General features: G+C 41.4%; 2 protein-coding genes and 1 non-coding gene across 5 annotated transcripts in view; 1 reads left to right on the top strand and 2 right to left on the bottom strand.

The window, feature by feature from the left end:
- Positions 1 to 1,953, top strand: part of ACOT9 (acyl-CoA thioesterase 9) — a 25,333-nt gene extending 23,380 nt beyond the window's left edge. For both annotated transcript variants that reach the window (XM_045995706.1, XM_045995705.1), the window contains 4 exons: positions 1 to 4; positions 619 to 706; positions 857 to 1,007; positions 1,645 to 1,953. The exon at positions 1 to 4 is cut by the window's left edge and continues 82 nt beyond it. In XM_045995706.1, the coding sequence (XP_045851662.1) occupies positions 1 to 4; positions 619 to 706; positions 857 to 1,007; positions 1,645 to 1,733 (332 nt within the window). In that variant the 3' untranslated portion in view covers positions 1,734 to 1,953. The remainder of the gene's footprint in view (positions 5 to 618; positions 707 to 856; positions 1,008 to 1,644) is intronic.
- A 14,172-nt stretch (positions 1,954 to 16,125) lies between these two features.
- On the bottom strand, positions 16,126 to 35,080 carry PRDX4 (peroxiredoxin 4). Of its 2 annotated transcripts, XM_045996277.1 has the most exons (8): positions 34,741 to 35,080; positions 30,803 to 30,920; positions 27,139 to 27,255; positions 25,024 to 25,146; positions 22,262 to 22,392; positions 21,014 to 21,048; positions 17,065 to 17,111; positions 16,126 to 16,240 (listed from the first exon to the last, which is right to left on the bottom strand). In XM_045996277.1, the coding sequence occupies exons 1-8, from the start codon at positions 34,982 to 34,984 to the stop codon at positions 16,237 to 16,239; spliced, it is 819 nt and encodes a 272-aa protein (XP_045852233.1). In that variant the 5' UTR covers positions 34,985 to 35,080; the 3' UTR covers positions 16,126 to 16,236. The 2 variants fall into 2 exon arrangements, with proteins under 2 accessions (XP_045852233.1, XP_045852232.1); XM_045996276.1 differs by lacking the exon at positions 17,065 to 17,111 and having other exon boundaries at positions 34,741 to 35,079.
- A 23,282-nt stretch (positions 35,081 to 58,362) lies between these two features.
- Positions 58,363 to 58,465, bottom strand: LOC123935651. The gene has a single exon (XR_006816940.1). It is a non-coding gene; the product is annotated as a U6 spliceosomal RNA (small nuclear RNA).
- Positions 58,466 to 71,755: the final 13,290 nt, after the last annotated feature.

The following is a 71,755-nucleotide window of genomic DNA, read 5'->3' as shown; positions in this document are numbered from 1 at the left end:
TTGGGTGAGTTGGGTGGAAGGCGGTTGTAACCTTTGAGAAGCAATGTGTACTGCCCCCTTGAATTGAAACATTTTGGCCCAGTCTGGATGTGTTGGGGCACGTGCTGTGTTATTAAATACATACCACAGGGACACCTGGATGGCTCAGTGGGTTGAAGCTTCTGGCTTCGGCTCGCGTCACGATCCCAGGGTTCTGGGATCGAGCCCCGCGTCGGGCTCTCTGTTCAGCGGGGAGCCTGCTTCCTCCTCTCTCTCTGCCTGTCTCTCTGCCTACTTGTGATCTCTGTCTGTCAAATAAATACAGTCTTTTTTTTTTTTTAAATACATAGTACAGTGATACCACCTGCCTGTGGTGTTACTTTTTCAAAGGCTGTTGCTCTGCCTTTGTCCCTTAGTACATTCAAGACCTGAGAAATGGTGACGACAGGCAGGAGGGAAGAGCTAGAGGGGTGGTCTGGTCTCAGGGGCCTCGCTTACCATTTCGTACTGGTAGGATTATTTCCCCCTTCCCCAGGTTTATTCTTTGATCATTGAAATTTTGCTTCAGCTCATTGTTAGGGGAGACATAGAAATCATGTGGATTTTGTGGTTGACCCCAGTTCTGCCTGTTTCCGTTAGGGGCTCCCGACCGTTTGTAGTAGCAGTGGACGATATCATGTTTCAAAAACCCGTGGATGTTGGATCGTTGCTGTTTCTATCTTCTCAGGTAGGTGTGCGATGAGAGGCAAAACACAATTTTTTTTATTGTTTGGGCCTAGAAGAGAAGTTTGTTTTTCTAAAGCCACTGTTTATCTTATGACTGCCTTTCCCCGCCTCGCGAATGCACTTGACTGACTGTCATGTCTAAATCTCCTAGGTTTGCTTTACTCAGGACAAGTACATTCAAGTCCGAGTACACAGTGAAGTGGCCTCTCTTGAGAGTAAAGAGCATATGACCACCAATGTCTTTCATTTCACGTTCATGTCGGAAAAAGAAGTGCCCTTGGTTTTCCCCAGAACATATGGAGGTGAGCGGCGGTGTCTGCTTGTCCCTAATGAATGGAAGAACTTTCAAAGACATTTTCCTTCTTTTAAATTGTTGTAGGATGTGTACTGCTGCCTGTTAGCTCTGGAATGTATTTTTAGAAGATTGTGCTTTTGAGGGACTGCTGCCTGCCGGTGGCTGTCACTGCTGTGCCCGGGCTGGCCGTTGTCTGAGGGGTCAGCACTGGTGGTGGTCAGAGACTGGTGCAGCCCAAGGAGAGGGGTGCGAGTGGAGGCCCGCTCCCTCCGGAGCCTTGCACGGCCCTGGCCCCAGCTCCACAGGGCATGCATGCCCAGTGCCACTTTGCACGCTCGTTGTTACCCTCGTGTTCTCAAGTAGTCTCGTGTTTGTTCGATGATTCTGTAAGGTTCTGCGGGTTTTTTTTTTTTAAAGATTTTATTTATTTATTTGGCAGAGAGAGATCACAAGTTGGTAGAGAGGCAGGCAGAGAGAGAGAGAGAGAGGGAAGCAGGCTCCCTGCTGAGCAGAGAGCCCGATGCGGGACTTGATCCCAGGACCCCGAGACCATGACCTGAGCCGAAGGCAGCGGCTTAACCCACTGAGCCACCCAGGCGCCCAGGTCCGTGGGTTTCTTCACGGCTCTCTCTTCTGTGTTTCAGAGTCCATGTTGTATTTAGACGGGAAGCGGCATTTCAATTCCATGAGCGTACCGCTGAACTTGAGGAAGAACTACCTTGTGGCGCCCTAGGAAAACCGTGCTTGCCGAAGAGTGACTCTCCACACGGACATCGGGCCCAATGGAGGCCTGATCCCTTGTCCTGGTTTCCACGTTTATTCTCCTCCTCCAGAGAGAAGAATGGATTCAGCCTTTAGGATGACCAGAAAGTACACCGAGAGGGTAGCTGGGTGGGGCAGAGGGAGGAGGAGTTATTAAACAATAAATACTCTCAAGACAGTTTAAATCGTGACCCTACCATGTTGCCTCCTGTGTGGTAAAGAAATTAGGGCAGAATGCCTTTATACACAGTTGGAAACATTCCTTTCTTTTTTTTTTTTAAATATTTTATTTATTTATTTGACAGAGAGAGATCACAAGTAGATAGAGAGGCAGGCAGAGAGAGAGAGAGGGAAGCAGGCTCCCTGCTGAGCAGAGAGCCCGACGCGGGACTCGATCCCAGGACCCTGAGATCATGACCCGAGCCGAAGGCAGTGGCTTAACCCACTGAGCCACACTTATCACAAAATATCCATATGTGCTCTTTCCTGCCAAGGTATTTGGAGGGCATTCCTTAGGCCTGACCTTGCAGTTTCCCTGTGTTGTCTAGATCCCGTCAACCTGACAGGATTCCTCAGTGTTTTGCCTCCCTCTGCTTCCCAGCTTTTGTTGTTGGCAGAGGGCAGAAGAAAAGTCGGGGTGAAGGATTCCAACAAAAGGTAAGGCATTTGGAAGGATCTGTGGGAAGCTTTCGATCTAAAGCCGTACCAAGAGGAGGTGTTCAGAGAGGAAGCACAAGAGGACACACAGAACCCACACGTTCATTCTTCCGTTTGCTAGGCAGCTCTTGAGCACACGGCCAGGGGCTGGCCAGGATGTATCTGATTCAAAAACAGAACAGTAATAATAACAGCTGCGGATGCTTACCGAACGCTTGCCCCTGTGCCAAGGCACTGTCTGAAGCACTTGACATGTATTTGCTCATTTATTTTCCCAGCAACGCTAGAGGTAGGTTCTGGAGCCCGCTCAGGTCAGTCCACTCGGGAAACTGAAGCACAGAGACGTTAAGTAACTTGCTGACGGCCCCACAGCTAGTAAGTGGTGGTGCTGGCATTCAGAGCCAGGTGGCGAGCACTCTTACCAGAACACTGTACTGCTTCCTGGGAATCTAGCAAGGAAGTCCGTGTCCAGCATCACAGTGTCACCTAGGAACCCAAAGGGAGGTAATCCCATGAGTCTAGCCGAGACTGTCTTCCTGGATGGAACAGGAGGTCGGCTGAGTCCGGAAGAGACAAAACCCAGGCCACACAGAAGAGTCCTCCCTGAGCAAGTGCTCCTAAGAAGGAAGCAGTCCTCAGTGTGGGTTCGGGATCAGTGATCACAAACTTGGTTCTGTCACAGAATTAGCTGAAGTGCTTTCTTTTAAAAAAAATTAATATTGGGGTGCATGGAGGGCTCAGTTGGTTGAGGATCTCAACTCTTTATTTCAACTCAAGTCGTGATCTCCGGTTCGTGAGATTAAGCCCTGTGTGGAGCTCTGTGCTCGGTGGGGAGTCTGCTGGAAATTCTCTCTCTCCCTCTGCCTCTGCTCTCTCTATCTAAGAGAAATAAATCTTTAAAAATGTCCACATTATTTTATTTTTTTTATTGTTAGTCACCATACAGTACATCATTAGTTTTTGATGTGCTGTTCCATGATTCACTGTTTGCGTATACCACCCAGCGCTCCATGCGATCCATGTCCTCCTTAATACCCACCACCAGGCTCACCCATTCCCTACCTCCCCTCTAAAACCCTCAGTCTGTTTCCCATAGTTTCTCAGTTTGTCTCCCCCTCTGATTTCACCCCTTTCCTTTTTCCCTTCCTTCTCCTAATGTCCTCCATGTTATTCCTTATGTTCCACACATAAATGAAACCATATGATAATTGACTTGTCTACTTGACTTATTTCACTCAGCATAATCTCCTCCAGTCCCGTCCATGTTGATGTAAAATCTGGGTATTCATCCTTTCTAATGGCTGGGTAATATTGCATTGTGTATATGGACCACATCTTCTTTATCCATTTGTCTGTTGAAGGGCATCTTGGTTCTTTCCACAGTTTGGCTATTGTGGTCATTGCTGCTATGAACATTGGGGTACAGATGGCCCTTCTTTTCACTATATCTGTATCTTTGGGGTAAATACCCAGTAATGCAATTGCAGGGTCATAGGGTAGCTCATTTTTAATTTCTTGAGGAACCTCCACACTGTTTTCCAAAGTGGCTGTACCAACCTGCATTCCCACCAACAGTGTAAGAGGGTTCCCCTTTCTCCACATCCTCTCCAACACTTGTTGCTTCCTGCCATGTCAGTTTTTGCCATTCTGATTGGTATAGGGTGGTATCTCAATGTGGTTTTGATTTTAATTTCAATGATGGCTAATGATGAACATCTTTTCATGTGTCTTTGGCCATTGGTCTGTCTTCTTTTGAGGAGTGTCTGTTCATGTCTTCTGCCCATTTTAAACTTGATTATTTTTCTTTTGGTTATTGAATTTGACAAGTTCTTTATAGATCTTCGATATCAGCCTTTTATCTGTAATGTCACTTGCAAATATCTTCTCCCATTCGGTGGGTTGCCTCTTTGTTTTGTTGACTGTTTGCTTTCCTGTGCAGAAGATCTTGATGAAGTTCCAAAAATTCATTTTTGCTTTTGTTTCCCTTGCCTTTGGAGACGTGTCTTGAAAGAAGTTGTCGTGGCTGATGTCAAAGAGGTTCCTGCCTGTGTTCTCTTGGATTCTGATGGATTCCTGTCTCACATTGAGGTCTTTTATCCATTTCGAGTTTATCTTTGTGTATGGTGTAAGAGAATGGTCGAGTCTCATTTCATCCTCCTGTATAGATCTGTCCAATATTATGTTAATATTTCCTGGAATCACAGTTAATGTGAGCAGGCACTTGTGGCATGGTCAGGGGAACAGAGCCAGGCCCCCAGAAGGCGTGCCGGTTGACTACCGGAGAGCAGTCTGGGCTGCAGGGCATTAGCTTGCTTGCTCAGCTTAAGTTTGCCCACGCTGCCCGTGGCACAGCATTGTGCCTGTTCACCTGTGACTCGGTGACCCTGAGAGTTGTGTGAGTGCGGTAAGTGCAGTTCAGTTAAGAGACCTACTGCATGCTGTTGCATAGACTATACATTTAAGTATTTATTGCTCTGTTCACTGAAGGTCTTTCTAGAACTTTCACTGTTCTGAGCAGGGTTACACAAAATATCCTAAATAACTGAAATACTTAACCTTGTAATGACTTCCTTGGGAAAATTGTAGAGAAGTGTTATCTAGGTCCAAATAGTATATAGACTTTGAAGGCTTTGAATATGCATTTGACATACCCTTCCAGAACAGTTGGACACCTTCATTTATGCCTCAATTTCCTCAAAATTTGCCAAATTTTATCCTTTTTAAACAGCTTTGCCATTTTGATAGGTGAAAAATGACATTCACAAATGGCCTTTCTTTGAATTGTGCTGAGATTGAACTTTAAAAAATTACTTATTATCTTTTTAGTTAAATTACTAGTTCATGTAATTTTAGATATCAGAATCTTAAGTCAAAATCTGTTACCTCCCAATATGGGTTTTCATAGGATAAGAACAATTCTCAGTTCTAGAAGAAACAATTCTAAAATGTATATGGAACCACAGAAGACCCCAAATAGCCAAAGCAATCTTAAAAAAGAAAAGCAAAGCTGGAGGCATCAGAATTCCCAGTCTTTAAGTTATATTATAAAGCTGTAGTCACCAAGACAGCATGGTACTGGCAAAAACAGACCCATCGATCAATGAAACAGAATAGAAAACCCAGAAAAGAACCCACAACTATATGGTCAATTAATATTTGACAAAGCAGTAAAGAATATCCTAAGGGAAAAGGATGGTCTCTTCAACAAATGGTGTTGGGAAAACTGGACAGCCACATGCAGAAGAATGAAAGCATGGACCACTTTCTTACACCACACACACAAATAAATTCAAAATGGATGAAAGACCTAAGTGTGAGACAGGAATCCATCAAAATCCTAGAGGAAAACTCAGGCAGCAACCTCTTTGACCCTCGGCTGTAACAACTTCTTACTAGACATGTCTCCTGAGGCAGTGGAAACAGGAGCGAAAACTATTGGGACTTCATCACAACAAAAAGCTGCACAGAGAAGGAAACAACCAACAAAACTAAAAGGCAACCTACAGAATGGGATAAAATATCTGCAAATGACGTATCTAGTAAAGGGTTAGTATCCAAAATATATGACGAACTTATATAACTCAACACCCAAACCCCAAATAATCCAGCTAAAAAATGGATGGAAGACACAAGCAGGCATTTTTCCAGAGAAGACATCCAGATGGCCAACAGGCACATGAAAATAAGAAAAAGAGATTTTCATTTTTTAAAAGATTTTATTTATTTATTTGACAGACAAAGATCACAAGTAGGCAGAGAAGCAGGGGGGCGGGGGGGAGCAGGCTCCCCGCCAAGCAGAGAGCCCGATGCGGGGCTAGATCTCAGAACCCTGAGATCATGACCTGAGCCGAAGGCAGAGGCTTTAACCACTGAGCCACCCAGGCGCCCCGAGATTTTCATTTTTCATACAGGACTTTAAGAAGCTAAGATGAAGCAAACCAATAGGACATACAGGAGGCTCTAGGTATTTAATGTTCTGTCTCTCTTTAAAGATTTGGGAGCTTTGGGCACCTGGGTGGCTCAGTTGGATGAGTGCCTTCGGCTCAGGCTATGATCCTGGAATCGCAGGATCTAGTCTCCGAACAGGCTTCCTGCTCAGCGGGGGGTGTGCTTCTCCCTCTGACCCTCCCCCACTCATGCTCCATCTCTCTTGCTCTCATTCTCTCTCTCTCTCAAATAAATGAAATCTTTAAAAAAAGAATAGTGAGTTTTAAACTAAGCCCAGCATTGTTAATGTGTCGAGCACGGAAGTCAGCATGGTTTGTACGGGGTTGTCCATGCTGAGATACCCCCAATTTACTTATTTATCACCATGTTCTTTCTTTTTGCTCAGGCATTCCTTCAGCAGGCCGTCTCTGATGATGGCGTCTTTAACGCTGCTTTTTGGGTAGAGCTCAGGGTAGTGTGCTTCGCGCTGTGTTGTGTGTACCCCTGTGCTGCTGTGTGCCCATACCTTGCGGAATCAGAACACTGCGTGCTCCGTTGGCTGCCTTTGCTCCCCATGTTCTCTGGGATGTGAGCTGCTTTCTCTCATCTCTTTGAATAGGACCAGGAGCTTGACTGCTAAGGAACTGAACTCTTCCCCGCACTGTCACCCCAGGGAGCTCAACATTTAATTTTTCTTTTTGTAAGTTTGTGCAGAGAAAGAAATTTTATCTTTCTAAAAGCATTTTTTTTTTGAGAGAAAAGAGAGGGAGAGCGAGTGCACATGCACAGAGCGGGGTTGGGGGGCAGAGGGAGAGAGAAAGTCTTGCGCAGGCTCCATGCTTAGTGAGGAGCCCAGTGCGGTGCTCGATCCATGACCCTGAGATCATGACCTGAGCTGAAATCAAGAGTTGGGTGCTTCCCTGACTGAGCCTCCCAGGTGCCCATCAAAGACATATTTGATTCTGGGGGATGGCTGGAAGAACCTGGAAGGTTCTTTTCCATGTGGTGTTGGCTGTTCCATGTCACTTAGGCAGCTGCGTGCAGCAGGGAGCTCAGCTGGGAGCATGGCCGGGTCTGGAACATCCCGCCTCAGCTGGGGCGGCTGGAATTGGTGGGGCCTGACCAGGCCTGTAAACAAGTGGCTTGAGGGTTCCACCGAGGGCCAGCCAGATTTCCAAATCCTAACTGTGCCATCCTCCTGCCTCTCAGAGCCATCTCTGTGGAGGGAGTGATCAGGTCTGTCATGAGCTGACAAGGATGAGCACTGGGTAAAGGCCACCATTGGGATGACTGAGAGGTCACTGGTAAGAAAAAGGTTTCAAAATGTGATGGTGTCTGGAGCTGGGTGGGAAAGGGCTGAGTCATTCCCAGAGTCCTGCTCTCTTTCCTGGGTGAATTCCTCAGACCCTGTGCTAATGAGATCCTCTCCTAAAGACATTTTATCAACAAGTCTCACTGGGAAACACTACATCAGATATCCATCCTGTGGTAGTTTTTAATGCATATTGGGTTACAAAAGACTCTTGAAAAAGTAGGCCCATAAGAATACCTGTTTAACTTTGTTTAATCAGCTTTCAACAACCTTATTTGACCATGGTCTTTTTTCTTTTCTTTTTTAAAGATTTTACTTAATTATTTATTTGTTTGTCAGAGAGAGAGAGAGAGAGAGAGAGAGCGAGCGCCAGCACAGAAGCAGGCTGAGCGGCAGGCAGTGGCAGAGAGAGAAGCAGGCTCCCGGCTGAGCAAGGAGCCCGATGTGGGACTCAATTCCAGGACCCTGGGATCATGACCTGAGCCGAAGGCAGCGGCTTAACTGGCTGAGCCACCCAGGCGTCTCTTCCATGGTCTTTTTTCTTATTAATACCTTTTATTTAACAAGGGCCCCTGGGTGGCTCAGTCAGTTAAGCATCTGCCTTCGGCTCAGGTCATGGTCCCAGGGCATAGAGCCTGATTCTCCCTCTGCCACTCCCCCTGCTTGTGCTGGCTTTCTCTCTGTCAAGTAAATAAATAAAATCTTAAAAAAATAGCTTTTGACAAACTGTACACACAAAGATTTTTTATAATGTACAAATTTGGGGTCATACTCTCTATTTTGTGCTGTGAAAAAGCAGTGTAGTATGTTGTCCAGAGAGTAAATCTTTACGCCCTCTTTTGCTAGGAAGAATCAAATAGTAGTGTGACGTTTCTTAAAACCAGATGTAGGATCTCATGTTAGATCTGACTGACATTTCCAGCTTTCAGGGGTTGACAGTCTTGCTTTTAACGGGAGTGTAATTGCTTGTTGTCACTGCTGATGTGGTAGAAAATATTAACTTGTAGGAACATGTATTTAAATTTACAACAAATTCTGAACAATAACCTTGTTGCATTGTACCTCCTTACAGAAGGGAAGAGGGAGGCAAAAGGAAGTGCCAGAGGGGGACGGTGAAGGTTAGTTTACATTTTCTTCCATTTTGATACCAACAATGCAAGCTTGGTACCAATTTCTGTTTCTGGGCCAGAGCCTCAAGCTCAAATTCAAGGTTTTATGCTTTAACACAAAAACATTTGGGAGCAATTAGGGATTCTTTATTTGTTTACAGAGCCCCATGGCAACTTATTTTTTTTTAACTTCTTAAAAAATTTTTGTGTTATGTTAGTCATCATATAATAAATCATTAGTTTTTGATGTAGTGTTCCAAGATTCATTGTTGACATACAACACCCAGTGCTCCATGCAATACATGGCCTCCTTAATACCCACCACCAGGCTCACCCAACCCCCCCCCCCCCGAAACCCTCAGTTTGTTTCCCAGAGTCCACAGTCTCTCATGGCTTGTCTCCCCCTCCGATTTCCCCTCCTTCACTTTTCCTTTCCTTCTTATAATGTCCTCCATGCTATTCCTTATGCTCCCCAAATAAGTGAAACCATATGATAGTTGACTTTCTCTGCCTGACTTATTTCACTCAGCATAATCTCCTCCAGTCCCGTCCATGTTGATGTAAAAGCTGGGTATTCATCCTTTCTAATGGCTGAGTAATATTGCATTGTGTATATGGACCACATCTTCTTTATCCATTTGTCTGTTGGAGGGCATATCAGCTCCTTCCATAGTTTGGCTATTGTGGACATTGCTGCTATAAACACTGGGGTACAGATGGCCCTTCTTTTCACTACATCTGTATCTTTGGGGTAAATACCCAGTAATGCAATTGCAGGGTCATGGAATAGCTCTATTTTTATTTATTTATTTTTTTAGATTTTATTTATTCATTTGACAGATAGAGATCACAAGTAGGCAGAGAGGCAGGCAGAGAGAGAGGGGGAAACAGGCTCCCGGCCAAGCAGAGAGCCGGACGTGGGGCTCGATCTCAGGACCCCGGGATCATGACCTGAGCCGAAGGCAGAGGCTTAACCCACTGAGCCACCCAGGCACCCCAGGATAGCTCTATATTTAACATCTTGAGGAACTTCCACACTGTTTTCCAAAGTGGCTGCACCAGCTTGCATTCCCACCAGCAGTGTAAGAGGGTTCCCCTTTCTCCACAACCTCTCCAACATTTGTTGTTTCCTATCCATGGCAACTTGTATGTTGGCAAAGTGCTGCAAAAAATTGGTGACAAGATGTAATCATCAGAAATTAAGAATTTTTAGGGGTGCCTGGGTGGCTCAGTGGGTTAAAGTCTCTGCCTTCAGCTTGGGTCATGATCCCAGAGTCCTTGGATCGAGCCCCGCATCGGGCTCTCTGCTCCGCAGGGAGCCTGCTTCCTCCTCTCTCTCTGCCTGCCTCTCTGCCTAGTTGTGATTTCTGTCAAATAAATAAAATACTAAAAAAAAAGAAATTAAGAATTTTTATAAATGGCTAACATTGGAGTCTTACTATGGGTTAGGCACAGTGCTAATGACATTCAAGTGTAGTTTCTCATTCAGTCCCTACATCACCTTTGAAATCACTATCATTGTTACGCATATTTTGCAAATGAAGAAAGTGACTTTCCAAAACCCATCTGTGACTGTCTACAGGTGGTGAAATTCCAGACTGGTCTAGAGTGCTGCCCTTTTACACATTTCATACAGCTGTTATGATAAAGGGTTAAGGACTGATTATATATATGTATATATATTTATGTGTATGTATTATATATATAAAATGTATCTCAGGATACAGTCAGGTCTCCAACCATGAGAGATGAGGAACTGAAAATAAGGATTTAGGAAGTTCAAAAATGGATTTAAGGGTCCTTGACTCATCACATGACTTCTAGACAAAACTGTTGTCATAAAATTGTTTTGGATCCAAGGAGATCAATCTGAGGTTTGATATATCCATATATTTGAGGTTTGATAGAGCCACACTATATCCATCATGTGGGTTTCAGAAGATAGTGGGATGTGATGTGGTTCACCACAACACAGGTGTTGGCCTGAATGTGCATGCTTGTCAGCTTTTGCCTACAGGTCTGCAAGTTGCTTTTTCTGGGAGTGCTCTGGGGGATTCATGTCTTTGAGTTCTGTTTCCTACTCCATAAAAGGAGGGACACTCTCCTTATTCCTCTATTAATAAGGTTATAGCCTCTATTCTTTCACTTGATTCAGCTTTTCGGTTAGTGGACTATTTTTTTTAAGATTTTATTTATTTATTTATTTGACAGAGTAAGAGAGAGAGAGAGAGGTCACAAGTAGGCAGAGAGGCAGGCAGAGAAAGAGGGGGAAGCAGGCTCCCCACCAAGCAGAGAGCCCAATGTGGGGCTCGATCCCAGGACTCTGAGAACATGACCTGAGCCGAAGGCAGAGGCTTAACCCACTGAGCCACCCAGGCACCTCAGTGGACTATTTTTTTTTAAAGATTTTATTTATTTATTTGTCAGAGAGAGAGAGAGAGAGAGAGAGAGAGAGAGCGAGCACTGGCAGGCAGAGGCAGAAGGAGAAGCAGGCTCCCTGCCGAGCAAGGAGCCCCATGTGGGACTCGATCCCACTGGGATCATGACCTGAGCCGAAGGCAGCTGCTTAACCAACTGAGCCACCCAGGTGTCCCCTCAATGGACTATTTTTAAAAAAAGATTATTTATTTATTAGACAGAGAGACACAGCAAGAGAGTGAACACAAGCATGAGGAGTGGGAGAGGGAGAAGCAGGGTTCCCGCTGAGCAGGGAGCTGATGTGGGACTTGATGCCAGGACCCTGGGATCCTGACCTGAGCTGAAGGCAGATGCTTAACAATTGAGCCACCCAGGTGCTCTTTGGTTAGTTAACTATTTTAATGACTATTAAACATCTAAACAATCAAGTTCTATTTAAGATGTATATGCTAAAAAAAATAGAGCCTTTCGAATAAAACAGGCTCTTCTGAAAACCATTCAGTAATCCAGAGGTATTGAGAAATTAATATCTCAGAGAAAGGTTTAGAGTAACTGAAAAAAAAAAGGTAGGATATTTTGGTTTGTGTCACAGAAATTGTGCACCTTTAATAGAGGGAATAGTAAGACTAAAACAAGTGAATAAAACCCTAATGGAAGTAAAATGAAAGTCACATGTGGCAAGGTATTGCTATACCAGGCATTTATTTTTATCCTGATTTTATATGTATCTGTATCTCTGTCATATATATTTATAAGAAGTCTGTATTTTTTATTTATTTAATTTGTAAGCTCTGGGTCATGACATGTAGTGGGTTGTGACCAACATGACAAAACGAAAAGATCAGAATGCATCATACCCACTAATGGTAGGTCTCAAGTGAAACTTGTTCTGCGTGTTCATGGTGCATACTTTTACAGTTGTACTAGGTCACAATGTAAAATGTACTCATTGGGCCATGGTAACTGATGGAGGGAGTATACTTAGTGCACATTAAGGTGCCTACTTGAGCTGTACTTATGTTTAATTGGTCAGAAATTTTTTAAAAGATTTTATTTATTTATTTGACAGAGAGATCACAAGTAGTCAGAGAGGCAGGCAGAGAGAGAGAGAAGAAGAAGTAGGCGCCCCACTGAGCAGAGAGCCGGATGTGGGGCTCCATTCCAGGACCCTGGGATCATGACCTGAGCCGAAGGCAGAGGCTTAACCCACTGAGCCACCCAGGCACCCCTGAATTGGTCAAAATTTTTAAGTTTTTTCTTAAATTCAATTAACCAACATATAGTACATCTATTAGTTCCAGATGTAGTGTTCAGTGATTCATCAGTTGTGTATAACACGCAATGCTCAAGTTTTATTTTTAAATTAGAGTTGTAAAAAAACCAAAACAACAATAACAAAAAACCCATTTGGTTTAGCATGACAGGGTTATGGGATGCAACAAGTCCCTACGCCACATTGGGGTGCCTGGCGCCATCTTGTGGCCTTTGGGTTACAGTAACAGCGTACTACCTTTGATAGACAACTTGTAAATCCAGTTTCTGATATCCTGACTGAGCTGTACAAATGGCCAGAGCCTGAAGTTCATCAGATTCAATTTTTACTTCCATGTAACCTTGGCCACAAACCTCTAACCCCAACAGATCAATTCTTAAAATACATGCTATCTCCCAGTAGATTATCATGAGAGAGGAAAACCAATTACTGCTTCCTCTGGAGGTTGGGTCACAAATACTCTGTGTGTGTGTGTGTGTGTGTGCGTGTGTGTGTGTGCACGCGCACGTATGTGCGTGTGTGTTTTATTTTTTAAAAAAATTTTTAAAAAAATTTAATTTACTTGTTAGAGAGAGAGAGAGAGAGAATGAGCAGCAGGCAGAGCGAGAAGCAGACTCCCTGCTGAGCAGGGAGCCTGGTGCAGGATTTGATCCCAGTACTCTAGGATCATGACCTGAGCCAAAAGCAGATGCTTAACCAACTGTCACCAACCAGGTGTCACTGTGTGGTTTTTTTTTTTTTTTCTGTTTGTGTGTTTTAAAGGACAGTACACTTGTAGGTGATATGGCCTTCAGTGGAGAAGTCGGAAATGCGAACTCCCTGCTGGTGGGACACTTTCCCACATCCCTGTCTTTCCTTGTAGTTACTCCCTCTCCCCTTAGAGCTACCACCACAAGTGTTGGTTATTTTAGCATTTATTACATTGTGTTGGTCTTTTCTTTTTTAAGTTTTTTTATATCTTTGAGAGAGAGAGAGAGAACAAAAGCAGGGTGAGGAGTGGAGGGAGAAGCAGACTCCCCGCTGAGCAGGGAGCCTGATGTGGGGCCCGATCCCAGGACTCTAGGATCATGACCTGAGCCGAGGGCACACGCTTAACTGACTGAGGCCCCCAGGTGCCCAGTGTCACTCTTCTTGTATATTTCATTCAGAGACTGTGGGCTTCTTGATGGGGTTGTTTCATGTGTTCTTATTCACTTCACCAACCTAGTACCTTGCACATGTGTAAATCATATTTTCTCTATGAACAAATGCATGAATTAGGTGAATTTGGGTTTTGACTTGGCTTTTTGTTAAAATTTTAAGCTTAAGCCTTAGGAAGGTGGATCTTTAAAAATATATTCTTAGGATTTTATTTAAGTGTGTAACATTATGCCCAAACTGTGTTATTATGTTAATAATGGAATTGGTAAAAGTTGCTTTGCTATATAAGGCTAAATACCTAGTAACTATGATAAACATTTTCTTTCTTTTTAAGAGCCAGGTACAGATTTAATTATAGGAATGTGTATGTATGTTTGTGTATGTGTATGTCTACATAGGTATGTATATATGCACACAAGATCCCCTGACATGGAGACCTTTGTAGAGCAAGTTACCTCAAATACACATTTCATCACAGTCAAATGTTAGTAACTCTATTTAAAGACATTTCATTGAAATAGTGTTGTTAGCAAGTTCATGGGTAACAAAATACAAGGATGCATTCCATGTTATCAGATAGGGGGTTAGGGTACAAAATCATTAAATAAAAAAATAGTGGTTATGTATTTGACAATAAAATATGCAACCTGGAGGTTTACTGAGAGGTGGAAGGTTTAGGATGTAGGATTAGAGATGTCCTTGGGCAGAGAAGAAATGATGGGAGTAGGGAAGGAGTCCTTGCATGAGTTTCTGGAGACCACAGTCCCCGACAGAGCAGTCTGCCACCGTCACTGTAAAGTTCGGAACACGAGTAAGGCTTAGCTGGGAAATAGTGAACAGAAGAGCACACATGTGAGGGAGACTCAGGGAATTATAGATGTCATCTATATGCCAGTGCCGTGAAAGGCAGTGCCTAGTGTACTTCGTAGAAGCTTGAAGTTCCCTCTTGACATATTATTGTGGAGAAGAGGCAGCCGTGGGGGCATGGTCTGTTCTGCTGGCAGGCAGCTACTAAACCACACTGGCCGCCTTTCCTTAAGTACCTGGAAGCTGTCTCTACAGAAAGGTCTCTTAACCTTACGACTATTGACGTCGTAGGCCAGGTAATTCTTTGTTGTGGGGACTGCCCCGTGCAATGTAATATGTGTAACACCACTCCTGGCCACCAGACACCAGTGGCACCCCCGCAGGTGTGACAACCCAAAATATCTGTAGACATTACCATGTCCCCTGGGGACAAACTGTTGCCAGCTGAGAGCTCCTGCTCTAGATTATGGTAGGCCACAGTGTTCTGGGAATAGGTCTCCTGTAGGTGCACCCCAGTTAGGCCCAGGGCCCACCCTCTCCAGGATACGGGACTCTTCCTTCTAAACACTACGTTCCCTTTCTTCTGTAATTGGCTACATGAGATCATCTTTAGTGTATAATTTACTACTATAATATAATGTACTACTTTCAGAAGGAAGTTGTTTAAAGGGATAATTTATAAAAGGCAGTGAGAAGGAGTGTATTTAATGCTATTTTATTCATAGGCTACTTACATTATCCAGTTATAAGAACGTGGTGACTCAGGATGTATTGTGTTTAGTTTTAGGTTTCCCCCGCCCCCAGTTACTACACTATCAGCACCTGCCTCAATAAGCAAATACTAAGCTCCTTGAGGGCAAAAATTTGTCTTTGGTTACTTGATAAATGCCAGGTATTTAGAGATGATCAAAAGTTGCTGAATACTGAATGAAACATTAACGACTGGCTTTTTGGAACGAACCTGAGCATAACATACCTAAATTGAACTGGAGACTAGAACACTATTAATGGAATGGAATGGAAATTATTAATCAAAAAGATATAGCTTGGGGAGTCTGGGTGGCTCAGTTGGCAAAATGTCTGACTCTTGGTTTCGGGTCCGGTCATGATCTTGGGGTCATGGGATGGAGCCCTACATCAGACTCCATGCTCAGCACGGAGTCTGCTTGAGACTATCCACCCCTCCCCCAATTCCATGCTCTCTAATAATTAGATAAAAAAAATGAAGAACTCGGGGCACCTGGGTGGCTCAGTGGTTTAAGCCTCTGCCTTTGGCTCAGGTCATGATCTCAGGGTCCTGGGATCGAGCCCCGCATCGGGCTCTCTGCTCAGTGGGGAGCCTGTTTCTCCCTCTCTCTCTGCCTGCCTCTCTGCCTACTTGTGACCTCTCTTTCTGTCAAATAAAATAAATAAAATATTTTAAAAAAAATGAAGAACTCAAAGAGTTGCTTTGAGCATTAAATCTAATAATGCAGCTAATCACCTGACAATGTTTGGCACCTGAGATGTATTACATAAATATTGGTTACTCTTGTTACTAGTTTGATTTAATCTGACATTTCTTACTTTGGGAAGAGAGAAACTGCCTATCTTTTGGCATCGGTGTTTAACTTGAACACTAAGGAGTTTTATATTCTTTAAGAATATTCTTTATTCTTTAATATTCTTTAAGAAATTACTATTATAAAAAAAGAAAAAAGAAATTACTATTATAACACAGTATGGTACTAAAACAGTGAACTTTATTGAGGACTTTCAAGCATTGAAACCTGAGGAAGTATTTTTCAGTTGAGTTTATCGAAATACTTCAGTTTTCCAGCTGGATCTGGAATTATCTGTTAAAAAAAAGCAAATTATTCATTTTTAAAAATTGTTAATTTTTTAAAAAGTATAACTGACATATAATATCTTAATAGTTTCAGGTATATATCATAGTGATTCAATGTTTTTATACATTATGATCCCCATAATAGGTCTAGTTCTCATCTGTCCTTAAAGTTATTACAATATTGACTATATTTCTTATGCTATACTTTCCATCTCTGTGATTGATTTATAACTAGAAGTTTGTACCTGTTAATCCCCTTCATCTATTTTGTGCTTTCTCAACCCACCTCCCCTCTGGCAACCACCAGTGTTTATATTTAATATTGTTTGATTTTGTTCATTTGTTTTTTAGAGACCACATATAAGTGAAATCATATAGTATTTGTCCTTCTCTGACTTATTTCACTTAGCATGGTACCCACTAGGACCATCCATGTTGTTGCAGATGGAAAGAGTTCATTCATTTTTATGGCCGAGTAATATTCCATCATGTTTATACACCACATTTTCTTTACCCATTCATGTCTTGATGGACACTTGGGTTGCTTTCATATCTTGGCTGTTGTAAATAATGCTGCACTGAACACAGGGGTGCACGTATCTCTTCAAACTGATGTTTGCAAATTATTTAAAAGCCAAAGTACATCGGCAGTAGTCTGATATTGGTTGCCCATCTCTTGACTAAATAAGATAAAGACGATTTTTGTGTGCCAAATTACATCATATATACAGGAAAAACTGGATTTGTCCTACCTACTAATCTCACCTATCCCAAAGACAAATTTTGTTAATAAATTAACATCTGTATTCAAGCATCCCAAAATTTACTTACAGCTCGAGTCTTGGCCACCAGGCTTTCATGACATCTTCAGGTTTGATCTAATTAAGTCAAACACATTAAGAGAGCATGGCTACAGATGTTAATGTATTTTTAAAGTAATCTGCTGATGAAATATTGGTATGCCACAATAACCTGAAAGGCAGCAGTGTGTTCACATTGATTTTTATTTATTTAAAAACAATTGACTTACAATATTGTGTTACTTTCAGGTGTATATCATAGTGATTCAGTATTTACATACATTATGAAATGTCACCACAATAAGTCCAGTCACCATGTGTCACCATACAATATTATCGACTATATTCCCTGTGCTGTATTTTTCATCCCCATGACTTATTTGTTTTATAACTGGAAGACTATATCTCTTAAATCTCTTCATGTATTTTGTCTATCCCGCTGGTCCCATCCCCTTTGGCAAACAATATTTGGCAATATTTTTTATCTATTTATACCTCCCTGTATCTATGAGTCTATTTCTGTTTTGTCTTTTTTTTTTAGGATACATATATAAGTGAAATCATAGGGTATTTGTCTTTCTCTGACTTATCTCACTTAGGATGATACCCTCTGGGTCTATCCATGTTGCTGCAGATGGTAAGATTTAATTCTTTTTATGGCTGAGTAGTAGTCCACGGTATATATACTATATCTTCTTTATCCAGTAAATGGATTTTTTGGAGGTCCAGAATGCAACTTTTTCATCTCAAACTACGAAGTAAAAAAATACTAACACATATGGAGTAGTACGTTCAATCACTATTTAGTGAATCGACAAACACTCTGGAGAAAAAAATTCTCCTTCCTTAACAGGATCACAGCCTTAGAACCCTATTATATTTTTTAAAAATTTCCAATATGATTTGAGCTCACATTAACTACATTATTTGATAGTTATAGGTAAAGTACATCTGCCCTATACATAAACAGTAACCTATTGTTTGATAGTTCTCTATGCATTTTTTTCAGAATTTGTCTTCAGTATATAATAAATATTACATAATTTTTCAGGGGTCACTTCAAGGAGTATTCTGTCTTTGCCAGTTTATAATCTCTCTGCACTGAAATTCAATTTGCAAATATTTATGGAATAATATGGCACTGTGTGCCAATAGTGTGCTGGGCGGTGCGGGGTACAAGAGTAACCACACTCACGTCCCTGTCTTTGAGACTTGTCCAACCATGTGGGGAAGACGTGTGTGTACACAAGTTTTCGACGCAATGCACAATATGATCATGTATGACCCAGGCTGTGCCTAAATGGAGGCTGAGATGGCATCATGGAAGGCTTCAGAGTGGAGGTGACATTTAAGTTAGTCTTGAAAGATGAGTACAATTTAGAGAAAGGGGAAGATATTCCAGGCTAAAAACCCAAGTAAAGGCACAAATCTGTGAAAAAGCAGGGCTTATTTTGGAGAGAAGTGAGTCAAGGGACTTAGAGGAAACACAGTGTGTGTACGTGTGTAAATTGTAGGGAAGATGACCTGGGAGAGATTGGTAGATACAAACAGTGCAAAGGCTTGAAAGCTGTGCCAGGTATCTGGATTTTTGTCCTGTGAGTACTGGAGGGCTGCTAAAAGGTCCTGGCTTGGAGAGTGACATGCGGTAGAGAGGAGAGAAGCTGAGGTCGGGGCAACAAATCAGGAGGCCTGTGCAATATACAGGAGAGAAGTGAGGCAGATCTATTTTCAGACTCCTCCAAACTAGCTGCTGCCCTCACCATAGTCACCAAAGACTTCGCCTTTCCATTACTTCGCTGTATTCCCATTCTCCATGCCACATGACACTGGTATCCCTATTGCCTTCCTCATAGCTCGCTCTATTCCTGCCACATGGGCCCTCTTGCTGTTTCTCGAACATGCTAAGTTGGTTCCTGGCCTTAGGACCTTGCCCTTGCTTTTCTTTCTGCACTGCTCTATGTTTGACTCATTCCCTCTCTTCACTCATGTTTCAACTTAAATGTCATCTTAAAAGTCTTTCCTGACCACTTAATCATTCACCTCAGGCACTATCCCACCAATTCTCATCAACCTGTTTCTAAAACCATTTGCCACAATCTAAAATTAGAATTAGAATGTAACTGATGGTAGGGACCTTGGCTGTGGTATTCACTAATAAATACCATCTTCCTATCGTAAGGGTTTGAATAGTTGCCATACAGCAGGTGGTCAAGAAATGTTTGTTCAAAGTATGCCCACAGGACAGTAGAATTGTGGGCTGGAGGTGGGGGAAAATGGGGAGATGCTAGTCGAAGGGTACAAGCCTTCAGTTTTAAGATGAGTAAGTTTTGAGCATATCATGTACAGCACAGTGACTATAGTTAATAATACGGTTTTGTGTACTTGAAATTTGCTTAAAGAGTAGATCTTAAGTGTTCTCACCACACACAAAAGAATGTAACCATGTGAGGTGATGGATTTTTTAATTAATCTGATTGTGGTAATCATTTCACAAGAGATCAAATCATCACACTGTTTAGTTTAAGTATCTTTAATTCTGTTTAAATATCTTATCTTTAAATTCTGTTAAATTTAATTTATACCTCAATAAGGCTGACAACAAGAAAAGGAATGCCCAAACACAGTATGTGATTACATATGTGAATTTTTTTGGTGGGAGAATTCATGGTTTTTTATCAGATTCTCAAAGGGGTTTGTGGCCCCTCTAAAAGTTAATCAAATGGATAGTCAATATGTTTTCTGAAATGTAAAACATTCATCCTCTAATACCTTTGTAGTTACTTTGCACCTCTTGGAAGCTCTGGCTCTTCTTTCAGTACAAGCATGTGACTGATGTGAGGTTATTCATCACTCATTGTTGCTTTTGCTACAGCTCTGGGGGAACATCCCCTGACTTTGAAGACCCATCCAGAAATGCCTTCTAAGGCTTCTCAGGCGATGCCTGCAGCTTCTGATTCCTATTTCTATCTGGAAGCCTCACAGTCAATAGCTATAGGCTAACCTAATGACTCATGTATAAATTTAAAGTACTTAATGCTTAAAGCACCTTTAATGTCTACCTTCATATATATCTTTGAGATCCATCAGATCTATGTAGAAGTAAATAAATTTGTACTGTAACCTTAACTCTGACCCACAAAGGCAAAGCTGTTTTGCAAACTTATCAAAAACTGGTTCAGAATCAGTGAAATGTTACTTTACCCAATCCCCAATCTGAGTTAGGTTACAGAGTGAATTTCTACCTCTCACTGTCTATGATTAATGGTATTTTTTGTTGATTAGCTAAAGAAGAAAGTCTTAGGAATTTGTATTTTTCTTTTATCGTAAGATGATGATTTCTTCCTCCAATGCTCTAATATTTGTCAATTTCCTAACTACAGTTTGTATAGATCTGTTGATTTTTAGAAGATAAACACGTTATTTTAAAAAAGGTTCAAGCAAGTTTCTGAATTGTATTTTGGCCAGATACTCCTTCAGGGATTGGCTATAAATTATACAGCTTCCCTAAATGAAAGGATATACCTGTTTCAATCTTCCTTCAAACGATAAGGAGAGAATCATTAGCCTCAATGTTAATTAAGCCAGATTTTCTCAAAAGTTTACTACATACAGAAAGGTTTTGCTTGTGAGTTTTTTTTGGCCCACAATATAGGAAGGAATTCCATACATGATCCCTAAGACCTCTGACTTAATTCTATTAGGTCTCCACTGTTCCTCTGTTTTTTTTTTTTTTTTTTTTTGATGGTGTCTTTCTCTTAATACTTGGTTTTAAAATTTACAGCATTAAGTCTCATATTCTGCTTTCTCCAGTTTCAGCTACCCTCTCTATGTTGCAAAGAATGGCTGTACTCTTATGATTTCTGTCTAGTAATGTTCACTTCCTTTACAAAATCAATGTTCTATTACAAAGAAAGATTATTCTAAGGTTGGCATTTTTTGGCCCCAGCTATCCCGATGACAGAAAAATCAGTTTGACTTACGGTTTCACTACCAGGTTTCCAACCAGCGGGACAGACTGAAAGGAACAAAATTGGCAAAAAGACAGTTTAAAAACAGATTTCAGTTCTCTTCAGCAACTCCTGGTTTTTCTTTTTCCAAAATGAAACTGAAAAGAGTCTATAGCAATGAGAACACTTCTAGGCCACTGAACACTTGACTACTGTTCAGTTGCCTGCTTACACCAAGAATTCCAGTCATGGAGTTCATCAGCAGGCAGCTAACCTATGTCTATGGTTGCCAATTGCATTTAGTTACATTTACAATAGAAGAAACCAAGTTGAGTGTCCGCCTAATAAAGTTGGAAGGTTTGGGAATCTGGTGAATTGACAGGTCAGGGCATGGCAAAACTTCTCTGAGTTTATGTAAACTTCCAGTGTAAGCTTATCTTCTGTTTTCTGCAGTACTGTGTACTGATGCCACAGTTTGCTGTCTGTCAAATAAGAGTTTAAAATTGCTAGGAGAGTGGCATTTCCCCTTTATTTAGAATGAACCCTGACTCGGGCACTGAGTTAAACTTTTTTTTTTTTAAAGATTTTATTTATTTATTTGACAGAGAGAGATCACAAGTAGGCAAAGAGGCAGGCAGAGAGAGAGAGAGGGAAGCAGGCTCGCTGCTGAGCAGAGAGCCCGATGCGGGACTCGATCTCAGGACCCTGAGATCATGACCTGAGCCGAAGGCAGCGGCTTAACCCACTGAGCCACCCAGGCGACCATGAGTTAAACTTTTGAAAGGAATATATATGTTCTGTTTTAGCAAAATCTGACCTTTTCCATTTAGCTACTGAAAAATGTTGGAGTGAAAGGATGAACTGATAGATTACTAGTGTGATAAGGAGCAGCTTTGAGGAAAAGAGGAAAAAAACTAAGTCAAATAATGTACACATGCAAATAAAACCTGTATGACTAAATATTGCCAGACTGGCACATTTTAAGTTTATAGAAACATAATTTGAAAAATTAGAGTAGCAGAAATTTTTCTCTGTGGACTGTGCAAATAATGACTATTTTTGCATCTTATTCTGTAAGTAGAATATATTAGTGATACTTTGTTAAAAGCACTTTAAGTAATAATTGGATCTGCTAAGAAGATCAAGTAATAATCTGAAAATAATTAGAGGACTTTGGAACCACCCAAATTACTTTTTGACTAAGAACCCAAATTAATCATGCAATCATCTCTCAAATGAAAAAAAAATCCAAAAGCTAAGATGCTTAGAAGGAAAGGGTACCTTCTCCATGTTTGTCAGTATACTGGAATGCTTGAACCAAACGCAGTGTCTCATCCACTGATCTACCGACAGGAAGGTCATTCAGAGTAATCTGCCTTAGGATTCCTTTGTCATCAATAATGAAGAGACCCCTGTAAGACACAAGAGTGGTACAGTTGAAGTCATTTCATCTCAATTAAGACAAACATTAGTTAACCTGATGTTCCACAGAACCAACAACACACTACCTACCTGCTTGACTGCTGTACACACATATGAAAACACACCCCCTCCCCATACCCACACTTATCCGCTGTATAATTTGGGATTATCATTGTCAAATGGTAGCTTTAAAAATTTGTTTTTGTCTAAGCAATATACTGTTGTATTTCTATTTAAATCTTTATGAGCACTAGGTTTGGGATTTTACTGCACTGTTAACAAAATTATGAATCTACGTAGCAAAGTCTTCCTCTGGGTGAAGGAGTGATCTGTCTTATCACTGGCTGTTTAGAACTCTCTGTATTTCCTTTTCCAGAGATGGAAAAGACAAAGTTCTCAATACAAGCAAAGTTACCTTTCCCTCTAAATCTGTGTATGTGTGATTCACTTTTTTGGCCTAGGGAATAATGGAATAATTTAATCTAAAAGACCTGCTATTGAGATGGAATGGCACTGCAAGAGTTAAAGCAGACCAGAGAAAAATGAAAATTCCCAAAGGACTTTACCATCTTTATTTCAGTCAATATGGATTTCAACCCAATACTTGGTTTAGAAAAAGATTTCAGGGACTAGGGCTAATTGCTTGAGTATAAGTATTATACATAATAATGAGATCTATTTTTAATAGAAATACATGGAATTACTTATTACATGAAATTTTGTTTTATAGTCATATTAAACATTACTAAAATGTTCCTGCTTATCTTACAATATATTTTTTTAATGAGCACCATGCTGTCTGAACTAACTAGCGCTCACTCTCCTTGGAATAGGTCAATTTGGCCAAACTCAGGCAAAACTGTTCACTATTATTCATATGGGTGTTCTTTCATGTAGCTACTTTTACAGTAGAAAATGGTTGTTAGGGGCGCCTGGGTGGCTCAGTGGGTTAAAGCCTCTGCCTTCGGCTCAGGTCATGATCCCAGGGTCCTGGGATCGAGCCCCGCATCGGGCTCTCTGCTCCGCAGGGAACCTACTTCCTCCTCTCTCTCTGCCTGCCTCTCTGCCTAGTTGTGATTTCTCTCTGTCAAATAAATAAAATATTAAAAAAAAAAAAGAAAATGGTTGTTAATGGTGATGAAGTCTGTTCTCAAGTAAGTGAGTCTGTTGTGACAATCTGAACTTACTTTGGTAACATACATCATACCATCACATACCAAACAAAAACAAATATGCCTTGGGTGCCTGCGTGGCTCAGTTGGTTAAGCAGCTGACCTTTGATTTCAGCTCAGGTCATGATCTCGGGGTTACTTGGTTTTACTTGGTTAATGCTCAAATAATTCCAAATTTTAAAATAGCTTCAGTCTTTTTTTTTTTTTTAAAGATTTTACTTTATTTATTTGACAGAGAGAGATCACAAGTAGGCAGAGAGGCAGGCAGAGAGAGAGGAGGAAGCAGGCTCCCCACGGAGCAGAGAGCCCGATGTGGGGCTCGATCCCAGGACCCTGAGATCATGACCTGAGCCGAAGGCAGCGGCTTAATCCACTGAGCCACCCAGGCGCCCCAAATAGCTTCAGTCTTTATAGTGGCATATTTACTCTTTGGGAATTAACTTAGTCATAAACTCTATGAAAGGAGAAAACATTAAAGAGTTAGCAAGTACAAAAAAAAGAAACTATTGGTAGTGACACCTGATATAATATGAATGAACTTTGAAAGCATTATGCTAGGTGAAAAGGTTCATCATAAAAAAGCATATATTGTAGGATTCCATTTAAATGAAATGTCCAGAATAGGCAACCAGAGAGACATGAAGTAGGTAAGTGGTTGCCCAGGGCAGGGGTACGGCGATTGTAGGAAAGGAACAGTAACTACTAATGGGTATGGGGTTTCTTTTTAGAGTAATGAAAATATTCTAAAATTGATTGTGGTGATGGTTGCACAATTCTCAGGCTATACTGGAACTCACTGAATTGTATGGTTTAGATGGGTAAGTTGAATGTGAATTATATCTCAATAAAGCTGTTATTAAAAAACTTAGGATTATAAAATACTGGCACTATCACATAAAACATTCTAGGGAAGAAACAATTAGCACTGTAAAGCAAGTTGACAATATAATTATAACAAAATTACAATTCTTTTAAGTTAAAGTTTTCCTTTTATCAAAGACTTCTAATGGCACTTCCTTAATTTGTCCCAATCCCCAAGGCACAAGTTTGCTAAATACTAGGATATCTGTATTTAGAAAAACCATTACTGGAGTCATTTTAGAAAAGAGGAAAAAGAAATAGGCAAGGAGTTTGAGTACTGGGTTCAAGTGTGGGCTCTGCCATTAACTGATTACATAACTTTGGCTAAATTCATGGAATTCTATGAATCTGTTTATCTGTAAAATGACAGGGTTGGTCAAAGACCTCTAAATAATCTTCCAGTTTTAACAGATTACAATACTCACTTAATTTTAGTAGGGCACTTACCAATTATTTTAAACAGTATCTACATTTTTGCAAATAGAGCAAATAATTCTTCTTGATCAAACCTTGTATCTTTTAACTCCATTTCAGGGAGGATTACAAATATATTTGGATTTGTCATAATATAAAACCACTGGAAGGTACCTAAGGGTATGGCCTGAGTCCTCCAGATAAACGCCATAGTCCTTTGAGATTTGATGGGTCAGATCTGAAAGAAGCGGAATCCTTATTGGCCCGAGTCCTCCTTGTCTGCGAGGGGTATTAATCCTATAACAAACAAAACATTACCACTCAGAAAGAAGTAAATGTATGGATCCAAACAGCACTGTTAGTCTCCATCACACACATATGAACACAAACACACATTCTTTCTCTAACAAAAAACAGGCTAATACACATTCTATTTTTCCCCTTTACTCCAGACTTCGTATATTCATTTCCTTTAAATAAATATGGAGATACTTATCACATTTTTAAAGTATTTACATGCTGTATTTTGCCAAACTCTGTTGCTAGACATTTAAACTATTTCCATTTTTCTTTTGCTTTTATCAACACCGCTGGGAACAGCGATGTATTCTCAACTTTGCATACTTATTTGATTAATTCCTGGAAGAGGAACTGATGGATCAAAGGATATGCACTGTCATAACCATAACCTTAGAGTTGTGATTGCAAGACAAAACTTGGGAGATAGAATACAACGGGATGATACTTTAATATTCTGAGACAAAGGAATGCAGAGTCCACTTGAAGCAAGGAAGGAAGTTAGGTATAATCTCAGACACACCAGTCTTCAGATTGAAGCATTCTTTTACTTGAAACCAGGGAATGTGGGTGTCCCAGTGGGAAGGTACTGACAGAGCAGCTAGCAAACAAGGAAATACTGCTCCAGATGTCTGCAGCCCCAGTTCTGATATCTAAGTAGAAATCTCCGGTTGATACGTAACCTATCCAGCTCGGAATGTATCTCCCCAAATTCTTCGAGAAGCCAATCCCAAATTATTTGGGAGGATATAACTTTTTCCCTAGTGGATTTATGTTGTAATCCTACAAAGATTTAGAATTACTTATAGAAGTGACGAAGCAAATTAAACTCATTGTTTTCACTTTGTGATTCTAATTTAAAATGTATAATGTGAAATTTTATTATTTATAAATAGTAAGGAAACATTTTTAAAGGACTTAAGGCATGCCATATTTGTCTATTAGATTTGCAAGAATTACTTAAGTTCTTGGAAGTTTTATCTGAAAATTGAGATAGTTAAAGGAAATCAAATAAATATGTAACTTCATTTAAAAATACTTGAGAAAGTTAATTACTTAAGAGAACATAAATTAAATTGTAGATCCTTACCAGTTAAAATTGTTGTTATATATAAAATTGTAAATGGATAAAGTAGTTTTGAATTTGTTACTTTAATGAAATGAAACTTTTAAAACTAAGATAATTCTAAACCATCTTTCATTGTGGACATGAAAAATTCACATCAACACACACATTTCGGATTTTGAAACATACTGCCTAACTGCTCTCCAGAAATGCTTAACCAACTGTATGTGTGAGAAGACCATTTCTTCAGACCTTTGTCATCACTGGATGAAATTTTTCAATATTTGAAATCTTCGTCAATCAGACAGGGAAAAGATGGCATCTCTTTTGTCATTTTAATTTGCAGTTCTTGCCAATTAATCAGGTGAAACATCTTTTCATGTTTAATGAGTTTAAAAAACATTTAGAAATTAAGAAAATCAATGTGTCTTGAAAAATAATTATAAAAGCTATTTTGAGTTTGACTTAATACTAGACAACTATGTAACAGAGAAATGGAATTTTAAAGAATTTTTTCCCTTCAGATTAAGGCTACCCAATTTATCATAATGAAGTAATGATACAACTCAGTCATGTTTGTTATGGATATTATGTCTTTTGCAGTGAGCTTTTTTCCTAATTTAGAAATGTCCTATAAAAATCCTTAAGCATTTTTGCAGTAACTTCATTGAACTGGTAGCTCTCAGATAGATCTATTCCCAACTGTCTGATAACTATATTCTAAAGCGCCAGGCTGGCTCAGTTGGTAGAGCATACAAGTCTTAATCTCAGGGTCAAGAGTTCAAGCCCCACATTGGGTGTGAAGCCTACTTAAAATAAAATTAAAAAAAAACCCTATATTCCTATCACAATGAGAGTTCTTTGTTTATAATCGAAAAGTGAATCCATTCTTTTTCCTACAAATGCTTAAGTGTAAAGGTACAGACCAAGCCAAGTGGGTAAACTGTGAATCCACAGAGCATGCTACTACTTCAGCATTTATAGATCTGAATTCTTCAATCCTGTCACCAAAGGCGATGATTTCAGTTGGACACACGAAAGTGCTGAAAGTTAAAAAAAAATTTCAGTATTCTCAAAATATGCATATGCTTGAAGTTTCAAATGACTTAGTTTTTACAAACACGTTTAGTATATAAAAATGCATATTAAGAACAATTATATATATGAGCATGGTCACGATGTAGCTGTCTAGAAGATGTGATCAAATATCATTTAATTAAAAATGTATTATTACAGAGTTCACAATTACATCTCAATAAATGTTTATTTTTATAACTTAATGGATCCGTGGACAACCAATGTTCCCTTCTCCGTTATATAACAATGCTTTATATTTATATAGTGCTTTACAGCTTCCAAAGGATCTACACAAATTTTCCATCATTCCACTCTTTTTTTATATTCCTATACCACCCCTATGAGCTAGATGCACTGATATTTATTTCAGAGATGAGAAAATGCTCTTCCATCCCCTTTCCCTTTCTTGATAAGGTCCTCTTCTACCTTGTCTCCCAGTCCTGTTGTCAGAAGGGCATGTTTAGAGAATATTACCTTAGGGTGGTATTTTCTGAAACATCGTAGGGACTCCTTAAGCCGCTTTATGGAGTTTTTTTTTTTTAAAGATTTTATTTATTTAACAGACAGAGACCACAAGTAGGCAGAGAGGCAGGCAGAGAGAGAGAGAAGGAAGCAGGCTCCCTGCTGCACAGAGAGCCCGACGCGGGGCTTGATGCCAAGACCCCGAGATCATGACCTGAGCCGAAGGCAGAGGCTTAACCCACTGAGCCACCCAGGTGCCCCACGCTTTATGGAGTTCTAACAAACATTTTAAACAAGTGGAGTAAAAAATACAACAATATTTTATATATAGGAAGGTTAAGACATGAAACGTGTACATACACATGCATATCTATGTGTGTGTGTTCAGGAGTGATACTAAAAATACTGAACAATCTTAACTCAAAGTTGGCTTTACCTCTGGAGGTTTCTGAAAGGGACCAGGTGGGAGGGGCAAATTGGGGAGGATGTTGGGAAATTGGCAATTTACTATTTGGTATGGAAGTGTTTCAGGATTTTAATGATCTTGGCTGTACTGGTGCTTACAGACTGAATGATACCCTGTATGTATATGTAAGTGGCAATAAAAAACGGTTTTGTACTGTGTACAGATCATGGTCAAGAATGTCAGAAGAACACACACTTAAGGGACAAATTCCTATTGCAGCCCAATACAGGCTTTTTGAAGGTTTCAGTTGTTCAAATGTAGGACTGCCACATGCACGCAGACAGTTCTAATCTTAGATTATATCCCTGGAAACCTGGGCTACAATATGTATTTTCAGTATTTTTCCAAAGGTAGGAATGGTTGGCCCCTGCCTGCCTTCCTATTATTCCAACAAATGCTACCTAAAGACATTTATCCAACTTCTTAGTGAAGACAGAAAAAAAGTTCTAGTAGAAAGCTAAAGGGTGGGTGCCTGGGTGGCTCAGTGGGGATAAAGCCTCTGCCTTCGGCTCAGGTCATGATCCCAGGGTCCTGGGGTCGAGCCCCAAATCGGGCTCTCTGCTCTGCAGGGAGTCTGCTTCCTCCTCTCTCTGTGCCTGCCTCTCTGCCTACTTGTGATCTCTGTCTGTCAAATAAATAAATAAAATCTGTTAAAAAAAAAAAGAAAACCAAAGGATTACATTTTTGACTTTCACACATGCAGACTGTGGCAAATGCCTCAGAACTCTTCCTTTCTAACCAGGCCCAATCTGGCATCTCAGAGAAACAGAAAGAAGTGATCTTAGCTTCTTGCCCCAGGAGGCCATTGGTGACATCGTTCTTTAGATATGTCTTATTCATTATGGAGTTTAAAGTAATAGTGGGAGAAACGGGATATTTGTTTGCTATATTAGACCAATCTCAAAACTCATGTTTAGCGTCCTGTATATTTAAAAGATGTTAAAGTTTTGATTTTATAACATGAATTTAGAAGGCCTATCATTTTTATATATTAAAATTTGCACTTCTTGTTTCTATTAGAAATTAAGTTATATCATACATTTCAGCTTGTCAGGCCACAGTACAAGTAGATTAGAAAGAAGTTCTTGCTAATTTAAAAGATTATGTATTATCCACATTTATGACTTGGTTTACTCTCAATGCACTAATTTTTCTGAGAATTTTTCCTATTTGGATTAGAGTAGGGGTCAGCAAACTTCAGTCCACAGGCCAAATCCAGCCTATCTTATTTTTTGTAAATAAACTTTCAATAGAAAACAATACTAATTCATTTGTGTATAGTCTCTGGCTGTTTTTGTGCTACCGTGGCAAAGCTGAATAGTTGCAATAGAGATCACAAGGCAAAAAAATATTTACTATGTGGCCCCATACAGAAAAAGTTTGCTCACCTCTGGCCCAGAGATAATCTATAGAGATGAGCTTAAGTATACTCTCCTGTAAGTTTAAGGTTTTATTTACACAGTTCTAGGACAGTCCTAATGGAAAAAAGACCTTAATATACAGTGGCAAAATAGAAGAAAGTTCTCTTTTTTATAGCCAAAAAATATATTCAAATAGAAAAAAGATAAAAGGATAAGTCTCTTTTTTTTTAATATTTTATTTATTTGACAGAGAGAAATCACAACTAGGCAGAGAGGCAGGCAGAGAGAGAGGAGGAAGCAGGCTCCTTGCGTAGCAGAGAGCCCGATGTGGGGCTCGATCCCAGGACCCTGGGATCATGACCCGAGCTGAAGGCAGAGGCTTTAACCCACTGAGCCACCCAGGCACCCCCAGGATAAGTCTCTTTTTGTTATCTTTTCACCTCCATGGAATTTGAAAAAACACTCCAGATAAAACTATATCCTCGGGGCGTCTGGGTGGCTCAGTTCATGATCCCAGGGTTCTGGGATCGAGCCCCGCATAGGGCTCTCTGCATAGGGCTCTCTGCTTGGCGGGGAGCCTGCTTCCCCCTCTCTCTCTGCCTGCCTCTCTGCCTACTTGTGATCTCTCTCTGTCAAATAAATAAAAATCTCTAAAAAAAAATAAAAACAAAAACCAAACTCTATCCTCGATAAGACTAAAGCTATAAGAGTATTTATTTGAGTCAACTTTTCATCTGAAGTGCTATCAGAGTTAAAGAGAAAATTCCCCCCAACAAGCATAATTTATATAAAAAGGCATTACTTCTCAAGCATATGCAGTATTTTCAGGAAAATGTTCAAACCACAGAAAAGCAATAGATGAAGCCAAGAATAAAAGTGTAAAGAGCTAATTTTCTAGTTAAGAGAAATAGATTTGTGGCATGTCTTGCTATTAAATGATTTCTAAAATATCCATTTTTCTTGCCTTAGCAGGTATAGCTTAATAAAATTGTAGCTTTCTTTGATGATGACATTACAACACAATCATGTAGATTTAAGTATAAGGTATTGGGGACAATGGATTTTGGTTCTGAAATATATGGTAGATGTTACCTTCTTGAAAAAATTCATATCACCTTGCCTTTTAGGAACCAAGAACTAAATAAAATAATTTGTACTTGATGTTCTTAAATAATGATTGATAATGACTGCCGCCATTTTAGGACCTGTACATGTATTACTCACAAATCAAGTGGGTAGAAGAAAAAAACCAGGTATTTCCCACGATAATCAGTCAACTTGAGCTCCTTGAATTCTCCATTTATCACAGCTGTTCCTTCCCAATAAGGTGCTGGCTTGGAAACTAAGAAACAGAAATATATGATGTTCTACAACACTGAGAAAATTGGTGGGATGACAGAAAGACATCTTTAGGAAATCATCAAAAATTAAGGATTCTAAACCTTTGGATCTCCTCAGCAATCTGGTGAAGCTTATGGACTTTTTCTATGGATAGTGTTACTGAATGCATAAAACAAAATATATAGAATTACAACGGAAGCCAAGTATATTGAAATGTAATTATCAAAGTAATAGAAAAAAAAACTGGTGATAATAGTAATACATTTGCCCTTTCATTAACACTTTCAGACTTCAAGATCTATGAAGTGCCTGGTTTGCTAAGTTGAGCAGCTGACTGTTGATTTTGGCTGAGGTCATGATCTCTGGGCTTGAGGGTGTGAGACGGAGCCCTGGGTGAAGCCCCACTAACTTCTCTCATGCTTCGTCCTCAGTGCAGAGTCTGCTAGTCCCTCTCCCTCTGACCCTCCAGGCAAGCACGTGAGCACGTGGGTGCTCTCTCCGTCTTTCTCAAATAAATAAATACAATCTTTAAAACTGCAAGATCTAGGGGCGCCTGGGTTGCTCAGTGGGTTAAGCCTCTGCCTTCAGCTCAGGTCATGATCTCAGGGTCCTGGGATCGAGCCCCGCATCGGGCTCTCTGCTCCGCAGGGAACCTGCTTCCTCCTCTCTCTCTACCTGCCTCTCTGCCTACTTGTGATCTCTCTCTCTGTCAAATAAATAAATAAAATCTTAAGAAAAAACTGCAAGATCTAGCAGTGGTCTAGTAACTATCCGTGACAGTGATGAGTGTAAATTTTGTTGCAGGACACCTGTGATTATGTGGCATAAAAATATCTGCGATTCTCTTGGCAATATGTATAAGCAAGTACTGCTGAAGCTAGTGTGATTTGTTGCTGATGTTCATAATGGAAGGAAATTCTAAATTTCAGTTGTAGATTAGTGAAAATAAAGATTTTGTTTTTCTATGCATGCTCATAGACCCCTCTACATTCCATCCCTGCACAAAATCCTACTGGATAATTCACTATAGCCCCTCGAAGTTAATGAACTTCCTACAGTTCAAATAATTCAGATTTTCCTCTTTCTAATGACAGTCTTTTAGATGGACTCATTTAAATGTTTGTCTAGTTTCTCACATTCACACAGAAGACCTGCTCAAGGAGTAGGAAATCTGCAAATGTCAGGTGAGAAGTTTAAAATCCCAGACCATGGGATTATTTTCCCCAGGGCTCTGAAAGAGGAGACCCCCTTGAACAGGTTTCAAGTGACCTGATGGAAACTGAATGGTTCATGCTGCTCTCTTGTATGGGCATGCTGTAATTCTAGCCAACACGCTTTCATTATAATGTAGCTTGATCTTCTGTTAACACGTTCACATAGCACTTAAATTTTCAGAGTCTACATACATTGAAGCCAACACCCAATTCCAAATCTAAGGTTCTTAGAAAGTAAGGTTTACGATAGCTAGCATTTTTGATCACGGTGAAAATAAAAACAAAGTTAAGATGAATTTTTCTGTAAAGCTAATATATAACACATGATTATGTATCTTGAGCCAGCAGCCTGCCTCATATAAATATCCTGATCTAATTAGGTAAAGGCCATGAGGGAGAATTGGACAGAGGGGAACTGAACTGTATATGCTTTATATACATTACTGAAAATGCTACTCAAGTGTGAGGTTATCATTGTAATGATCTGTTAAAATGGCACTCCTCAGTGACTTTAGCATATAGGAAAAAACAATTCTGAAAAATAATTTTTTTCTGAAAATTGTGATTTTGGAAATTTGGGGTTTTTGACTTAAGAACTGCAGTGTTCTAATAGTTTTTTGATGGCTTCTTTAGGGTTTTCTATATATAGATTTATGTTACCTGTTAATACTGGAAGAAAAGAAAAAAAAATCATCAATTATAAGGTAAAAAGACTGCAGTTACTTTATTAAGATCTATAAATGGAATTCCCAAAGCAACCCCTTGCATCTGTTAAAAAATAACAACTGTCCCAAATATAAATAGCAGAGTTAACAGAGATTCTGGCAAATGCAGAGCAGTAAATAAGAATGTTTAAATCCCTTCTTCCCGTATCTGCCCCTCCCATCAATTTAACTACTGTTAACATTTTGATGTCTTTCCTTTCATTCCTTCTTAAACACACAAATTTGGATCACGTTGCACCCATTTTTAAAAAGGGAACAGTAATGAGAACTGAGTAATAATATATGGAACTGTTAAATCGCTGTATTGTACGCCTGAAATTAATGCAACACTGTATGTTAACTACACTGGAATTAAAGTTGAAAAAAAGGGGGGGAAGAGTAAATCATGAACAGTTATTCATGTTACTAAAATTTATTTAAAATTTAATGGTTCTGTAATATTCCATTTTATGAATAAAAGTCCTTATATCTCTAATTCTAGATAAGCCTACATGTGACACAGAAATGCAGCAGATATCTAAACTTTGAAAAGGTTTGCTGGTAAAGGGAAATCTATTACTACTATTTTTTTGCTTCCATGAGCAGACTTGGATGGAATTTGTTTCTTATGGGATATAAGTAAATATATCCCATAAGTAAATACTTAACTGGCTGTAAATACTTAACTGGCTGCCATATTTCAAAATATCTTCCCAAGCCAAGGAAAAGCAACGGGACTTGGAAATACTATGATTTTAAAAGTGCAAGACTGGCTCTTTAAAAACAAAAATCTAAGAGTAACTTCCAGTTAACTTTCAGTAGGAAAGAACTGCCAATGTGTAAGGAGGCAAAACAGTTTTTCTCATTTATCACTCCCATTCCATCCCAAGTTATAACAACATCCTGTTTAACACTGGGGATTCGTAATTGTGAAGTATTATTTTTGTTACTGAATACACACAGGGAACATGCTGTAATTGAACCAAATATGTATCTACAGAATGCCAAATGATCCATAGGAAAAGCTGATTATTTAAAAGCAAGCAAAGTGGTAATCGTTATCCTTTAGCCCCTGGCCACTTCTTTTTGGCCAGTCTTAACATCCAGATGCAGGAGGCCACAACTTTCTCATTATCTAGTCTGACGTGTCCTTCCTGAAAGTGGCCATTAGCTGTGTACACTGGACAGAAATGCAAATAACCGAAAGCCAAATTGGCAGGAATCAAATTTGCCACAAGGTTTATCATCAACCCAAATGCATTACTTCCAACCCCCCCCCCCATTTTCTTACAAGGAGCCTCGCAAGTACACCCTGTAAGAAATTCTTCATTTTTGAGAAACACAAAGAATACCGATTAACTATACAGATTTTGGGGAAGGTGGCTTCTAATAGTCTTTATCAGAAGCAACAACAAAAGAAAGAAAAATGAAAGGTTTGCCCTCCGGAGCATTTTGGTTAGCCACTTTCCTGTTTAATTCAACTTTATGTGAAACATTATTCAACTTTTCAATGTGTTCTTCCCTGTAATAGTACTTGAAAATAGAGGCGATGTGCTGCAGGCACTTTTTGATGTCTGAGGAAGTGTTTCAGTTTGCACAACATCCTGATGCTTACAAACTCGGGGGCCGGGGCCACCCTCTTACCCTCATCTGCGGTTTTGCGGTAGCCACTACTTCCAAAATCAGATTCGTGGAACCCATCCTTTTCTTCACAGCTGGAACCCCTCTCTATCTCCCTACCCCCACCCTCCAGGCAGGCCTGGCCAAGGGCCTAAGGCCGCCCACAGGGTGCCCCCCAAGCCAGGCCCCCAGGTACTACCAGGGTACACGTGCCTCTGGCCCTCTCCACCTCCCGCCTCCCTCTGCCAGCCCCCACCCTCCCTCTTGGCGGGGCACCACCTACTCTTGGCTTTGCTGAGGTGCAGGGAGTGGTCGCCGACTGAAACCCGGGACGCCTCCCCTGGGTACACTTGTCCACCCGCGTAGAAGTGGCACTCCTCTTCGCGAGTTCGGGGCCTCTCTTCTGCCTCCCAGCCTCGCTGAGCTCCGGCGGGTAGCAAGAAGAGCAGCAGCGGCAGCAGCAGCAGCCTTCGGCTCCGGCCATAGGCCGGAGTCGTCGCGGCTAGCGGCTGCAGCGGCGCCTCCATGACCACGCGATTGCAAACACACGTCCCTACTCGCGAGCGCGGCTTCTCCCGCCGTCAGGGAGCTACAACCGCGCGCCCGCTGCCCGCGTGAGCCGGGGCGCGGCATCGCGAGACCTGCTCCGCCCCCACCCCGCCCCGGCCCCCGCCTTGTTCCCTGCTCCACCCTTCTCCCCCTTTCCCCGCCACGTGGGCTCCAGCCCCGCCTGCTCGCCCGCAGCAGGACTTTGCGCCTGCGCCCTGGGCGGACCAGGGTCGCGGAGTTTAGCCCAACGCAGGGAGCGGAAGCTGCTCTTGGCTCTGCGCGAGTGGCCAGAAGCGCCCCCACCCTCCGTAGTTTGAGGTATCCTTTCACGCCTGTCTCTTCCACAAAGTCTCACCACTGCACATCACCCCCGAAGTGAAACTAACCTAGCTGCCTCTGAGTGGCTTGAATTTTTGTACTTCTCTCGGTTTTTCCTCAAAGCGGCATTTGTGAACTACTTGCTCAAGCTGTAGCCCAAGTTCTCGGAAAACTTGGGAGAAGAAAGGTCTAGCCATTTACTCTTCTCAAGCAGGCAAGAGCAAACAGGCGGTTTGGTGACTTAAGCCTGTCTCAAAGGTTTTTTTCTTTAACTTAAAACTTGAGAAGTTGCCAGAAAACCAGACTTTCTCCCAACACAGCGTTTCTCCATCTTCTGATAATTACCCCTTCACGTTATGGGAGCCTTCGGCAGCCGTTACGCTCCCCAGGATTCCTTCTAGCTTCCCATGAGCCTTCTTTCTGAACCCCGCAAAATTCATCCTGTTTCCTTCATTAGACTGTCAGCTCCCTGGGGTTGAAATGGCTGCGTAATTCATCTTTTTTCCCCCACGGCACCTGGCACTCTGAACATTTGCTATCCTAAGAAGTTGATTTTCTAAATGGCACCCAGTGTTCTCAACAGCCTGTCTTAGCTTCTAGTGGCTTTCACGTATTATATCCTTGCTCCTGTGACAACTCTTTGAAGCACAGAGGAAACCTGAGTTTTCCGAAACTCAACCCTTAACCCCAGTCCAGCCCATTGTATACTTTGGAAGAGTTTGGTGGGAATAGGACTGAAGGTCCCTGGCACCCTACGCCCCCCCCCACCCGTTTTTTTCCCTTCAGGCCCCCAGGTTCCCCTCCCGCCACGCCCCGCGGGTGTTTGCGCCTGCGCTCTAAGGCCAGACCCTGGCTGCCATGTGGTTGCTAACTCCAGGAAGTCCAGTTTGTGGCGTCCACCATGTCCCACCCGCCCTCAGCATTGTTTTTGACGCTGCGGGTCCTCGCAGGCCCATCTCTTCTACAAAGCTTCGCTGGAGATGGCCTCCGGCCCTTGCTGGTGACTGGTATTCAGCACTCATCACTGTTTTAGATCCTCTCACCCTTGGGTGCCCACCTCTCTACAGAAGCCTGGCTACCGCGTGCCATCCCCCCCCCCCCCCACCAAATGCTGAAACAAACCATCCTGCCCGAGAACGGCTTGCATTTTATACCTTTAACATTTACTCTCCTTTTCCTTGCAGTGGGCAGGTGAACAGCGCCGAGTCTCCTCTCCCGTAGCATCCCTTTTAAGTCCTGGGAAAACTTGAGGAAAGGTCTAACCTGAAAAGCAGTATCTGGAGACCATTTGTTCTCTTCCAGTGAGAAAGGACTCTCCCAGCTGGACAGTCAGTTCCGTGACTTAAGACTGTGTATAAGGTGTGTATAAGTTTTAAAAATTAAGACTTGGTAAGTTCCCGGAGAACCCTTTCTCCCAGCACAGTGTTGTTCATCTTCTGATAATTAACCCCATCATTTGCCCATTTGCTAGGGTGGCAGGTGAGAAGTGGGGGGACAGCGGCCACTGGCAGCCCTTATGCCCCACCCCCATCCTTTCTATCTTCCCCAACGGCTGTCATTTCTCCGAATTCTGCAGAAGCCAACCTAACAGTTTGTTTTTCTTCCACTAGACAGCTCTCTGGGGTTGGAATCGATGTGTAATTCATCTTTGTTTCCCAAGGCACCGGGCACTCTGTGTTTGCTATCCTAAGCACTTGATTTTCTAAATGACACCTAATGTTCCCAACAGCCTGTCTTAGCTTCCAGTTGCTTTCACAAATTATATCCTTGCTCCTTGTGACAGCTCTTTGAGACAATAGGAAACCTCCCTTTCGGACTCCTCTCTCACCTCAGCCCTGCCCATTTTATGCTCTGGTTTTTGTTTCTTGACATCTCTTTCCTGTGGGCAGAGGAGGAAAATATGATGCTACCTCCCTTTCCTGAGGTAGGGGGAAGCTTGTCCTTACCCATAACGTTGTCTGACAGCTCTTCACTCTCGGGAGGCCCGTAGGTAGGAGTCCTCTGACGAGGTTGCTCTCGTTGTTCCCATTCTTCTCCTTCCCTGGCCTCCTGTTCCACATGGAAGGGGAGTGGGACCCTAGAGGTTCGGGACTGAGCCCCAGGGATTCGGCTCAGGCCTATGCCCCGTGGTCGGCTTCTATGCTCCATCCTGATTGCTAGACAAACAGTCACGAAGCCTCAGTGAATTCTAAGCCCTAGGCTGGGCCTCTAAGTTTGAGAACTGGGAGAGGAGGCTTGGGGAAAATGTTATTTCCTGACACCTCTGTTCTAGGCTGAGCTGAGGTGCCCCAGTTGGCAGCTAGGGCTGCCCACCAAGTGGGCCCAGTGACCCTCCTGCCCACTGGAGAGAGTGGCCAGGTCGGCCAGCTCTCAGGCACAAACTCCCCTTAGCTCCCCTGGAACTCCTTGGCACCCCACATTCTGGGTGGCAGTTGCTCTGAATCCTTCTGGCCAATGATCTCTCCTGAGCTCCTGCCTCGGGTAGGCAGACATTGTGTTGTCACAGTGGCAGTCACAAAGGAGCTGGAGGTGGGGGCCCTGCCCCCAGGGCACTGATCATCCTGCTGGAGTCAGCTGTCCATATTAATAATACAAAATTATCAGGCACAGGGGGGTGGTTCTATATGTAGGATGACTCTCAGGAATACCTGAGGAGCTTAAACACATTCAGGTGTACTGACCAAGCCCTAGAAATGATTATTTTTTTTTTAAAAGATATTATTTATTTATTTGACAGAGTGAGAGAGCACAGGCAGGCAGAGCAGCAGAGGGAGAGGGAGAAGCAGGCTCCCTGCTGAGCAGAATGCCCGAGTGGGGCTTGATCCCAGGACCCTGGGATCATGACCTGAGCTGAAGGCAGTCGCTTAACCAACTGAGCCACCCAGGCACCCTAGAAATGATTATTTAAGAGGTCCTTTGGAGGGGGTTCCCAGGAAGTTATGGCTTCACAAATGGTGTGTCTGGTTAAGAACCACTGTTGAGGGGCGCCTGGGTGGCTCCGCGGGTTAAAGCCTCTGCCTTCGGCTCAGGTCATGATCTCAGGGTCCTGGGATCGAGCCCCGCATTGGGCTCTCTGCTCGGCGGGGAGCCTGCTTCCTCCTCTCTCTCTGCCTGCCTCTCTGCCTACTTGTGATCTGTCTGTCAATAAATAAATAAAATCTTTAAAAAAATAAAAAAGAACCACTGTTGATGGAGGGTAAGAGCACAGATTGTTGAGTCAGCCATGTCTAGGTTCCAGTCTGAGCTCAGCCACCTATTGGCCTTGTGGTCTTGGGAAACCATGTTTAACCTCTCTGAGCCTGAGTTGCATCAGCAGATGGGAGGCATTAATACCTTCCCTCTGTTGTAAAACTGATATGATACAAGTTTCATGATATAAATGTAAAACCTGAGTTGGACTGCGGGCCAGACTTAGGACTCACTTGTGAAGCATATGACAGGAGAAATGCTTTGTGACTTCAGAGATTTGGTCATAAAAAGGATAGTTTCTGTCTTGCATTTATTTTTTTATTTTTATTTATTTGACAGAAAGAAATCACAACTAGGCAGAGAGGCAGGCAGAGAGAGAGAGGAGGAAGCAGGCTCCCTGCAGAGCAGAGAGCCCGATGTGGGGCTCGATCCCAGGACCCTGGGATCATGACCTGAGCTGAAGGCAGAGGCTTTAACCCACTGAGCCACCCAGGCGCCCCTCTGTCTTGCATTTAGACTATTCATGCTGGGGGAAGACTTTCTGTCCAAACTTTTTTCCAAGGAAAATTCATAAAAAATGTAATTTAAAACTTTTAAATGTGTAATTCAGTGGTGGTTAGCATAGTTATCATGCTGTGCTTTGTGCTTACCAATATTTAATTCCAGAACATTTCCATCACCCCCCAAAAGAAATTTTATGCTCTTAGTGGTTGATTCCTCCTTTCCCTCTAGTCCCTGGCAGTGACTAATCTGCTTCCTATCTCCATAGATGTGCCTATATTGGACATTTCATCTTCATATAAATGGAATCTTACAACGTGTGACCATTTGTGTCTGGTTTCTCTCACTTAAGTATAGTGCGTTCAAGGCTCATCTGTGTTATAGCATGTACTGGTACTAAATTCCTTTTTTATTGTGGTAAAATACCATAATCCCATTTATTGTGGTAACATACTATAATCCCATTTTAACCATTTTTAAGTGTATAGTTTAATGACATTAAGCTCATTCACATTGTTATGCACTCATCACCATGATTTTTTCATCTTCCCAAATTGAAACCATACCCATTAAACTATAACTCTCCATTATCTCCTTCCCTCAGCCCTGGAAACCACCATTCTACTTTTCATCTCAGAATCTGACTACTACTACTACCTTATAAAGTAGAATCACATATTTGTCTTTTTGTGTGTGACTTCTTTCATTTAAGCATAATGGTTTCCATGTTGTAGCATGCATTGATACTTCATTCCTTTCTATGGCTGAATACTATTCCATTGTATGGATGTACTAATTTTTTTTACCCATTCATAAATTCATGGGTTTTTAGGTTGTTTATCCTGTTATTAATTCATTAATTAATCCATTCATTCCTTTATGTATTTTAATCTCCATACCCAGTGTGGGGGCATGAACCCATGACTCCAAGATCAAGGGTTGCGTGCTCTACTGACTGAGTCAGCCAGGTGTCCTGGTTGTTTATACTTCGAGATTATGATGACATAATGGTGCTATGAATATTCTCGTGTGAAGTTTTTTTGGTTTTTTGAAGGTTTTTTTTAAATATAAGATATCGTTAATTTATTTATTTAGAGTGCAAGTGGGCGGAGAGACATAGGGAGAGGAAGAGAGAGAATCTCAATCACATTGTGCACCAAGCATGGATCCTGACTTAGGGCTCGATCCCACAACCCTGAGATCATGGCCTGAGTCAAAATCAAGAGTCAGTTCTCAACCAGATGAGCCAGCCAGGTGTCCCTTGTGCAAGTTTTTATGGGAACATGTGCTTTTAGCACTCTTGGGTGTGTATCTGAGACTGAAATTGCTGGGCTAGATGGTAATGCTATGATAAACTTAAAAATACTGCCACAGTGTTTTCCAAAGCAGCTGTATGATTTTACATTCATAGCAGCAATATGTGATGGGTTTGGTTTCTCTGCATCGTATTCAACAGCTGGTCGTTTACATTATTTGAGTTATAGTCATCCTAGTGGATGTAAGAAGTATCTCATGTTGGTTTTGATTGGCTCTTACCAAATGACTAATCGAACAACTTTTCTTGTGCTTATTGGTGGTTTGTTTATTGTCTTTGGAGAAAGTCTATGAAAATCTCTTGCTGCCTTTATTCTCAAGGATTTTGATGGATTCCTTTCTCACATTGAGGTCTTTCATCCATTTTGAGTCTATTTTTGTGTGTGGTGTAAGGAAATGATCCAGTTTCATTCTTCTGCATGTGGATGTCCAGTTATCCCAACACCATTTGTTGAAGAGACTCATTTTTCCATTGGACATTCTTTGCTACTTTATTGAAGATTAGTTGACCATAGAGTTGAGGGTCCATTTCTGGGCTCTCTATTCTGTTCCATTGATCTATGTATCTGCTTTTTTTCCAGTACCATACTGTCTTGATGATTACAGCTTTGTAATAGAGCTTGAAGTCTGGAATTGTGATGCCACCAACTTTGGCTTTCTTTTTATTTTTTTTTTATTTTTTTTAAAAGATTTTCTTTCTTTATTTGACAGACAGAAATCACAAGTAGGCAGAGAGGCAGGCAGAGAGAGAGGAGGAAGCAGGCTCCCTGCGGAGCAGAGAGCCCGATGCGGGACTCGATCCTAGGACCTTGAGATCATGACCGGAGCCGAAGGCAGCAGCTTAAACCACTGAGCCACCCAGGCGCCCCATTGGCTTTCTTTTTAAACATTACTGTGGCTATTCGGGGTCTTTATTAGTTCCATATAAATTTTAGTATTATTTGTTCCATTCCTTTGAAAAAAATTGATGGTATTTTGGTAGGGAAACGTGTAGATTGCTTTAGGTAGCATAGACATTTTCACAATATTTTTTCTTCCAATCCATGGGCATGGAACATTTTTCCATTTTTTTGTGTCTTCCTCAATTTCTTTCATGAGTGCTTTGTAGTTTTCTGAGTATAGGTTCTTTGCCTCTTTTGTTCAGTTTATTCCTAGGTATCTTATGGTTTTAAGTGCACTTGTAAATGGATCAACTCCTTAATTTCTCTTTCTTCTGTCTTGCTGTTGGTGTATAGAAATGTAACTGATTTCTGTGCATTGATTTCATATCCTGACACCTTACTGAATTTCTTTATAAGTTCTAGGAGTTTTGGAGTGAAATAGTTTGGGTTTTCCATATAAAGTATCATATCATCTGCAAAGAGTGAGAGTTTGACTTCTTCTTTGCCGATTTGGACGTCTTTTATTTCTTTTTGTTGTCATTGCTGAGGCTAGGACTTCTAGTGCTATGTTGAATAGCAGTGGTGATAGTGGACATCCCTGCCATGTTCCTGACCTTAGGGGGAAAGCTCTCAGTTTTTCCCCATTGAGAATGACATTCGCTGTGGGTTTTTCGTAGATTGCTTTGATGATATTGAGGTATGTATCCTCTATCCCTACACTTTGAAGAATTTTGATCAAGAAAGGATGCTGTACTTTGTCAAATGCTTTTTCAGCATCTATTGAGAGTATCATATGGTTCTTGTTTTTTCTTTCTTTTTTTAATGTATTGTATCACATTGATTGATTTGTGGATGTTGAACCAACCTTGCAGCCCAGGAATAAATCCCAGTTGATTGTGGTGAATAATCCTCTTAATGTACTGTTGGATCCTATTGGCTAGTATTATGGTGAGAATTTTTGCATCTGTGTTCATCAAGGATATTGGTCTGTAATTCTCCTTTTTGATGGGGTCTTTGTCTGGTTTTGGGATCAAGGTAATGCTGGCCTCATAAAATGAGTTTGGAAGTTTTCCTTCCATTTCTATTTTTTGGAACAGTTTCAGGAGAATAGGTATTAATTCTTCTTTAAACATTTGGTAGAATTCCCCTGGGAAGCCATCTGGCCCTGGGCTCTTGTTTTTTGGGAGATTTTTGATTACTGCTTTAATTTCCTTACTGGTTATGGGTCTGTTCAGGTTTTCTATTTCTTCCTGGTAGATTTTTGGTAGGTTATACCTCTCCAGGAATGCATCCATTTCTTCCAGGTTGTCTAATTTACTGATAAATAGTTGCTTATAATATGTTCTTATAATTGTTTGTATTTCTTTGGTGTTGGTTGTGATTTCTCCTCTTTCATTCACGATTTTATTAATTTGGGTCCTTTCTCTTTTCTTTTTGATAAGTCTGGCTAGGGGTTTATCAATCTTATTAGTTCTTTCAGAGAACTAGCTCCTGCTTTCATTGATCTGTTCTCTTCTTTTGGTTTCTATTTCATTGATTTCTGCTCTGATCTTTATCATTTCTCTTCTCTTGCTGGGTTTGGGCCTTATTTGCTGTTCTTTCTCTGACTCTTTCAGGTGTAAGGTTAGGTTGGTATTTGAGACCTTCTTTCTTGAGAAAGGCTTATATTGCTATATACTTTCCTCTTAGGACCCCCATTGCTGCATCCTAAAGATTTTGAACAGTTGTGTTTTCATTTTCACTTGTCCGTGAATTTTTAAATTATTCTTTAATTTTCTGGTTGACCCATTCATTCTTTAGTAGGATGCTCTTTAGAGTCCATGTATTTGAGTCCTTTCCAACTTTTCTTTTGTCCTTGAGTTCGAGTTTCAATGCGTTGTGGTCAGAAAATATTCAGGGAATGATCCCAATCTTTTGGTACTGGTTGAGACCTTATTTGTGACCCAGGACATGATCTATCCTGGAGAATGTTCATGTGCACTAGAGAAGAATGTGTAGTTTGTTGCTTTGGGATAGACTGTTCTGAATATATCTGTGATGTCCATCTGGTCCAGTGTGTCATTTAAAGCCTTTATTTCCTTGTTGATGTTTTGCTTAGATGATCTGTCCATTTCAGTGGACAGATTGTGGACATTATTGTTGATGTGTTTCTTTGATTTTCTTATTAATTTGTTTATATAATTGGTTGCTCTCATGTTAGGTGCATAGATATTTAAAATTGTTACCTCTTCTTATTGGACAGACCCCTTAAGCATGATATAGTGTCCTTCTTCATCTTTTATTATAGTTTTTGGCTTAAATCTAACTGATCTGATATAAGGATTGCTACCTAGCTTTCTTTTGATGTCCATTAGCATGGTAAATTTTTTTCTACCCCTTCACTTTCTTTTTTTTTTTTTTTAAATCTTTTTTTTTTCTTTTTTTAAAGATTTTATTTATTTATTTGACAGACACAGATCACAAGTAGGCAGAGAGGCAGGCAGAGAGAGAGAGGGAAGCAGGCTCCCTGCTGAGCAGAGAGCCCGATGCGGGACTCGATCCCAGGACCCCGAGATCATGACCTGAGCCGAAGGCAGCGGCTTAACCCACTGAGCCACCCAGGCGCCCCCTCTACCCCTTCACTTTCAATCTGGAGGTGTCTTTGGGTCTAAAATGAGTCTTTTGCAGACAGTATATCTATGGGTCTTGTTTTTTGATCCATTCTGATAACCTATGTCTTTTGATTGGGGCATGTATCCATTTACAATCAGAGTAACTATTAAATGATACGAATTTAGTGCCATTTTATTGCCTCCGAGGTAACTTTTACTGTACATTGTCTCTGTTCCTTTCTGGTCTGTTACTTTTAGGTTCTCTCTTTGCTCTCTCTCTTCTATGCTTTTTTCAAGCCCAGTGAACATCTTTACAATTGTCATTCTGCATGTCCTACCTTCTAGAAAGTGGTCACTTTTCTGTTCCTAGAATTGCTGCTCTTCTCTTCGATCTCCTGTTGAGTTTGTAGGTGTTCAGAATGGTTTGATAACTATCTAGCTGAATTCCTGGGACCAGAAGAAATTTAGGTCTCCTACTTCTCTGCCATCTTGCTCCTCCCCCATTTACTCATTTTTAAAAATATTATTTATTTGAGAGGGTGAGCAAGAGAGAGAGAGAGAGAGAGAGAATAGGGGGAGGGGCAGAGGGAGAGAGAGAAGCAGACTTCCTCCTGAGTGGGGAGCCCTTCTCAGGACTCCATCCCAGGACCCTGGGATCATGACGTGAGCTGAAGGTAGATGCTTAATCAACCTACATGCCCCAGGCGTCCCTGCTTTTCCACATTTGTTCTCTAGAAACATAGGTTTTTCTGCATTTTCTGGCAGTTCAGTTTACATCTAATGCTGCCATTTTATTGTTCCATCTGGTAAGGACAGTTCCAGCCTCAGCCTCTAGACTTTACTTGTATGAGTTAGACACTAGTTCCTGTGATCTTCAACCTACAGGAGACACAAGCATTCTGAATCCTTTTATCATTTGTTTGAGGTAGCAACATTTGTCCCTCTCTCATTCTAGAAGTAATCCACCAAGTCATGAGGATGCTCAAATAGCTTGTGGAGAGACCCATGTGGAAAGAAACTGAGGCCTCCCATGAACTACCAGCACCACCTTGCAACCCTTGTGACTGCACCTTCTTGGAATCAGATCTTGCAGATTCTGATGACAGCAGCCCCAAGTGACCTTTTGACTGCAGCTTCGTGCTATACCCTTGGGCAGAACCACCCAGCTCAGCAGCTACCGAATTTGTGATCCACACAAACAGTGAGTTTGATAAATGTTCATGACTGTTTAATTTTGCAGTTTTTTGAAATATAATTCATATACATCCAGTGATTTTTTATTGTTATACAGTTGGTTCTGCTCTCTTATTTCAGAACGTTTCTCTTACCTTAAAATGATACCCCATGCCTTTTAGCAATCGCTCTTAGTTCACTCTACTTTGTGTCACCTGACAACCACGAATCTACTATCTGACTCTAAGGGTTTGCCTGTTGTGGGCATTTGCTATAAATGGGATCATACAATATGTAGTCTTTTGGGAATGACTTCTTTCACTTATATATTGTAACGTTTTCAAGGTTCCTCCGTGTTGCAGCATGAGTCAATCATTCATTTCTCCTTTTAAAAGATTTTGTTTTTAGAACAGTTCTAGGTTTATAACAAAATTGAGAGGACAGTACAAAGATTGCCCATATACTGCCCACCCCCACATGTGCATAACCTCCCCATTATCAAAATGACTCACCAGAAGGGTACATTTTTTACTGAGTATGAACCTGGACTGACACATCATGATCACCCTAAGTCCTTAGTTCACCTTAGGATTCATGCTTGGTGTAGTACATTCCATGGGTTTGGACAGATGAATAATGACATATATCCATCATTATAATATTATACAGATTATTTTTGCTGCTCTAAAAATCCTCTGTGCTCTGCCTTCACTTTTTTTATGGGTGAGAATGTTCCATTGTAAAGCTCATTTTGTTTATCTGTTCTTCAGCTGACGGACATTTGTGTTGTTTCCGCTTTTTGGCTATTATGAATAATGCTGCTTTGATCATTTGGGGATAAGTTTTTGTGTGAACATATTTTTTAGTTGTCTTGGGTATATATATACTGGAATTGCTCCGTATGATAACTCTGGCTTTTTAAGGCCCCTTTCAAGTGTTTTCCACAGCAGTGACACCATCGCAGGCTAGTAATGTTCAAGCATTCTGATTTCTCAAGACGGTTGCAAATACTTGTTATTGTCCATGTGTTCGATAGCTACTCTGGTGTGTGTGAAGTGGTAAATGTTGTGGTTTTGATTTGCATTTGCCTAATGACTAATGAGGTCAACCATCTTTTCATGCGCATTTTGTCCATTTGTATATTGTCTTCAGAGAAGTCCATTCATATATTTGCCCATTGTTTAACTGGGTTGTCTTTTGTTTGTAGAGTTTTAAGAGTTGTTTGTGTGGTCTGGGTATTACAACCTTATCAGATGTAATTTGCAAATATATTTTTCTCACTTTGTGGATCATCTTCTCACTTTTTGATACTGTTTTTTGACATAAAATTTCAAAAATTTTGATAATTTACTGTTTAGTTACTTTTAATTTGGCTGCTAGTGCTATCAGCATCATACTAAAGAAACTGATATGCAACACAAGGTTGAAATATGGCAAAAAAGGAGAGAAAAGCAGGGGCGTAGGAGGGTACTGGGAAGTCACGCTGGGGTAAATTGAGGGAAGGCCATCTCCTTTTATCCCATCCTTGTAGGAGTTTTCAAGGTGCATGGAGACCCCTCACATATGTGACCGCCTTCATCTATCTCTGGACCAAAATTCTCCTGATTGTTGTCAGAGAAAATTTCCATATAGGAACATCCCCATTGTAATGTCGTCTATACGCTTTTAAGCCTCAGTGTTTAGCCTTTCAGGGTCTCTCAGGGAGCCTGTTTTGTAAATTTAAAGGCCCCCTAAAAAGTCTCAGTGTTTGTTCGTTGTTGAATTCACTGCAGCTTCATGGGTCTAGTCAGTCTGGCTGGCCAGTGTAGGTAGTGCTTTGTTTTAGTGAACACCAGTTTCTCGCCTTGATGTTCCTTCTGCAATCTGAATAGCACCATATCAGTCCTCCAGGCTCTATGGGCTCCTCACCAGGCCAGGAAGCCTGAGCCCAAGTTTGGGCACATGGCAGTGAAGGTGCCTTGAAGTGACCTATCTTCATGTGGGTCCCTGGCCCAAGCTCTTGAGCTTTCAGAAACTTTTGACAGATTGATCCCACAGAATTTTTGACTCCTTCCACTTGGAGGCTAAGGCCATAATATCCTATTGGAAAAATATAGGTGATATCCTGAAGGCTGAAATGGCATGCTCTCATTTGAGCATCATAGCTGTGAAGTGGGACCTCATCATTTCCTGTTTCACAGATGAGGTGACCTTTTCTAGAGTTATCTATTCACATTTGCACAGCCCTTTCCAAGAATGTTTCTTTTTGGAGATACTTTTTTGATATTGTTGTCCTACAGTTGTTGAAGGGAAAGCATAAACTTTTCCAAAAAATAGGTTTTTTTCTGGAATAGGTCTTCATCAACAGTCTGTTGAATATCCTTTGGCAAGTATACAGAGAAAATAACCTTTTCCTCTTTCTACTTATGCATGAAAACTTCCTTGGGGATCTGTTTATCCCTAGGCTGGGTGGAAATTTCCAGAAGGTCCCACAGCCAGCTGTTAACTCTTAAATAACCAACCATCCTATGATCACTTCCAAGCAGCTAGAAGTCTACTGTAACATGAAACACTATGCTCCTGAATACTGGGAGTTTCTCTCTGAAACAACTAGCTCCTTCATGGGTTTTGTCATCTTGTTAGTGATGTGTGTATATGTGTTCATAGGATGGATTTACTATTTCTGCTTGCCTTTTCTCTCTTCACTCCTCCCTCTACTCCTTGATCACCACTCTAGATGTGATCTCCAGGGGGAGAGGTGTGTGGAGAAGAGCATACCCTGGAATGGTCTGTAAAGTTGTAATGTGGTTTTGGGGCTGTGAACAGTGAAATCTTGAGCTGACATTTTCCTGGGCACATTTGGAGCTGCTGCTTCTTCTTCTTTTTCTTTTTCTTTTCTTTCTTTCTTTCTTTTTTTTTTAAATACATTCAGAGCTTCTTAAAGGGACCTCAAACTGCTGGCTCCTGCCTCATCAGGTGCCTTTGCTCTAACTGGCCCCTAGACTCACCTTAGCCCCTAGTCTTTTGTGGCTCACATTTATGTTGGGGTCGTTACTTCTCTAGGTGCTCCACCTTGGTTCCTTCTTTTTAAGACAGCCGGGTATACTCACTTGTTCAGGGTTCTCATGTCAGCCATGGAAACCACCATCCTTCTGGGCATGCGGTCGTAGTGTAGTTCTCCTTCAGTCCAGCCCTCTTATTGTAGCTTCCAGCTGGACATTTCCAGCCCTCGACTCCTGACTTCTTTGCACGAGTCAGGCATTAGTTCTGGTGTCTGGCTAACTGAGGAAGACACGAGTCGCGCTTTCTCAAGCTTGTTTATATTTGATTAAGGTAAGAGGAAATAATCTTTGTCCTGTCCTCATGAAGGTGGAGAAAATACCCACTATTATCACTTTCTTAGGCTGCACATACTGACTTTTGGAAAACACAGACCTTTCCTCTACAGGGCAGCTCTACTCGTATCTTCTCATCCTGTGTCAGAGACTAGTGCCTGTGTCCCTTTATCTGAAGGTACCATGGGTGCAGCTTCTCTCTGGACATTAAAATTCCCTAAACACTCTGGCTTTTGTAGCCCTCCCTTGGTTGGGGTTTTCTTTCTCTTCAAGTGCCCCTCTCGGGTGCTTTACTTTTAAGACAATCTTCGTCCCCCCACTTGTGCAGAGTGCACGCGTGGAGCACAGAAAACACAGCTGTTCTCATTGCAGCCGTTAGAAGTGCTGTTTGCTCCAAGCCAGTCCTCTCTTGTATCTTCACAGCCAGTTGATTCCTGTCTCAGGTTCTCAACTTCATTTCTGTGAGTGACACACTAGTCCCACTGTCCCCCTAACTCCAGGGGACATACATCAAGCTTTCTGAAACTGTTTGTTATTTGGTTGAGGTGTGTGTGTGGGGGGAAGTAATCTTTGTTCCCCCTTCGTGAGGGTTGAGAAAATGCCTATTGTTGTTCTTTTTTCAGGGTCTACATGTGAACTCTGGAAAATATATTTCTTTCTTCTGCAGCTGAGGGACATGCTGTTCTCTCCCATGTCAGCCTCCTTCTGTCTTTATTGCCAGGGACGATTCTAGCTCCTCCTTCTCCTACATGAATCCAGGGAACACAAGTGAAGCTTTCTGAAAGGTTGCACTTGAGTCAACTGTTCTAGCCCTTGTCTTCTTGAGGCCGTTTTTTCATCATATTCGGGTCTGTTGAGATGTGGGAATTTCTGTCGTGCCCTTTTATGAGTATAGAGCTGCAGGATAGAAAAGTGCTTGGCTGCAGCCTAGAGATGGTTCTCCACAAGGGGGTATCCTACAACTCACACTGAGATCTTAAGTTACCTTTTTGTTATCCTGTGTTTGTTTTGGTGTGTGGGACAAGAATCATGGGAAGCTGGCACCTTTGTCTCATTCTTCATTTTACTCTTTTTTTTAAGTATTAAAGTGTCAAAATATTAAAAGGTTTTTGTGTTTTTAATGGAATAACAATTTGGGCTCTGGCCTTGGCCTTTCATGTCTCTGTGCATGAAATGACAGATTTGGTCTGGAATGTGTGGCCCCCCAAATTATGATGCCTTTTTATTAGAAAGGAGGCCAATCTAGCCTGGTTTGTGCCTCAGATAGATTCCTTAGGATCTGGTAGTATATCCTGTAATCCAGGTGAGCAAGAGGGTCAGTAGGGTCTCCTCCCAGGGGATTGTGCATTTTATGTTAGAAAGGATGAGGTACCAGGTATCCATGGCACCTGGGTTGACCCTGGTTGGATAAGTGGATGAGATGAGACTCTCCTCATCTGTGTGGTAGCACAGTAAGGCCTGATCAGAAGAGATCCAGGTTGCGAGATGTGTGGCTCCCCAGGATCTGGTCGCACATTCCTTATCTACATGGTGGGTGACGGGAAGCATAATGGTCCTCCCATTGTCCAACCTCTTCTAGGGTGTCTGTGCCAGTTTACGAATAAGATAGGTTTTCGGGGAGGCCATTGCATATGCTACCTGTTGAAACAGTTTGGACGGTTAGGCAGGTAGAGGTGGAATTAAAATCACCTATCCTATCCAATTAATGTCTAATTGTTTTTAAAAGTACCTTTTTGTGGGCCAGAGAATGGCTGAAAGTATGTGCAAATCGGTGTTTACTAAGGCCAGTTGCTCCCACCGCATGCCCTCCTCCCCTTTATATCCTGGCCTTCCAGCTGAGCGGAGTAGATGGTCTCTAGGTGGCTGGTGTTGTGGTGTCTGGGTAAAAGTATCTCCTGTCTTGGGGTGCCTGGGTGGCTCAGTGGGTTAAAACCTCTGCCTTCGGCTCAGGTCATGATCCCAGGGTCCTGGGATCGAGCATCAGGCTCTCTGCTCAGCAGGGAGCCTGCTTCCCTTCCTCTCTCTCTGCCTGCCTCTCTGCCTACTTGTGATCTCTGTCTGTCAAATAAAAAAAAAAGTATCTCCTGTCTCTTTTTCTGCAGAAAGTGTCTGAAAGCATCTGAGAGAACTTGTGAAAAGAGGAAAAATTAAAAGTGATTTTGTCATCGAGAGGCCTGTGAGCCCAGCCGATTCACCATCTACTCTGTGTACTAATATGTAACCGGTATTAGTGTGTTCTGTGTCGAATTGTGAATATTCACATGGTATCAGGGAAAGAAATTTCCCGATGTTCAACACTTTCATGGTATTATGTTATTTTGTCGATTGGCAAGTTGAAGGTGTTATTCCCTATGGCTTTGGATCCCCCTCTCCTCTCCATCCCAGTTTGGAGACTTACAATCTGCAGCAAAATTCAGGGCTTACCTGCCAGTTATGATACTTGAAGCAGGTAGGTGGTTTTACACACTGTATCCCATGTAGCCAAAGGACAGCTAATGGCTTTCCCGAACTAAGTGTTCTGTGTTCCTGAGAGAGCAGTTGTTTCTGCTACAGCGGGGCTGCAGCAGTTCATCAGTGTGTCTTACTATAAAAGAGGAAAAATTACATCAGGCTTTATCCCACCTGGTTTTGGCAGACTGACTCCATGGGATTTTAAACTCCTTTTTCTGGGAGGCTGGTAAGGTCACAGTGCCCTTTCGGAAAACTAGTCAGGAACCTGCAGGTCGGCTAGTCAAGTATGGAACAGGACATCGTAGGGACAGTAGCATACCTCACTGATAAAGTATTTGGTGACGAGGGGCAGTAGGTTATGTAGAATGTACTGAGGTCCATAAGTACAGTGAACAGGAAGAAAGGATATGGCAGTTGCATTTGGGAAAATGCCCAGTGGGAGGATATGCACTCTGCTCCTTCACCCTGCCCGCTGTGCTGGAGGGCAAGGAATGAAGATCACCTGGTTATCTATGACCAGCCCCATGTTTCAAGCCTGTCTGGTCACATCTGTACTGCTAATGATGAGAGGAGGATGAAGAAACTGAAATCTATGCTCTTCAGACTGTTTTCTAGCACATTCAGCATCACCTTTCTACCCAGCCCTTTCTCTTTTCAATCAGTTTGGCCTCTAAATGTAGCATTTCCCCAGCAGGTGTCTCCCAGATGTTTGATTATGAAGTTGGGGAAAGTGGGAGGAGGTCCAGATTCAGGACGATAAAGATAATGCCTATCACACCAATAACTCCCCAAATCTTTCTTTTTTTCTTCCACTTCCACTTAGTAGGTTAATGCTAGCAGACCTAATTTTGGTCAGGTTTTATCTAGTTAATGTAGTACCTTACCTTATAATATAGAATTCTAGGCATTTATTATTCAGGTTGGGAGCCTCGGTCAATGTTTATTATCACAGGATGAGTTACTTTCAATATTCAGTTCAAGACAGACTTTCAGAGATGTGTCTGACCCATAGCTCTTTCTTTCATTGTACCCTTAATTGTAGGTACTATGGGTATATTTCCTTACCTACTTTACATATTTCAAAAGTGGGGGCAAGCCAGTGTTCCTTCACCCCATAATTCTGTGAGATGTCAGCGTGTACACAGACCCTGCCACATACTGACTTCCTTCTGCTCTCCCCAGACTAGAAGTCTTCTGGTTGTTGTCAGAATTTTATATTGGATTATTTCCTTTCCATTAATGTTCAAGTTAGGTATTTAGACTAGTGAATATTCTCTGAGAGCATCTTTTATATTTTTTTTTTTAAGATTTATTTATTTTATTTATTTGACAGAGAGAGAGAGATCACAAGGAGGCAGAGAGGCAGGCAGAGAGAGGGGAAGGAAGCAGGCTCCCTGCTGAACAGAGAGCCCGACGCGGGGCTGGATCCCAGGACCCTGAGATCATGACCCGAGCCGAAGGCAGCGGCTTAACCACTGAGCCACCCAGGTGCCCCGAGCATCTTTTATATTTTTAAGGCCTCCTGAAAAGATTGGTATTTGTTGGCTTTTGAATTCACTGTAGCTTCCAGCATCTAGTCAATCCACGGGTGGTCTTGGAATTTTGCAAAAACCATTTCCCCCTATTTGTACTTGTACCACCTTCTGGATCATGACAAGTTAGGTGTCCAGTGGCCAGGTAGGAAGTGTGATCCCAAATTCGCAATGAAATGGTGGTGGCATGTCAGATACCTCTTGATTGGGCTCTGGTGTCCGCTCCCGCATGGAGTGGGCATTCAAGATGTGAGTTGCTTTTGCCAAATTCAACTTGATGAAATTTTTAACCTCTTAGTTCCAGAGGCTTCTAAGGCCAGAGTGGATTCTTGGAAAAATACAGTTGATTCTGCAGGCTAAAATGGGACAAGTTGATAGTGAAAAGGATGGGAGGAGAACCTGGATGTATTCCGTGGTCATTTGAGGGAAGATCTAATTTAGGAAATGACATGTACAGAAGATGAGTATGTGGAAATAGATTCCACTAGGATTTTCCCAGCCCACCCATTGTTACAAAAGTGTCCTTGTGATCGGAATCCAGCTGTCAGTGTGAGAACCACTGAATTTTTTGGTAGCTATTACTCAACATAATGAATGAGTATCCAAGAGGCATAGGGAAAAAGAGACAACAAGCAAAAAGGGGAAGGGCAGGAGAAAAGTGGGTTGAACTGGGAGAAATCCAGGAAGACACAGTGGGTGTACTATGGATGTAACGCAGCGTCCCTACACTCCGTCCGTTTCTGGGTCACCAGGCTGCATGCATAGCCGGTGACATAGGTGGCTGCATTCAGCTCTTCTCTGAGTTAGAAGCCCTCTGTTTATTCTTGAAGGATCATCTCCAGTGTGAAATTCTCCTCCCAGTGTCAAGCCAGGGAATTTGTTGTACTAATGGATTTTCTCAGGAGCCGTTTTTATTTTTCATATTTTCAATGTCTAATTAAAAGATACTAGAATGGTAGGTTTGCTCATAGATGAGAAGTCACCATATGATGTAACCTCCTGCCTTGGGCTTTCAAATAGTCCAGAATGGAGTCCCTTCCCACAGTCCTCACTATGATGGCCCGCCTATCCAGTTAATTGGGAGTGTATCCTGATGGGAATTTGTTCGCTGTGACTGTAATTGTGTTATTGCTGAGGTTACCTTAATGGGCATAAAGGGAAAGTAACTTCTCTTTACATGTGAAAACTGGCTTGGGGATCTGTTCTTCTTACGTATGGGAAGGAATCTCAGGAAGTTCTAGCAGTTATTTGCTTGCTTTTAAATAACCTATCTTATGGTCACTTCCAAGTGGTTAGAAACCCAATCTAGAATAATAATCATAACCCCCAACTCCTGAATATTGAAAAACTTCTTACTCCCAGTTGAAACCTACTGTTCATTGATTCTGTGCCAGTGGGAGAGATATTTAGTCTCTCTGACTCTCAGTTTTCTCTAGCATAGGTGAGAGGTATTTCATGACACTCACTATGTGTGAAACTGAAATGGGGTGATAAATATAAAGCCTTGGTACAACTCCTGATACTAAATATCACAGGTACAGGGAGAGGGAGAAGCAGGCTCCCCACTGGCAGAGAGCTTAATTTGGGGCTTGATCCCAGGATCCCAGGATCCCAGGGTTATGACCTGGGCTAAAGGCAGACGCTTAATGACTGAACCACCCAGGTGCCCCCAGGCACCCTATATAAAACCCTTTTAAAAAGACTTGGTATGGGGCGCCTGGGTGGCTCAGTCAGTTAAGCATCTGCTTCAGCTCAAGTCATGATCCCAGGGTCCTGGGATCGAGGCCCACATCTGTTCTCTCTCAGTGGGGAGCCTGCTTCTCCCTCTCCCTCTGCCTGCTCGCTCTTTCTCTGTCAAATAAATAAAATGTTTAAAAAAAAGGGTATTTGTGGGCTGTTAATTTCACCATAGCTTCAGCTACCTAGTCAAACCAGACCCACCATTGTAAGGAGGCCTTTATTCTGTCACATACCAGTTTTCCACATTTGTACTCTGTTTTCATAATGTTAAAGAGACATGCTGGGGTTCCAAGTGTTTTTTTTTTTTTTTGTCATTTCAAAGAACCCTGAGAAAGCACTAGAAAAATATATTTGTAGAGAGCTAAGTCACAATGTGTCATTATTCTCACATTGTAGCAAATATTACAGCATGGATGGCTTTATGGCTCTCCTGTAGTCCTCACTGTGACTTCTGGCACGTCATGTAATTTTGGAGCATTATTGAATTGGAATTTGATCAGTTTTCTTCATTCTAGTTTCTATTGATCTGAAATAAATGGAGTCTAAAAGAAAGCAACTTTATTCTTTGCTTTTTCCTATAGAAACTATGTTGGGGACCTCTTCTTCCCAGGTCTGGGAGGAAAACCCAGATAGTCCCATAGATTGCTGGTTACTCTTGCATACCCAGATTTTATTTATTTATTTATTTATTTATTTATTTATTTATTTAAGAGAGAGCATGCTCGTGTGGGGGGAGCAGTGAGAAGGAGAGAGAATCTTCTTTTAAAATTATTTTTATTTTAAACTTTATTTTATTCTTATTTATTATTATTATTTTTAAAGATTTTATTTATTTGACAGAGGGAGATCACAAGTAGGCAGAGAGGCAGGCAGAGAGAGGGGGGAGGCAGGCTCCCTGCTGAGCAGAGATCCCGATGCGGGGCTCGATCCCATGACCCTGGGATCATGACCTGAGCTTAAGGCAGAGGCTTACCCCACTGAGCTACCCAGGCGCCCCTATTTTTTATTTATTATTATGTTCAGTCAGCCAACATATAGTACATCATTAGGGGGAAAGAGATTCTCCCGGGAGGTCACCATATTGATGCTGAACTTAGTGCGGACACCCGATTGGCATAGCGTACTACAGCCCAGAACTCCTGGGCTCAAGCGATCCTCCTGCCTCAGCCTCCCGAGTAGCTGGGACTACAGGCGCGCCCCACCGCGCCCGGCAGGGGGAAAGAGATTCTTAAGCAGGCTCCATACCCAGTGTGGAGCTCAATGCAGGGCTCGATCTCATGACTCTGAGATCATGACCTGAGCTGAAATCAAGAGTTGGATGCTTAATCAACTGAGCCACCCAGTCACCTCTATTTCAATTTGTTTTTTATTTAAAAATTTGTAAAGTTTTTATTTTATTTTCAGTTAGTTGACATATAACATTACATTAGTTTCAGGAATACAATATAGTAATTTAACACTTCCGTTCATCACCCTGTGCTCATCGCAGCATGTGCACTCCTTAATCCTTATCATCTATTCCACACACCCGCCATCCACCCACCTTTCTTTTGATAACCATCAATTTGTTCTCTATAATTAAGAATCTTGTTTCTTGATTTGTCTGTCTCTTAGTTTTCCCCCTCTGCTTGTTTGTTTTATTTCTTAAATTCCACTTTTGAGTGAAATCATATGGTACTTGTCTTTCTCTGAATGACTTATTTTGCCTAGCATAATATTCTCCAGCTCCATCCACGTCGTAGCAAATGGAAAGATTTCATTCCTTTTTATGGCTGAGTAATATTCCATTTTATCTGTCTACCACATCTTCTTTATCCATTTATCAGTCAATGTACACTTGGGGTGTAACTATTATAGGTCATGCTGCTATAAACATCGGGGTATGTGTATCCCTTTGAATTAGTATTTTTGTATCCTTTGGGTTAATACCCAGTAGTGCAGTTCCTGGGCTATAGGCTAATTCTATTTTTAATTTCTTGAGGAAACTCCATACTGTTTTCCAGAATGACTGCACAATTTGTTCTGCTCTCATCACAGTGTAAGAGGGTTCCCCTTTCTTCACATCCTCACCAACACCTGTTGTTTCTTGTGTTTTATTTATTTATTATAATTATTTTTTATAATTATTTTTTAAAATTTCTTTTCAGTGTAACAGAATTCATCGTTTTTGCACCACACCCAGTGTTCCATGCAATGTGTGCCCTCCATAATACCCATCACCTGGCTCCCCCAACCTCCCACCCCCCGCCCCTTCAAAACCCTCAGGTTGTTTTTCAGAGTCCATAGTCTCTCATTTTTTTGTGTTTATAGTAATTCATGTTTAAAATATTGTCAGGGAAGTAATTACAAATCTACCATATCATTCTCTTAATCTTTTTAAAAATTTTATTTTTATTTCTTTATTTGACAGAGAGATCACAAGTAGCAGAGAGGCAGGCAGAGAGAGAGGGGGAAGCAGGCTTCCCGCTGAGCAGGGAGCCCGACTCGGGGCTAGATCCCAGGGTCTCAGGATCTTGACCTGAGCTGAAGGCAGAGGCTCAACCCACTGAGTCACCCAGGCGCCCCTCTTTTTTTAAAGATTATGTTCAGTTAGCCACTATACAGTACATAATTAGTCCTTGATGCAGTATTCAGTGATTCATTAGTTAAGTATAATACCCAGTGCTCATCATAGCATATGCCCTCCTCAAGAGCCATCACCCTGTTACCTCCTGTCCCCATCCTCCTCCCTTCTGAAACCTTCAGATTGTTTCTCAGCATCCATAGTCTCTCATGGTTCATCTCCCTCCGATTTCTCCCCCTTCGGATCTCCTTCCCTTCCCCTGTGGTCCTCTGTGCTATTCCTTATGTTCCACATATGAGTGAAACCATATGATAATTGTCTTTCTGTGTTTGACTTACTTCACTCGACATAATCGCCTCCAGTTCCATCCATCTCAATGTGAATGGTGGGTATTCATTGCTTCTGATGGCTAAATAAGATTGCATTGTGCATATGTACCACATCTTTATCCATTCATCTGTCGAAGGGCATCTTGGCTCTTTCCACAGTTTGGCTATTGTGGACATTGCTGCTGTGAACATTGGGGTGCACGTGCCCCTTGTTTTCACTACATCTGTATCTTTGGGGTAAATACCCAGTAGTGCAATTGCTGGGTGGTAGGGTACTATTGTTAACATCTTGAGGAACCTCCACACTGTTTTCCAGAGTGGCTGCACCAGCTTACATTCCCACCAGCAGTCTAAGAGGGTTCCCCTTTCTCCACATCCTCTCCAACATTTGTTGTTTCCTATCCGTGGCAACTTGTATGTTGGCAAAGTGCTGCAAAAAATTGGTGACAAGATGTAATCATCAGAAAATACGAATTTTTTTTAAAGATTTTATTTATTTATTTGACACAGAGATATCACATGTAGATGGAGAGGCAGGCAAAGAGAGAGAGAGAGAGGGAAGCAGGCTCCCTGCTGAGCAGAGAGCCCGATGCGGGACTCGATCCCAGGACCCTGAGATCATGACCTGAGCTGAAGGCAGCAGCTTAACCCACTGAGCCACCCAGGCGCCCCAGAAAATAAGAATTTTTATAAATGGCTAACATTGGAGTCTGACTGTGGGTTAGGCACAGTGCTAATGACATTCAAGTGTAGTTTCTCATTCAACCTCTACATTCACCTTTTGAAATCACTGTCATTGTTACCCACATTTTGCTGATGAAGAAAGTGACTTCCCAAAAATCCATCTGTGACTGTCAACAGGTGGTCTAGAGTGCTGCCCTTTCACACATTTCATACAGCTGTTATGATAAAGGGTTAAGGACTGATTATATATTTATATATATTTATGTGTGTATATATATTATATATAAAATATATATAATTTCAAAGAAGTTGCTATAGCCAATTTAACACAGGGTAAGGGCTGATTATATATTTATGTATATGTATTATATATATATATAAAATATATCTTGGGATACAATCAGGTCTGTATCCTGAATTTGCTGCAGCTGATTTCTGCTGCTTCATTATTGGCACATAGAAATGCAACAGATTTCTGTACATTTACTTTGTATCCAGTGATTTTGCTGAATTCATTTATCAGTTCTTTTTTTTTTTACAAGCCAAATATTTTTATTGTTCTACAGACACTTCTGAAAAGAGATCTAATTGAGAAAATATACAAAGCATTTAAGAGTTTATCACCACCAGGTGGTGGGATTACAGAGGGCACGTATTGCATGGAGCACTGGGTGTGGTGCATAAACAATGAATTCTGTTACACTGAAAAGAAATAAATAAAAAAAAGAGTTTATCACCAGAGAGTACCTAAGTCTGTCTAGAGGTGTCAAAGCCTCAAAAATACGGAATTTTTCATGAATTTGCATGTCATTCTTGTCCAGGGGCCAAGCTAATATTCTCTGTATTGTTCCATTTTTAGTATATGTGCTGCTGAAGCACTCATTCATCAGTTCTGACAGTTTTTTGGTGGAATCTTTTTGGTTTTATGTATATAATACCCTGTCATCTGTAAATATTGAAAGTTTGACTTCTTCCTTGCTGATTTGTATATCTTTTCTTTCTTTTTGTTGTCTGATTGCTGTGGCTAGAACTTCCAGTGCTATGTTGAATAGAAGTGGTGAGAGTGGACATCCTTGCTGTGTTCCTAACCACAGAGGGAAAGCTCTCAGTTTTTCCCCATTTTGGATGATATTAGCTGTAGGTTTTTCATATTGCTTTTATCATGTTGAGGTATATTCCCTCTAAACCTACTTTGTTGAAGGTTTGTTTTTTTTTTTAATCAAGAATGGATGTTGTACTTTTTCACATTCTTTTTCTGCATCTATCGAAATGATCCTATGATTCTTATCCTTCCTTTTATAAAGATTGATTTGCAGATATTGAAACACCCTTTCAATCCAAGAATAAATCACGCTTGATTGTGGTGAATGATTTTTTTTTTTTTTTAGTTACTGTTGGATTTGGTTTGCTAGTATTTTGTTGAGGATTCTTGCATCTATGTTCACCAGAGATATGGGCCTGTAGTTTTCTTTTTTGTGGTGTCTTTATCTGGTTTTGGTATCAGGGTAATGCTAGCCTCATAGATTGAATTTGGAAGTTTTCCTTCTTTTTCTATTTTTTTGGAATAGCTTGAGAAGAATAGTTACTTAACTCTTTTTTAAATGTTTGGTAGAGTGGTGCCTGGGTGGCTCAGTCATTAAGCATCTGCCTTCAGCTCAGGTCATGATCCCAGGGTCCTGGATTTGAGCCCCGCATTGGGCTCCCCACTCTGCGGGAAGCCTGCTTCTCCCTCTCCCACTCCCCTGCTTGTGTTCCCTCTCTTGCTGTCTTTCTCTCTGTCAAATAGATAAATAAAATCTTAAAAAAATAAATGTTTAGTACAATTTACCTGTGAAGCCATCTGGCTCTAAACTTTTGTATGTTGAGAATTATTTGATTGCTGATTCAGTTTCTTTGCTCATTACCAGTCTGTTCAAATTTTTAATTTTTCTTCTTTCAGTTTTGGCAACATATATGTTTCTAGGAATTTATCCATTTTTTCTAGGTTGTCCAATTTGTGGGCATATAGTTTCTCATAATATTCTCTTATGATTGTTTATATTTCTGTAGTGTTACTTGTTATTTTTCCTTTCTCACTTGTGATTTTATTTATTTGGGTCCTTTCTCTTTTTGATAAGTCTGGCTAGGGGTTTATCAGTTTTATTAATTTTTTCGAAGAACCAGCTGCTGGTTTTATTGATGTATTCTATTATTTTTTTAGTTTCTATATTACTTATTTCTGCTCTAATCTTTATTATTTCCTTCCTTCTGTTGGCACTAGGCTTCGCTTGTTGTTCTTTTTCTAGGTCCTTTAGGGATAAAGTTAGTTTGTTTATTCGAGATTTTTCTTGCTTCTTGAGGTAAGCCTGTATTGCTATATAGTTCCCTCTTAGAACTGCTTTCACAGCATCCCAAACATTTTAGACCATTTTGCTTTCATTTTCATTTGTTTCCATATACTTTTAAATTTCTTCCTTTATTTGCTGGTTGACCCATTCATTGTTTAATAACATGTTATTTAACCTCCATGTGTTTATGATCTTTTCAGATTTTTTCTTGTGGTTGAATTCTACTTTTATAGTATTATGGACAGAAAAGGTGCATTGTATGACTTCAATCTTGAAAATGTTGAAGCCTGTTTTCTGGCCTAATATGTGATTTGTTCTGGAGAATATTCCATATATACTTTTTAAAAAAGATTTTATTTATTTATTTGACAGAGAGAGATCACAAGTAGGCAGAGAGGCAGGCAGAGAAAGATAGGGGGAAACGGGCTCCCCACTGAGCAGAAAGCCCGATAGGGGGATTGATCCCAGGACCCTGAGATCATGACCTGAGCCAAAGGTAGAGGCTCAACCCACTGAGCCACCCAGGCGCCCCCCTATACACTTTTAATTGCTTTCATTTTAATGTAATCTGGGGCCACTCAACCAATGGAGTCGTCATGTGGACACGAAAAACACAGCCCTTTCTTTTGCATGTGATGGAAGTGCATTTCATTCCCAAGCCAGCACTCTCACTATACCTTTCAGCAGGTACAGTTTTAGTTTCAGGTTCTTGACTTGATTGCATGAGCCAGATATTAATTATTCTGTTTTTCACAAACTCCATAGGACATCAGACGTATTTTCTGAAGCTCTTCGTCATTTGCTTGAAGCATGTGAGAAGTAATCTTTGTTCCTCAGTCTTCAGGGTGAAGAACATGAAGAACATAGAACTTCATTCTGTAGTAGGTGGAGGTGTAGGCCACTCCCCAGCCCGATCCCAATACTCAGCTCATCAGTACACACATATTACTGTAACTGCTCTCAGTTACTGTTGAGTGTATTGTGGGAAGAGTTAAGTATGTGTAATTCTTCTCTTGATTGTAAGAGATGTTACTAGTAGCATATGCAATAATAGAATAGTGATACTGGGATGAGTGTACAACTGAGAGCCCATTAGACTTCCCCAGCCCAGCCATGAGCTATCAGTACAGCAGTGTAGGTGAGTGTAACAGGAAGCCTCCACATTGCCCAAAGAACCAAAGAAAGTAGAGATGCTTAAAGAGACTGTGACATTTATGGTAGCCCTAGGCAGCTGGAGAAGAAAACAAAGGGTACGTGGGACCTCATTATAGATTACAATAAACAGACCTCCTTGCCCTGGTAGTCCTAGGTATCATAACATTTTAGGACTTCAGTGTGCATAGTGAAGGGTCTTGTGTGCAGTGGTGGGACACGTTAATGCTTTTTTTCGGATCCCACCACACCTATGTGATTGAAATCTATTTGCCTTCATGGGTCAGATTACTTTATACATAGTGTGGAATTAAGACCCATAATTTCTCACCAGTGGATAGGTCAGTGGCTAGGTCAAGACCTAGAGAAGATTAATACTTCATCAGACGTGTTCCAGTACCAATTTGTGGATGACATTATTTTGATTGGAAGTGACAAGAGAGTGGATGGTCTATCTTAGATAGTGTGTTCAATTTCCTTATAATTGGCACTAGTTGATAAACCTATTACATATTAAGGAACGGCAACCACACAGGTAAGGGAATAACATAGTTTGGGGTTTTGTTTTCCCTTCCTAGGACTTAACTGTTCACATTCTCACATCTGTGAAGTAATGGATTATATAGTCTATTAATGCCACTAGGCACCCAGAAGTATTCCTAGGATTAAGTCATTAAAATGACATCTAGTAGTAGCAGCTCCATGTCTTTGAGTATGTCAAGGCAATGGTGCTGTTTGTGCTTTTGTTTCGTTTTTGCTGTATTTATTTATTTATTTATTTATATTGAAGTGAAGTTGACACACGGTGTTATATTAGCTTCAGGTGTACAACATAGTGATTCTGACAAGTCTGCATTATGCTGTGCTCACTGCAAGTGTAGTATGCGCTTTGATTTTTGCTGCTTGCCTGACAGCCCCACTGGGTGTACTTCATTGCAGAGACGATAGCTGGCTTTTTGTGAGTAATCATGGTCAATAAGAGAGCAACACAGTAAGAGCAGGTTTTTAAAATTTTTTATTTACTTATTTCACAGAGAGAGAGACGCAACAAGAGAGGGAATGCCAGCAGGGGGAGTGCGAGAGGGAGAAACAGGCTTCCCGCTGAGCAGGAAGCCGGATGCGGGACTCAATCCCAGGACTCCAGGATCATGACCTGAGCTGAAGGCAGACGCTTGATGACTGAACCCCCCAGGTGCCCCAAGAGCAGTGGTTTTTACACCCTCACATCTCTATCAAAGGATTGGTAAAATGAGAATCCCATGAAGTGGTTATGGCCCAGTGAGTCTCTGTGTTTACATGGAAGCACTATATCAAGGAAAGAAGTTAACTGGGCATTAATGGTGTCTCACAGCTCCAGGAAAATGTACCTAATCACTCTCCAGGTTTGGTTGTCTTCGATGCAGCGGCTGGGACATCAGGTCAGGCTTCTTGGTGTCGTTGGTACACCAAGTTTCTTGTGGATGCCTAGACCTGGTTTGTGGATTTATCAACTAAATTAAAATCCAGTGAGGGATGTGGGCCAGTGTAGCTGCATAACACCAAAGAAAACCATTTACAATTGTGCCTAGAATGGGAATTCTGCTGTTAGTGGAGTTTAGAATATGAGACTTGTCTTGGAGAAAAAGCACCCAAAGGAATCTTGCTGCATTTTTACTGACTTAGGTGCAGCTGGTAATGTTCTGGTAATGTGGGCTGGTGGCTGGCAGCTGAAAGGCTAGATGATCAATTTTTAGCCTTTGTTGGAAAGAACATTATCAGCAGAACACTAAAAATGCATACCATCTATTCGTGTATTATATGACCATAGATAAGAATCCTTTGAGGGAAATTCTGTAGAACCAACAAGCTCATCAACTGTGTCAGGTCCAGATTAGGACCAGTGCTAAACAGAGAGTCTGTGCAACAAGGCAAGTTAATTTATAATTTGTGACCTGGCTCAAAACAAGACCCAGAGAGATTCCATTGCCCGAGGCCATGAATCTTGGAAATGTGCAGAGCGCCGACTGCACAGTCAAGTAAAGAGGATCACTGTGTCCAATAGCTAGAAACACTAGAGCTGGTATTCTGTCTTTGTTTCAAGTGTACCATTGGTCATGGACTATAGTAGATACCTTTTCTGACTATGGTATTGCCATATCCATTTTTGGAGTGGACAGGGGAATTTTTGCAACAGAATTGGACTTTGCTTTGTATTTGCGTTGATTGACTGCCTCCAGTCAGGCTGCATTGCCTGGTATGTAGAAAGACATGCCCAGCATTTTGAACTCCCTGGATGTTTTCTGGGCTGTTCATGCTCCATAGAATAGCCAGGTAGCATGTACTGCTCACTGGAGAATGGCTTGGATTCTCATAGAAGAAACTGAAAAAGAGAAAGGGGTGACTGCTGCTCAGTTCTCAGTAGAACACATGTCACTTTCTGTTCTAAATGTAGCAGTTCCCCAGAAGGGAGATTCTCATTTACATAGCGTGTTTAATTATGTCTTTGGGAATGGGGGGAGGATACCCAGAGTCATGATGGTTGAATATATGCCTACCACAACAACTCTCACCAGAAATTCTAAATTCCTTCTAACTGAATTTGGGAGGAGCCATAACATAATGTCAGCAGAACAAGTTTTGGTTCTTTTTTCAACATAGCCCAGCACCTCCCTTTAGAATATGGTTGTACTAGGTATTTGTTTCTTTTTTTTGAGTCTCTGCCATATCTCTTACAAGAGAAGAGTAGCTGCTTTCAACGTCTTGTTCAGTACATACTTTTAGGGTCGAGTCTGTCTCACAGAAGCTTCACTCACTGCATCCTTAATTGTAGGCACTGTGGGTGCATTTCCTTTCGTACTGTGCTTATTTTAAGTAAAGTGATCATGCCTAGGTACTGCTATATTCTCAGAGTAACCGTGAAAGGGGAGGTTTATCTGCTTAGAACATGAAATAATGCTTTCATATGGTGTGAAACCTCCTCTTCCTCTTGCTGAAGATCATATATTTTGGGATCAGTGTTTTAGGTTCTGCTTACTGTCCTGGTGGCTTTGGGAAAGACCTCTGTTGCTTCATCTTTACCTGAGATATAGTTCAATACCTTCTCTGTGGATTGAAGCTGAAACAAATGATGAATATAAAATCATAATACAAGTTCTGAGACTTAATATTTACATCTTATTAACCATAGAAATAAAATGTTAGATTCAGTAATAAATGTAAGAGTTCAAAGTAAAAGATGTGTGGTAAGGCTCATCCAGCTGGAATTCACAAATGTGTCTCCCAGATCTGTGTGTTTTGGAGCCATTTGAACTCTGAAAGTAGCCTCTGGTTGAATATGGACAAGTTTTAATGGTCTGTCACTTGTACATGTGGTCAAGGTTGGGTGAATGAGAGAAGGGAATGAGAATGAGAGAATGAGTTAAGAATGAGAGGGGGGAAGATGCTAAACATTGTCATTTATATTTGGGGGAAAGAGCTTGAGTGACAGTTCCAGCTTATATATATTTTCTCTCTAGTGTTCCTCTTTGACTAGGCATATGTTATGATTGTCTTAAAAATTCAAGGTTGTGGGCACCTGGGTGGCTCAGTGGGTTAAAGCCTCTGCCTTCAGCTCAGGTCATGGTCCCAGGGTCCTGGGATCGAGCCCCGCATCGGGCTCTCTGCTCGGCGGGGAAGCCTTCATCCTCCTCTCTCTCTCTCTGCCTGCCTCTCCGGCTACTTGTAATCTCGTAATCTCTGTCTGTCAAATAAATAAATTAAAAAAAAATTCAAGGTCGTGCGAGTTGGTTTATGGCTTGTGAAACATGCCTTATCAATATGAAGAGACACTCAGGGGGTGTGATTCTTTTTTTTTTAATACTTTATTTGACAGATAGAGATGACAAGTAGGCAGAGAGGTCGGCAGAGAGAGAGGGGGAAACAGGCTCCCTGCTGAGCAGAGAGCCCGATCTGGGGCTCCATCCCAGGACCCTGGGACCGTGACCTGAGCCAAAGGCAGAGGCTTTAACCCACTGAGCCACCCAGGCGCCCCAGATGTGATTCTTCAAACCCCTGAAATTCATCTATCTCCAAATGTCTTTCTCCATTACCTGTTCCACGATGGGCAGTTCTGTCACAGTCCCATTTATTCTTTGGATGCGTTTCACCTTTTTTTTTTATAAAGATTTTTCTTTATTTATTTGACAGAGAGAGATCACAAGTAGGCAGAGAGGCAGGCAGAGAGAGTGAGAGGGAAGCAGGCTCCCTGCCGGGCAGAGAGCCCGATGTGGGACTTGATCCCAGGACCCTGAGATCATGACCTGAGCCGAAGGCAGCGGCTTAAACCACTGAGCCACCCAGGCACCCTGCGTTTCACCTTTTAATGCTCCATCCTGGTCACACTCATAGAAATTGATCAGTCAATATTTGATCTTATATTAAGTATGTCATTTCCAGAATACTTTTGAGTACTTATTATGTACTCATTACCAGACGCTATTATTTGGGAGGAAGCACTAAGCACAGGGATGTGTTTCTGCTTTTAAAGAGCAATTTTAGGGGGATTATCAGTAATTTACTAATAAATATTGTATACTTATAAAACTGTAAGATGCTTTTTTGGACTTTCAGATTTTGAAGAAAAGTTCAGACTGTTATGAGGGTCCATAGGAAGGACACAGGGTATACTCTATAGTGGGGTCAGAGTGGATGAGTGAGTCATCAGGGAATACTTTCCTAAGAGTGTAATTTTGAGGCACTGATTATGTGGTTGTCATTAGCTGAAGAAATCCCCTGAGTATAAGATAGAGTTAAGGATCATGAATGAACATCCCAGTGGTCCACAAAACAACATTATGGAAGACCTTGATACTGGAAGGGTAATGTAGACCCCAGGACCCAGAGAGACCCAGAAAATGTATAATATAAATTGCCTGCCTTAATTTAGAGATCTGGAAATTCAGTTTAGGGAAGGGTACTGTGCTAGAAAGTATCAGAGCCAGATCCTTTGTTCCTACCAGTTCTTCCTTTCTCTTTCAACCTTCATGGATATGAGTCAGAGTTTCTGAAGTGCTGTATCAATGATTTTGTAGCAACTGGGAGACAATCCCCCTCCCTCCCTCATGAGGGTGGAGAAAATTCCAAGCATGCTAACAACTCCCTCTGAAAACTCTTTTCTCCTTCCCACTAAAGATTTTTCTATACCTGGGTTGAGTTATGGGCTAATTCATTTGGATCCATTTCTTTGCAGGGTGGCCTATCACTTTATTATTTATTTGTTTATCAAATTTTGAAATTTGAGTAGAGTTGACATACAATGTTACCTTTATTTATTTCGTCTTGGCCTTTGGAGCCTCTGCCAGTGTCTTACCTGGGAGGGTGTGTGTTCAACTTCTCATTCAATACAGGCTTTCAGAAATGTGTCCACAGCACCTGCATTCATTGCAACCTTAATTTTTGCACTGTGGGTGCATATCCATATGTTCTTTACATATTTGAAACATTCCCCCTGTTCTGAAATCAAATACTTGATTGTCTTTCCTAGTGGTGGAGCCTGTGTACAGTTGAAAATCAGGTGCTCATGGGGCTTCCACCTCCATTTGGTGTGAAACCTTCTTCAGGGTGGAGTGGATTGGTATTTGACTGATGGAACAGAGCTCATCCATATGTAGACAGTCACTTAGGGGGATGTGATTCCATGAGCCCCAGGAAGGTCTGTACATCCCTGAGTGTCTTCTGCTATCTCCTGGCCATGGACCAGAATTTTGTCATTATCACATTTATTTATTATAATATATTTTTATGGTTCCATGCTGTATCTTATTCATAATCATAGAAATTAAGACCTTGGAAGTGCATATTATATTAACTACTTAATTTCAGGAATACTTTTGAGTGTCTGCTGTGTCTCAGGCACTGTTGTTTGGGAGACTTCATTAACCAAAAAGACGTATTTTTGCCTTTTAAGAGCTAAAATTTTAGTTGCATTATCAGGAATTGAGGGAATGCTCATATAAATATGCAACTGTGAAATGACACGTGTTCTGTATTTTCTATCACTGCACATAGGACTTTGCCCAGTGCAGTGTTGGGGTGGGTGAGTGAGTGGTCAGGAGAGGTTTTCCTGAGGATGTGATGTTCGAACACCTGAAAATGAGGTGGATTTTATTTGCTTAAGATGGAGCAAAAGCTCACCACACTCTCTCAGGATCACATGTCCTCCATGAAGAACACACACCTTCCTTCTGTAGGAGGGAGAATTTCTTTTTTTTCTTCTTTTTAAAAGATTTTATTTATTTATTTGACAGAGATCACAAGTAGGTGGAGAGGCAGGCGGGGGGGCGAGGGAAGCAGGCTCCCCACTGAGTAGAGAGTCTGATGCAGGACTCGATCCCAGGACCCTGAGATCATGACCTGAGCTGAAGGCAGAGGCTTAATCCACTGAGCCACCCAGGTGCCCAGGAGGGAGAATTTTTGATGATAGGAAGAGAGCAAGAGACCTAAACCCTTTGTTCAGATTTGTGCCAATTAGACTGTTGTTTATCTAATTTATTCTATACCACCTTTCTACCCAGAGCTTTCTTCTTTTAAGAACAGAGAGGGCTAGAGTAGAGATTGAGAGCCATCCCTCTTTTACTGGAACAAGAGACCATATCCACTGGTCGAGGTGTATTGGAGAATTCATGGCACTCAAAGTTGTCTAGCCTTTCAGCTGTTATGGGTACTGGGGCAAGGAACACCATGATTCGTAGAAACTTCCATAGTTGTGGTAAAAAAATTCACCTTACAGGTGGCTGTAACTCTCAGATTGGACTGTGGACTGATGTGTTCTGAAGTGTGGGTACTTTTGAGGTAATACATATAGAAGATGTTATCACTTACACTGCTGAATATATTGTGGGAAGAGGAGTATTAGGTGTACTTCTTTTGATTGTAAGCGTTGTTCCCAATGGGGAAATGCCACAATAGAATGGTGATAGTGGGGTGAGTGGGCAAATGGAAGCCCACCAGGTTTCCTCAGCACAGTCACGAGTTATCAGTAGATAGTGTTGGATATGGGAATATGAGGCAGGGGAGTGAAAGGAGGTCCCTACACCGATCAAGAAATTGATAGTTGCAGAGATGTTTAAGAACACTGTACCATGGGGCACCTGGGTGGCTCAGTTGTTAAGCATCTGCCTTCCGCTCAGGTCATGATCCCAGGGTCCTGAGATTGAGCCCCGCCTCAGGCTCTCTGCTCAGTGGGAAGCCTGCATCTCCCTCTCCCACTCCCCCTGCTGTGTTCCCTCTCTTGCTGTTTTTCTGTCAAATAAATTAAATCTTTATTAAAAAAAAAAAAAAAGCAAAGAACACTATACCGTGCTGCAAAATAGCTTTGTGTGGGTAGTGAAAAAAACCCTCTGGTACTCCATGTGTCTCTATGCTGGAATGCCAGCTCAGTGCAGCTATATTACTCAGCCCTCCATTTCCAGATTATGGCGGTCATGGCACCTAATGAAGTGGCATTGGTGGACCTGTTACTGTTTTCTTCACTGATCTGCATCCACGTCCTGGGAACCAATTTGCCTTCAAGGAGCTTACCTTGTAATACAAGGCAACCTAAACTTTTCCATGACACCTCACCAGCTGATAGGCTGAGATCTACAAAACAGGAATTCTCACCAGACGATTTATGGTACTATTAGGTGATGACATTATTCTGATAGGAAGAGCTAAGGAAAGTGGATTGTCCTTGTTAGACAAACTGCCTATTATCTAAGGAATCAAGCCAGAAGATTAACTCTGCCAAGAATTAGTGTTCAGCAACCCAGATAAGTTCTGGTGAACCATGGGGGTTGATGCCCAGATAAAAACCCCAAGTTTATTCAATAGTATTGGTGTCCCTAACCCTCCAGAAAACTAAATTTGGCAGAACATATGATACATTCATTCAGTACTGGACAGACTTTGTGCATCACATAGGTATCCTACCCAGACCATTACATAAAATTATTGGAAAGGCATAGTGTTCACCAACAACCTGCCCAAGAAAATATACAAAAGCTGTACAGATCACCTTTCTTTTAGGGACAATTACCTTTTCATTGAATTTTGACCAAAGTGTCAATGACTGACATTTATGCAGAGTGGGACTTGTGGCAAAAAGATATGGCCATTAGGCAATAGCACCCCTGGGGTTTGTTCATGGTGCTTGCCTACAACTACTACCCAATGTACCCCATTTAAAAAGCTGTTGCTGGCTTATTGGTGGGTGCTGATGGACATTAACAGAGTGATAAAGCAAGATCAAGGGTCGTTAAGCCTTGTTTTCCCTATCATGGGATGGGTTAAAAATGAGAATCCCGGGGCGCCTGGGTGGCTCAGTGGGTTAAAGCCTCTGCCTTCGGCTCAGGTCATGATCCCAGGGTCCTGGGATCGAGCCCCGCATCGGGTTCTCTGCTCAGCAGGGAGCCTGCTTCCTCCTCTCTCTCTCTCTGCCTGCCTCTCTGCCTACTTGAAATCTGTCTGTCAAGTAAATAAATATAATCTTAAAAAAAAATGAGAATCCCAAAAATGTGGTTATTCCCCAGGAAACATCTGTTTGTAAGGGAGAGTAGTGTACACAAAGAAGAAATAAACCAAGTGTTAAAGAAGACTCAAAGATACAAGAAAAAAGGTCCAGAAACACCCAAATTCTTGAAGATGCGTGGATCTGATTGTATCTTAGTGGATAAATCTGTTAACAAAGGTAGAAGGAGTGTAGCGAGATGCAGAAAATTGAAAGACTGTAAAACCCCAAATAAAACCAATTCTGCATGGAAAAGGAATTCTCAGTGGGTGAAGATTCAGTCTGTGGTGTTTTAACTGGAAACCACCCTCCCCTCCTGCAAATGCATCTTGTTATATTTTGACTGACTCCTTGGTAGCTGCCTCTAGGCTGACATTGTGAATTGGTGCTTGGCCCAATCTCTGTTTAGCTGAACATGATGAGCCAACTGCACAAGACACACAATTCCTATTTGTGTTCCATATGCTTGCTCATGAATAGGGACTCTTAGGATAAAAATCGGTTGAATCAAGAAGCTCATCAATCTGAACTGCCCAGGAAAGGACTATGGTCAAGTGGATTGACTATTGCATAGGGCATGATGATCTGTATTCTATTCAGGATCTGGCCTGAAAACAAGATTTAACACATGGGGCCAAGGAAGCCTGAGAAAAGTGCTTATTAGAATGATAGCTCTACAGTTAACTATGGGTGGGATTCTTGGGTCCATAAACTGATGTTTATGGTCTGGGTAGGATACCTATGTGATGCAAGACCTGGTGCTATATTGTCCTGTTAAGGTTTTGGTGGGCATGACTTGCTGTTGATTCCTTTTCTGACTTTGGCACTAGCAATCCTGTGAGCACAGCAGACAGAAAATTGTTTTTAAGGACTGTCAGTTGGATTAAGTTTTCTATTTGTTTTGGTGACTACATCTAATCAGACAATAGTGCCAACTTTACAGCAAAAAGTACGCAGCAGTGGGAAACTTCAAGAGACATTCAATGGACCACTCATTCTCTTGTCATCCCAGGAAGTCAAATGCTATTTGAAAGATTGCTTAGATTCTTAAAAAAAAAAAAATGAACAAGGACAACCAATCAACCAATGCTCAACTCTCAGTGGAGCATATGCTTTATCAAAGTCAGTCTGGACTTTAATTGTGACATTTCTACAGCAGGTGCCTCCCATTTAAGTAGAATCCTTAATTACAAGGTTAAGTAAAAGGGATGAGGCCCAACAGTGGCTACCATGCTGATAACTCCCTCCAATGTTTTCTTCTTCCACCTCAATTTTTCATCTATCAGCAGGGGCAAGTGGGTTATTGTTGTTGGCCTGTTTTGGTTTGATGTTTAGCAAGATAATACGGTACTTTACCTTAGAATATGGGGTCCTTGGCATTTATTGTTTTGACCTTTGGGGCCTCTGCCAAACGCCTATCCAAGGTTCAACATCCTTTTCAAGACAGACTTCCAGGGATCTGTCTGATGCATAGCATATTCCCTCACTCTATTCTTTATCATAGGTTCTATGGGTAAATTCTTTATCCACTTTTCATATTTCAAACACTGGGTAAGGCAGTACACTTTTCATCCCATCGTTCTGTGAGTTTTCAGGGTATATCCAAACCCTTCACATCTGTGACATAGAAAGACCCCTTATAAAGACTTGGTATTTATTGGTTGCTGATTATTTTTTAAGATTTTATTTATTTGTCAGAGAGAGTGAGCACAGGCAGACAGAGTGTCAGGCAGAGGCAGAAGGAGAAGCAGGCTCCCTGCTGAGCAAGGAGCCTGATGCGGGACTGGATCCCAGAACGCCAGGATCATGACCTGAGCCGAAGGCAGCCGCTTAACCAACTGAGCCACCCAGGCGTCCCTTGGTTGCTGATTTTATCACAGCTTCAGGGATCTAGTCAATTTGGGCCTGCTTGTGTGGGAAGCCCTTCATTTTGTCCAATACCAGTTTCTGCATATTTATTCTGTTTTCACCTGTCATAATGTGACCTGTTGGGATTTAAGGTCTTTTCTTTCATTATTTTATAGGCCTTTAAAAAACACTAGAAAAATATATTTATGGAGAGCTGACAAGTCACAGTGTGTCATTGTCTCCCACCTTGTAGTATCAAATAGTGGAAACGTGGTTGGATCCCTGCTTTTGGATTTTCAAAGAACTTTGGAGTATAGTCATACTGGAATTTGATCAGTG

The sequence above is a fragment of the Meles meles genome, chromosome X, assembly GCF_922984935.1.
Source record: "Meles meles chromosome X, mMelMel3.1 paternal haplotype, whole genome shotgun sequence".
Lineage (NCBI taxonomy): Eukaryota > Metazoa > Chordata > Mammalia > Carnivora > Mustelidae > Meles > Meles meles.
This window is presented reverse-complemented; position numbering and strand designations above follow the sequence as displayed.

What these genes read in the sequence shown, in the direction of transcription:
- PRDX4 (XM_045996277.1), bottom strand. Translation starts at nt 34,984, where the DNA reads ATGGAGGCGCCGCTGCAGCCGCTAGCCGCGACGACTCCGGCCTATGGC. An exon ending in CAGTTTACCCACTTGGCTTG is followed by an intron (nt 25,147 to 27,138) that starts GTCTGTACCTTT and finishes TGTTTGTTATAG; the next exon opens with GATTAATACCCCTCGCAGAC. An exon ending in TACTGACAAACATGGAGAAG is followed by an intron (nt 21,049 to 22,261) that starts GTACCCTTTCCT and finishes TGTTCCTTTCAG; the next exon opens with TCTGTCCCGCTGGTTGGAAA.